The 72,089-nt window shown below is 42.0% G+C and overlaps 1 protein-coding gene across 1 annotated transcript; it reads right to left on the bottom strand.

Moving 5' to 3' along the window:
- Positions 1-29,712: 29,712 nt before the first annotated feature.
- On the bottom strand, positions 29,713-56,293 carry LOC145390627 (dehydrogenase/reductase SDR family member 7). The gene is made up of 10 exons (XM_080265421.1): positions 56,215-56,293; positions 44,620-44,761; positions 43,963-44,030; positions 40,840-40,989; positions 40,243-40,349; positions 38,380-38,525; positions 35,965-36,058; positions 35,639-35,758; positions 33,311-33,474; positions 29,713-31,795 (listed from the first exon to the last, which is right to left on the bottom strand). Exons 2-10 carry the CDS (start codon positions 44,730-44,732, stop codon positions 31,708-31,710), a joined length of 1,050 nt encoding a protein of 349 aa, XP_080121547.1. The 5' UTR covers positions 44,733-44,761; positions 56,215-56,293; the 3' UTR covers positions 29,713-31,707.
- Positions 56,294-72,089: the final 15,796 nt, after the last annotated feature.

The raw sequence follows: 72,089 nt of genomic DNA, 5'->3' as shown, positions 1-72,089 counted from the left end.
GTGCAGTTACAGTATTGTACAATATGACAATGACAAAAAATTACTTTATAGCTAAAATCCACACAAAAATAATGAATAATGATAACAACAGGCAATCTCATTTCACCCAATTTGAGGAGTAGGGGCCTGAGCGTTGACTACTATGGTCCAGTACATTTAAGGGTAAATGACCAGCCTCCTTCCCTTGATGGCATTACAAGACCAAAAACCCTAGTCACCTCTTGGGAATCAATGGCATGCAAGGCTGTCTCTCTGACTAGGGCATTCTAACCACTAGACTACTAAGCAATCAAGAAAAGTATGTAAATATGACATGAAAGTACCGACTCTCCCACCATGCTTTACAACATGGGATGAAGAGCTCAGAAATTCTGCACTGGCACTTCTAAGAAACAAAAGACCAAATTGTTCTTATTGTATGCACCCAGTGGCTGAATGTTTAGTGGTGCCTCGGTCAGAATGATGGGTCTGTACTGGGATAAATGCCAGCCTGATCTGTATCAACCCTGGCTTCATTGCACATCTTCACCACTCAGTACACTGTGAAATGAGGTCCCATTCTAAGGAACAGCCTTATAGTGAAAGCCACGCTAGGTTAAAGTGTGTTAAATATATAATTACCGTATAGCACTGTAGTAAACTATGGTAAATATGGACAATACACAAGATGGTACTTATTATTTTGTTCTATTTAATATGGCTACTTGTAGTGGCACTGATATAAACAGGCAGCTCTAATGCCTAGTTATACAAACTTCTATAAACTTTTTACCTCTCCCCCAAAAGGAGAACGGTGAACTGCACCGGGACAACTTCATTCTACAATTTAGAGTTCACAGTCACAGGAGAACGAGGCCACAACAACACTAACACGTATGACAATGTCTTCATTACATTATTTCTCCAACCACCAGACAATTTTACTCATCAGCAGAGACCATTATGTAGTGAAGGTTGGAAATACTCTACATTTATCCCTTCAGTATGATGTATGCGGAACAAATATACATTTTTTCCCACAAGTCCTCCTATACCATCTAATGCTTTTCTACAGCTATGGAAAGATATCTCATGGCAAAGTGTAATCACCTCCTTTAATTGAACAACTAGGCTCAACTAACCCACTCAGGCTCTGCTGACTCACTATCAGCTGAATAAAATTGTCTACCATTAGCTGGAATAGAATACTAAAGTTTTCCCAACCATGAGAGTTACCGATACAAGTACTGTACATTATTGGCATTCTTGTGTTCCTGTACTCACTCAGCTAAATAAAATCATCTGACCCTAGCTGGAATTGAGTACCAGTGTTCCCAACAAGAAAGATATAATGGTACCAATAATAAGACTCTCTAGCTCCTATATTCACTCTCAGGTGATTGAAGTCATTTGCCATTAGTTGCAAAAGAGTACTGTCGAAGCGTTGTCCTGACCATCTAAGGATGAAGGATAAAACTACTATATAAATTATACTGCACAGGCACAACACTCCTTTTCTTCTTTTATGGCCACTGCTTTAATAGTGTTTGGCATATGACACTGCTTTTTCCCTTTTTTCCCCTTCTTCTTTGCTTCTATGGCCTTTGCGAGACGAAGTTGCCTTTCTTTTACTCTGGTTGATTTTCTAATATTGGTGATACAGTTCTGGGTTTTGTTTTCTTTGGCTTCCATTGAGTTTATAGCCTCTGAAATACTATGGTGCTCTTCCTCTACTTCTTCATCATCAATTTTCTCCTTTTTAATGGTCTTTAATAGGGGACATTCTGTTTTGTTTTTTCTCACCCTCCTTGTTTTTACAGAATTTTGGGAACTATTTTCACTGATTGAGGAACTAGTTTGCACTTCTTCACCCTCTTGCTCTTTCTTTATAGCCTTTGGACCACTATGTTGCTTCTGTCTGTGCTGCTTTAAAGTATTGTTCCTGGAGAATGATTTTCCACATTCCTCACAAGAGAATCGTTTCTCGTAGGTGTGAGTCGCCATGTGGTTATTCAGCGTGTCCTTCCTTATAAACTTCCGGTTGCAGTCGCCACACTCGTACTTTGTCTCCCCAGTGTATGTCATCAAGTGGGCATTCAGCTTTTCCTTACGGGTGAAGCTGCGGCCACAGTTAGGGCACATGAACTTCTTCTCTCCCGTATGGGTAACCATATGCTGATTCAGGGAACCTTTAGTTTGGAAGTTCCTGCCGCATTTATCACACATGAATCTGTTTTCCTCATGAGTTACTGAATGTGCAATGAGCCTCTCCTGACTCTTAAAGTGCTTCCCACACTTCAGGCACTCAAAGATCCATGCTGAGTGAGCTTGTATATGCTTATCTAGCTTGGCCTTGCGGGTGAAGCGCTGACCACATTCAAGGCACTCAAATGGCTTTATCCCTGAGTGAATCAGGGCGTGCACTTTTAAGTTGCTCCTTAGGCCGAACTTCCTCCCACATACCCCGCACTCAAAGTTCTTTATGCCCGAATGTGTGCGAAGGTGCTGGGTGAGGTGGCCCTTGTAGAGGTAGGATTTGAAACACTGCTGACATTGGTGTTTCCTAACAGGTTCCTGCGCATCGAAGTTTACATTGATGATGAGTTCTGGTTCAAAATCATCAGCCATCTTGAGGTTAGCTTAAGGTGGGTCAGATTAGATTATTGGTTGGGTCACGGTAGGGTAGGGTAGGGTAGGGTAGAGTTGGGTTGGGTTGGTTGGGTTGGGTTGGTTAGGTTAGGTTAGGTTAGGTTAGGCAAGGTTAGGTTAGGTTAGGTTACAGTGGGCTAGGTTAGGTCACGTTAGGGATTATGAGGTTATGTTAGGTTCGGTTTGTGTGTGTTAGAGTACCATACAAGATGACACTATATTTTAATGTGACAAGACACAAGTGACACTATGCACAAGGTAACATTACTGTATAAAGTATACTGTTTTATTTATCTATAGCCTGACTCCTTATCTTCAAAACTGTTCCAGGGCAGCAATCACAAGAACAATACTATCACTGTCTAATTCAGTATTGATACATACAGTACACAGAAATTGAGATTTTGAAGTGATATGTACCATGCCCTCTATCTATAATAAACAATTTTTCTATTCTGCAATAAGGTACAATTAAATGGTATCAGACTAATTTTTCAATGACCATACATCATTTTCCATTACATCCATCAATAAAGTACTCGTGGTCCCGACTTACGATTGGGTTAGGTTTCAAGAAACTGACCGTAAGTCGAACTTTTCATATATAAAAATGCATTTAATACACCTAACCAACCAACACCATAGCCTAGCCAAGTCTACAAAGCCTTTTAAATGTGCTTAGAACACTTACATTAGCCTACAGCTGGGCAAAATCATTAACACGAAGCCTATTTTATGATAAAGTGTTCAGTATCTCATGTAATTTATTGAAAACTGTACTGAAAGTACAAGATTGCAAAGTCAAAAATTCATAAGTTGAATGTTGGTGAAATGGGGACTGCTTGTACAATTACAAGCAGCAGACTGACTGCTTAATTACTCTGAAATACCAAACACAACAAAACAGACTGAGGTACAATGCTTAGAGTCCACTATCACCAAACTTACAGGTAACAGCACAGACAGTCCTTGTTACACGTGACACACTCTGGATGAGGGAACATGGAATGAAGAGATTTGCTTGTGTCTCTGCTATATATCCCTTGTCGTAACAGATTAGTCTTAAAATATCACACCACTTACAACTATAAACTTTTTACTCTAACCTGACCCAAATTTCACCCTTTTACAACTTATTTCACATAGCTTGGTGGTAGAGAAAGAAAGCAGTACAAATCTACATCCTTTACACAACAATTCTTCATGACTGGCACCACATTCTACTTTAAATCTGTTGATACAAATCAAAATTCAAGATGGAGATCACAATGTTTTGCCGAGTTAGAGTAAAAAGAGCATATTACCGTAAACTGGAGGGTACTGCCAAATCAACTTCACAGCTAGTGATAGTATTATAATATTTAATTCTTCCTTAATTTATTGAGGAAATAATAGCAATAAAGGATGTCAAAAAGGCTGATTTTAACAGGGGCTGACTGTCTTTCTCCTGATGGCTGTACTTAATACCACTTTGTTAATCACTATACCAATACCAGAACCTTAAGACTAATATTCGTAAGTGCTTCAAAACTGAAATTATACAAGTAATAAATGTCTTTCCAATAATCACCTGGTTTACACCTGTTTCATCAATGACTGTTTGTTTTGACACACAGGTACTGTACCATAAACCCAAGCGAAGATTACAGTACACTGATATATAAACCAACACTACACAACCCTACACACTTTATATACAAACCACTGATATTTTAATGGGTCTTTACCTCTTCCTTCCCACATCAATGCACAATAATTTTCACAACCCGATTTTAAGTAATGTCTTTCCTAGTTTATATCTGCTGGCATAATTTTACTAGGATATTTTTAAACCTAGAAGAGTCTCTTGTATTGTAAGGGCTTACCAAGGCTATATCTACTCCTCTAATCTAATAAGTCTATTGAAAGTTGAATTAAATCATGAGACGAAAGAAAAAATTAAATGAAGTACTGCATGCATCCTCAAACTTAAGGCATTAAGTGGATTTTTTACTCCTCTCCGGCATCACAAATCACTACTAAAGGATGGATGATTGAATATTTTCTTCCCAACACCACAAACCACAAATTTCTAAAGGATACGTGACTGCTTCTTTCCTTGGGATATGATGCTGTCTGTAAGGACACCCTCAAGTAGAATCCGATGATCAAAACTGCTCCAGGTTATCTCTTTCCACCTCGCTCTTCCAGCCAGGTAATGCTTGCAGACATCTGAAAATGCATCTATTATTAGTTAAACATATACAGTACTACCTATCTATCTACTGCCAGATACCTTAATCCTGTAAGGGGTGGCCACAAACAAATCGCCTCCAAGTCGCCCTGTCCACCGCCATGTCACTGCCCTGTTCCCAGCTCACAACCCCCTCCCTCATATACCTCTCTACTCCATCCCTCCAGCTCATCCTTGGCCTCCCCCTCCCTCCACCTCACTCACATACACTCTCCTCATCAGTCTCTCACTCTCAATCCTCCCCACAAGACCAAACCACCTCATTGTGTTTCTATATTGTACCTGAAAATTATGACCCCAGAGGCCATACAGTACTCTAGATGGCATAACAGCAGCTCTTCCTTGGCGATATATTTTGTACATTACACAATAACATTCTTCTGAGTGATACTAATGTTTTAATACTAACAATGGCTGTATCAGTAAAATACAGAAAGATACTGAAATGTGCTTTACAGAAAAAAAATGTGAAGGACGAGATGCTACAAAATCTCTACAGCCACTTAAGGAAATACTCCTAAAACTATCATTATCATCATCAACCCAACCCCATTTCCCACTAACACATGAGGTGAAGGGGATCTGGGAACTGAACCAGAGAAACACAACAGTAGGGGAGCTCGCAAAAAATTGTCAGTAAAATGGGCACTCATCATTTACACTGGTGAATTTCTCTCTTCTATCTCACAGGTCAAACAATCCATACAGAAATGCACTTTATAAAACCACTGGGACTGAGATCAGGGATATTAACCAAATCTACAACACTTGTCTGTTATGTTCTTCACTGATATACCTGAATAATGAGGAAAATCTGTACTGAGCACAATCCCCAGTTACTACAGCAAGACTTGGACAAAGTCCTGTAATGGTCTAAAGAAAATAACATGGCCCTCAACATAGACAAATTTGGGCTTGTGAGGTATGGGAACCAAGAAATGACAAGCTACTACCAGTACATCAACCAATAAGAAATAGCTGGCAAAAATGTAGTGAACAACCTGGGAGTGCACTTGAATAATGTTGCTGCTTTCTTCCACCACATTAATGAAATCACCACAGCAACAAGGCATACATGTGGCTGAATCCTGAGGGCATACCAAACGAGAAATGATAAATGTATGCTGACTCTGAGGAAATCATTGATGCTGCCCCAGCATGAGTACTGCTCTCACCTTTGACCCCCAAGCAACATAATGGAAGTAAAATGAAGTGGAAAACCCCCTGAGGACCTTCACCAGCAAGATTATGGGGATTCAGCACCTCAACTACCGGGACAGACTCAAGAGGATGCACCTGTACCCTCCATAATGCTGCAGAGAGAGGTGCTGTATATAATCATTAATGTTTGGAAAATATGGGAAAAAAAATTCCTAATGTCAATTTTCAAGACACCAATTACCAAAGAGGTACAAGGTAGGGTAGTGGATGTTGGAGTGGCCCTGGTGAGAGAGGATAGTGTTTGGAAACTCCCTGTACTGTTGTTTGCAGATGATACTGTGTTGTTGAGTGAAGACGAAGGGGAGCTGCAAGGCTTGGTGGATGAGTTTGAGAGAGTGTGTAAGAAACGGAATCTAAAGGTGAATGTAGGGAAGAGTAAAGTGATGGTCTTTGAGAGAGGTGAAGTCAGTGAATGTACAGCGAGGTTGGATGGTGAGGAATTGGAAAATGTGAGTACGTTTAAGTACTTGGGTAGTGTGATGAGTAAGGATGGAGGTTTGGAGGGTGAAGTGCTTGAAAGGGTACAGCAGGGAAGAAAGGTTGCTGGTTCTTTGAAAGCAGTGATAAGAAACAGGGAAGTGAGCATGGAAGTGAAAAAGTTACTACATGTACATGACAGTATTGTGATACCAACTCTAACGTACGGAAGTGAAGCTTGGACGTTGTTGGAAGGACACAAGTCAAGAGTGAGAGCAGTGGAAATGAGTTATTTAAGAGGAGCCTGTGGAGTCACATGGAGAGACAGGCTGACGAATGAGGATATAAAGGAGCGTTGTGGTGTTGATGTGGATGTGATAGGAAGCGTTATGAGGAACACACTGAGGTGGTTTGGCCATGTGGAGAGGATGGAGGGTGAAAGACTGACGAAGAGAGTGTATGTGAGTGAGGTGGAGGGGGAAAGAGGGAGGGGGAGGCCGAGGATGAGATGGAGGGATGGGGTGGAGAGGTATATGAGAGAGGGGGGTGTGAGTTGGGAGCAGGGCAGTGAAATGGCGGGGGACAGGGCGACTTGGAGGCGATTTGTTTGTGGCCACCCCAAACGGGATTGAGGCGTCTGGCAATAGATAGATAGATAGAGATAGACAATTACCAAAAGACAAGACAGGCTGTGCTACGTGAGGAAATCACATGGATCAACACAAACTATTGTCACTGATACTGTACACCTCAGCCTCGCCTACAATGGAACCAGATTATTTAACTGTAAACCAGCAAAGCTCAGGATTATCGCTAGAGTAGCAACGGATACCTTTAAGAAACTACTGGATGAACGGCTCACTACAATCCCAGACCAGCCACCCACACCAGAATACCCCAGCTCCAAATCCAATAGCCTCGCAGTGGACCAAAAAAGAGAAGAAACTACAGTACCTGGCTACAGTGGTGATTCATCACATCTGTGTCAATAACAGAATTCTACACAGGTAACAACGGTAAGGTAGAATATGGCGCTAGTCATGAAAAAGTGTTATGGAAAGGTTGTACAGCCGTAATACTGTACCGGTATTGTTTTATTCTCCCATTAAGCTATGAGAAATGGGATGCTAGAGGACAAAGTTCTCTGCCTATACACTGTACCATTTTTAATCTAACTAAAACTGTTTCTCCATCCTGAATGGCAATTTGTAAAAACTGGTTACCGCTAAAACATGATGCCAATCACGAAGAGGTGATACGGAAAGCATGTAGAGTTGTAGTATTGCCGTTTCCTTTCATTAATCTCTGCAAAACAAGCTTCAAAAGGACAAAAATCTGGGTGAAAATACTAAGTTATGATGAATGTAATACCAGTAGCAATAATTTGGTTTGTGTGATTCAAATTCATATCCCTTTCAGTGACTTCATGGTTAGGGCAAAAAATGTCAAGATTACAGTAGGGCCAAAGAATGTCAATGTTACAGCCAAAAGGTCTGGTAAAATTAGGTTAGGTTGGATTGCCTCTCCTGACATTGAGAGGGCTCTCCCTACGTGCTAAAGGGTCTTTGTATGCAACATGTGTTAGGAGTGTAATGCTGTATGGCAGTGAGACCTGGGCAGTGAAGGAGGAAGATATTCGCCGGCTCAGACGTACAGAAATGACAATGATTAGGTGGATGTGCAGTGCGACCCTGCGTCCAAGGCCTGGAGGGGCTGGGTTTACAATGGAAGAGTTGAGAGGTAGGATGGGACTGGAGTGTATTGGTGTTGTGATGAGGAGAGGTAGATTGAGGTGGTTTGGACATGTGGAGAGGATGGGGGATGATAATTGGGTGAGGAAGGTGAGAAGTGTTAATATTGGGGGTGGGGTTATGAGGGGTAGACCGAGAAAGACATGGGACGAGGTCATTAAGTGTGACCTTAGGGTTAATGGACTGAACAGGGAGGCTGCAATGGATCGTGCAGCGTGGAAAGCCGCCATTAGGTGACCAAGGCCGACATATGCAAGCATGTTGGAGCCTTTAAAAACGAAAACGAAAACGAAAACTATGGTTAGGCTAGGCCAAATTAATCAATCCCTTCAATCCAATTTTGGTAAAGTTAGGTCAAATTACAGTTATTACATCAATTCAGTTACAGTTGGGTTAGGTCAATTTAATTAATCCCTTCAATCCAATTATGTATTTTTCTATTTTACTCTTGCTATCTCCAGACACTTTTATACATTATGATATATTGCTAGTACCGTAATGAAGGAGGTAAAAAAATATATACAACTCCTGTTAAAAAAAAAAAAAAATCTTTGGAACTGAATAAAATCTATCTATCTATCTACTGCCAGAAGCCATAATCCCGTAAGGGGTGGCCATTTGACTCTGAGTGATTGGTTTTAGGGGGAGGGGGCACTAACCCTCCAACAACCCACTTGTTGACACGCAGGGAGCACATATGGGTTGGTTATATGGTTACCATCCGGTGTTGTAAATGGTTTCTTGGCTTACAGGAAACCATTTGGCTTGTCACTCATTGTAAAGCCACATGTAAAGGAAAGAAAAGCAATAAGAAGTGACAGGAAAGATGGGAGATATAGGAAGAGAGGAGGGCATGCTCAGAAAAAGAATGATAAAGGCTAAGGAAGAAGTAGGCAGCACTACATCAAGTGAGTGGATGATGGTCACCACCACCTACCACCAAATAAAATCAATTGCCAATTTAAAAAAAAAAAACTATGCCATTGGACTGAGAGGGTTAAGCTGAGATGGGTTATGCACGGTCTGGGTAAAAGCTGGTTTGTGTTCCCTTTCCCCTCCCCTCCCTTTTTTTTTACAGATGAAGGGGAAGGCAAAACAAATGTAAAAAAAAAAAAAAAAATCCATACACCAGATTATAGGTGTTTTGCATTTTTTATCCTTGGAATTTTATACTTTGAGGTCTGAACCAAGCTTTAACTGGTCTTGGGTCAGATTTCTGATTTTTGACATTTCTTTGAGATACGGTATGGCACTTCTCAGTTTTGTACAATTTTAACTGTTCATCTTGTTTATTAATCCATATTTCCCTCAATCTTCAAAGTCCTTCCCAATTTTACAGGAGTTGATGACTGATGAGGTGGAGGGAGGGAGAGGGAGAGGTAGACCGAGGATGAAGTGGAGGGATGGAGTTGAGAGGTATATGAGGGAGGGGGGGGTGAGTTTGGGGGAGGGTAGTCAAATGGTGGGTGACAGAGCGATTTGGAGGCGTTTGTCTGCGGCCACCCTTTGTGGGATTAGGGCGTCGGGCTATAGATAGATAGATAGATGACTGATGAAGAGAAGGGCCTGTATTCTCATTGGTTAAGAAGCTCCCAAACACCTTTTCCTAGGCGACATATTGCTTATTACACACTACGGTACTGTCCTCGATGTTACAAAAATACTTCTAATATGGCCATACTCTGAATGATAATGTCCAAAAGGCAATCAACCAGCCATATCCAAAAAGAAATTACTAAGGAAGAGGCACGAGGGAGCTTCGTTACCCGACAAGAATTAGTTTCTTGGTAGCTAACTATTCACTTTAAATGTTTATCACCAGCTGGAAAAATAAACAGGCTAAGGAATAGAAGGCTCCATTTTAGCAACATTAACTCTGGCACAACCCAACCTAGGCATCCTTACGGGACTCAAACATGAGCATTCTTATGACACAGTTGGGTGCTGGCCTTAGAATTTACTCTGACATATTTAGGAATTTCATCATTCTCTTCCCACCAGATTTTACTTAAATTCATTACATAGTCCAACATTCCTTCCACGTCCTCACATGTTACAGGTATATTGTAATTATGTGCAATAAAGCCACAAAAACAGGGTATCACAAAGATGCCTTCCACTTAACTCTGATATTGGTTGTTTTGGTTATTCCTTTATTCCCATCTCGGCTTTTCTCATTCTCTCAGACTAATCAGCAAAATGGAAATCAGGAGGCATAAATAAAAGGAATATGGTCTAATCAGAAAAAGAAAACTGAATAACTTAGCAATTTCAGACAACCAACCAAAGCTGAGTAATCATACGTGTGATGGGGCACGATGGGCCGGGAGAAGCGTCTATTATGGCTATCAACATACACTTTTGGCAACAGGCTTATTCTGGGCGATGGAGCCTTGGTGCAGGATGTTGCCGCCCAATACCAGGCCTGGAGAACAATGCAGGAGTGGGATTAACATAAACCAGCCACCATATTTCGATACAGGGCGTGAAATGGCGCTTCCCTTTTCCTCAGCGAGACTGTTGCCAAATCAAAATGTATATGTATTGCTAAACGTGTTTTTAAAAACCGCTAGACTATAGCCAAATGCAAAACTCCAGCAAATGTCTAACAAAATTGTTATAGTGACTAGAATACTGATAAACCTATGTCTGAATTTCTAGGATATCGCTATATTTCTTCTCGGTGAGTTTCGCTTAATAGAGACGTTCGCCGCCGAGTTCAAAGTTGTGAAGTGGGCTTCACCTTCACAGCTCGGTGTTATTCGCAGTCACAGATATGCTCCAGGCAAAAAGAATGGTATTATCATTGCTCTCCGCCTCTCCTTGCCTCTATGACACTCTCCTGTTGGATTTGTTAGGTATGTTGTACGCGGGCAGTGAACTGCCCACATCCTGGAAGGGTGCAGTTATATTTCCATTGTTACAATATAATCTTCCATGAATAAAGTTTATAGTTTATAAATGGATCTGACAAAATAATTTATCGTATATAATAGAAATGAACAGTGAGCTGGTGCTACTTTATCAAACTGTACAGTACATACTTGGGCATCTGTGACTGAATGTCCTCTTGCTGTGCTATAAATTTTAGTAGCACCTGATACTCTGTTATGATATTGCCCCCTTTCAACAGAGCCCGTAACTTCAGTGTCACCATACTACAGTCGGTAGAGAGGTGGCCTGCAGTCCTACCGGACCCAGGTTCAAATCCCGCTGGGGCAGGGAACAGTTTAAGGATTTGAATTTCATAAAATCAGACTTTACTGATCTACCAGAAAACCCGCCGACATGTCGTAAAAATACCCCCGCTAATACCAATACACTTGTCCTGTATGAGACAGCCCTAGCATGTGTTCAATATGGACGGTGGGTGTTAGCGCCGAAGTGGTGACATGTAGAGAGGTGTATAGCATGCAGGAGGACTACTGGGCCTTGAGTGCAGGCTGTGAAGCCTATGCCCAGTGTCGGACACATTTAAAAAAAAAAAAAAAAAAAAAAAATTTATAAGTTAAAAAAAAAATCCAAAACTGAATAAAATCACTTGTAGATGGCATGAATGTGGTGAAAGTAATTGTACCTGAGGAGGTGGAGAGCTTACTTGTAATATTGAATTAATTTTACGAGTAATCAGCCTGTCTTTTCATCTACTATTTTATTTATTTTATGGCAGATGATTTTTGTAGCTGAGTGAGCCACAAGAGCAGTAGTATAGCCATGGGGGTGGGGCCCAGAAGGCAGATCACTCACTCAGACCCTTGACCCCATCCCTCTTTGGAATTCTGGTTTATTTGAAATGTGCAAACTGTAGCCATGCCCTCCACCCCCACCCCCACCCCCACCCCCCACAATTTTGGGCTTAACACCACCCAGGGTCCTCCTTTTGTAAAGACCTGGCCTTGCCACTCCACAGGAGCCCAGGTGTTATTACTGTGACCATTAACTTCTCATGGTCTGGCCAACCATCTGCATTCTATATATTATGATATTCCCACACCCCAACCACTCATACATATTGCCTCATACGTAGATGACCACCATAACAACTACACACCACACTGCAGACACAGCTTGCATACTGGAACAGGACTGCCTCAACACACTGCAGACTTGGCTTGAGGACAACAGGCTGACAATCTCTTCAGTCAAATTCCATCAATACACTCCTCACCAGCAGTAAACATGAACACATATTTTAAATGTATGTATGCCACACACACCCTCCACTGGCCACTAAAATCCTTGGAGTACAATATGACATCAGACACACCTTCAGTTCCCATGCACAAGACATCGCGATCCAATGCACCTGAGTCAATGCACTCAGGGCAATTACAAGGTCAGACTCTGGGCAACAAAAGGAAACACTCTCCTTACTCTCATTTCATTTCGTTTTTGAAGGCTTCAACATGCTTGCATGCATCGGCCTTGGTCACCTAATGGCGGCCCTCCATGCTGCACGATCTTTGGCAGCCTCCCTCTTCAGTCCTATAACCCTGAGGTCACATTTAATGACCTCATCCCACGTCTTTCTTGGTCTACCCCTCGCAACCCCACCCCCTATATTAACACTTCTCACCTTCTGCACTCAATTATCATCCCCCATCCTCTCCACATGCCCAAACCATCTCAATCTACCTCTCCTCATCACAGCACCAATACACTCCAGCCCCATCCTACCTCTCAACTCTTCCATCGTAAACCCAGCCCCCCCAGGCCTTGCACGCAGGGACACACTGCACATCCACCTAATCATAGTCATTTCTGTATGTTTGAGTCTGCAAATATCCTCTCCCTTTTCTGCCCAGGTCCCACTACCATACAGCATCAGACTCCTAACACATGCTGCATACAAAGACCCCTTAGCATGTAGGAAGAGTCCTCTCAATGTCAGGAGAGGCAACAGCTCCCAGAACTTCTTCCAGGCACTTTTCACTCTAGCCACAAAGCTAGCTCCAGCCCCACTTCCAGCACATACTATGTCTCCCAGATAACAAAACCCTTCCACACACTCAGAGAGACTCACCAGCAAGTTCAATCCTTTCACGCCTGCCAATCTCCACCTGCTCTCGCCGACACACCGCACACATAAAATCAGCACTATCTCACAGTCTACCTTTAATACCACTACATCTCTTGTGCACCCATTTATCACAGACACTGCACAAGATGGAATTACTTCCCATGCCCTTGTGGCAAGCTGCACATGGTCATTCTCCCTCTTCTTCGTACTGCCACCAACCCTAGATACCATCACTTTTGTTTTATCTGCATTTACCCTTAAGTCCTTTTGCCCCATACCATCTCTCCACTTCCTAAATCCTTCCTCCGCCTCCCTTTCATTCTCTGCAATCAACATCAAATCATCAGCATACATCATCTCCCACGGGAGTCCGTTTCTGAAGTCGCATGAGAGGGCTTCAAGTACCATGATAAACAACATGGGACTCAAAAGTGACCCCTGATGCACACCAACATTCACGGAAAACTCATCACTCAAATCTCCATTCACTCTTACCTGGGTGCGAGCACCCACGTACATAGCCATAACCATCCTAAATAGCCACTCCTCCAACCCAAGATTTCTCATTGCCCACTTCAACATCTCTCTAGGGACTGTCAACAATATCTTAAATCAGTGATGTTCCATGTCTCCCAGGCATGGACTCTCATCCCATTTAATACCCAGTACAAGACCTTGTAACTCATAGAGAACAATGCCCCATTGCATCACCACTGGCTGCACCAGGATCACTCCCACAGCTCACTTACACTCTGAAGCTAAAGTCCTCCCTGTCAGATACTGGTATGAGGGACACTCAGTTCTATGCAGCAGCCTGTGCCAATACATAACACCCTTGTCACTACATGACAGTGATACACAACACACCTAGGCACATAAAACAATCACTAAACATACATTACCAAACCCTTTACAACAGTATCCCACCTCCAGACATTCCAACACTAGCTATGAAGAAACACTTACAATACATACTCACTTAATGAGCAGGGCAATTCAACATTTCAGTCATAACACCATACTATAAACTCCCTCTCCTGACATCCACACATCGGAGGTGTCCTTAAATAGAGATGATTGAGTTTACCTAGCCAGGCATAGAGCAAGACATCACCCAACTCTCTTCACCTTCCAGCTCAGATTTGGGATGAGGTGGAATCACAAATGACACGTGCCCAACTAGTAGAACAGACTCAGTCCACACAGCATATATGGCACGCTGCACTGCACATGCCACACTAAGCTGCAGATATAACATCAAAGGTGTAAGAAACCTATGGGACAACCCCACAGGAGTGGTTGTATACCTGTGGTTGATGGGTTTGCTCAATCAGATGGACCAGAGTTGAGCAAGAACTTGGTGCCAGCTAGCTTTATTCAGGTGTGTCCTGATGGTGTTATACTGTACAGTATATCTACCATTAATGCTGTTATGATCAGATCAACTCTAGTATTCTATTTCGGAAAATTCCAAATGATTTTATTCAGCTAACTGAGTCACAGGAACCTGAAAGACTTGATACTTAAACCATTAACCCTTGTCTGGTTGGGTCAGCTTAGTATTTTATTCCAGTTGACCAGATTATTTTATTCAGATGGAGGTGGGTCATGGGAACCTTAGTGTTAATAAAGTCATCATTAACTTTCATGACAGGGACAACTCTTGGTATAGTCTATTCCACCTAATGCCAGAGAGTTATACAGTACAGTTAAACCTCTTTAAGTCGGAATAATAGGGTCTGAGGTCTTGCCGACTTAGGTTAACTGCTGACTTATGACAATCACCTCTCCCTCCCCCCCCCAAAAAAAAATGTCTAAGATCACTTACCATGTTTGCATACAGTAGTAGAGGAGGCTTTTGGTAGGATATAGAGGTGTTTGGGGGACTCAAGCTCACTTCTGTTTGGTATCCTGTAACAACAGTAACTTGAGTCTAGGGCCCCTTGATTACAGCTGGATCCTCTTCTTAGCCCTCTTGGCAGAGCCTGGGCCCTCAAGGGTAAGGGCATGGACATGAATTTCCTTTTTGTTTTTCTTGATGTCGTAGAAGGTGCTGGGCCTGATGTTGAACTCGGCACAAACCGATCATATGGAGGTGCCAGCATCCATTCATGCCAAGACTTTCAGCTTCTCCTGCAGGCTCAGAGTCTTCAGCTTCATTCCCTTCTTCCCAGAGGTTCCCTTGGTACCATACAGAGGCGACATGATGGCAGGATGCAGGCTAAGTACAGTACACTTGAAAAGTGAACAACACTTTGTCACAGTCACGAGAAAGTGGGAGAGACCCATCACGGGTGGTGGCTGGGGCAAGACTGAGCTCCACGTGATGCGCAGTGCAGCAGCTCAGTATGTTTAAACCACCTAAGTCAGTATACTGCTCGCCAAAAACCAATGTGCCTACTTAATTCTGACTTCTACGGGTTTGAACAGGATACCCTGATGCATCACACCTCATATGATGCCGAATTTGGGTTGTTAGTGGGCATTTTGCCAACTTAGGATCAATTTTGCCAACTATTATTTCTGCCGTGTGGTCAATTTTAAGAAATTACTTTTTGAATGAATATTTTGGAGCCGTGCAGACTTATATATAATCCCGACTTAAGGGAATGACAACTTGGGGAGGGTTTTACTGTACTCAGCTGAGAGTGAGCCATAGGAGCCTGAGAATTAATACTGTTGCCATTAACTCTCACGGCTGAGACATAATTATTCTGTTCCAGATAATGTCAGATGATTATGTTCTGTTATGACAGAGTCAGGGCTGGAGAAGACACCTTCATGTGGTGGCACTAACTCTCCTTATTCTCCAAATAGAGGAGGTGGAGTGCAGATGGGAAACTTCAGCCTGCAGTCCATCTGGTTCACATTTTAGTTAAACCTGGGGTTGCAACTACTACTACTAATACAAAGAGTGAGTCACAGGGGTGCTGGAGAGGGATAGCTTCATGAGGTGGCATAGATATAATTGGTTGGCTCCACCGCCTGGCTATAATATCTCCCTCTACTCATTCTGTCCCACAGAAGGAGGATGGTGGACTGCATGAAAAGGGTTACTTCAGTCTGTACATCACCAGGTCCACATTTTAAAAGAAGCTGGAGCTACAAGAACACAACAACAACAACAGCAGCAGAAGAAGCAACAGTGAGTCATAGAAGCCTGAGTATTAAAACATGGGCTATCTGTACAAACTACATATTACTCGTAAGTTTTATGGCATATGACTGGCAAGGCTACATAAATATGCACAGCCATAATTAACATTTATATAAACCAAAACTTACACAAGTTATGATGTAGTTGTGTATGTATGTTATCTGATCAATCATAAATTAGGGTAAAAAATGACAGAATACAAAAGGCAATCAATCCACTCACTATGATGTTGCATTTAATTTCAAGTTATATCTCCGTATACATGTAAACATTTGCAACCTTGTGACATACAATCAATAAAGTATCAGTGCACACTTGGCATGAAATACTGTATTCTGACACGACAGATAATGGTTACTGGAAATGCTTGATGATTTTACTCCAAGCTGGTAAATTAGTTTTCAAGAGGATGTCATCAATCACCTGCTTTTAACACTCTAACAAACTGACCAGTAGGCCTATAGCTCATAATGTCCTGAGATTTTTTTATCACATGAATACTTAAATGACAATAATAATGACTAGGAAATGGCGTAAACACATGATATGATGCATCCCTGAGAAAGCAAGATCAACAGTGTGGATGGAATAATTGGGCAATTTACAACAATCACTGCCTGTGGTATCAGAAGATCTCACATCTGCAACTATACATTTTTAAGCAAGTGTACAACTGTGGCTAAATACTGCATATCCAGTCCAACAGAAGTGGAGGCCATGGACTGATAATATTAATATAAAATCAGTTACAAGTATGGCTGTTGTTGCTTTTTTTTTTTTTTTTTTTCAATGCAAGGAAGAAGGAACCAAAGGCCAGGAGCCCACACCCATTCCTTAAAAAAAAAAATATATATATATATATATATATATATATCTTAACCCCAGTCTGTTGATCAAGAACACATGTTGACCACAGATAGGCTAAGCAACTGCTTCAGTATGGCCATCCTACAGGTACAGTACAATGCATACACCACTCAGGGATTTGGCACCCCATCAAGGCAGACAGCACCTCCCCAGGGTCAGACCAGGGTCCATCCTATGGCAAGATGCAGGGAAATTTGAGAAGGTCTGGCTCGTCGGTGGAAGCCACAGCAGCTCCATCAAGGGTGCATAATGCCACGACACGTAGGCTCCTCATCAGCATCACATGTACTGCTTTAATGTAATTCAATGTTACCTTGTGTTGGGGTCATCTGAAACATGACCCCCTTACACATCTGATGGATCAGATATAAGCTATGCAGCCAGTTGTACCTACACACTGGAACCAATCTACACCTCACTGTTGGATCACAACACTAATGGATATTAACTAAAAATCTGGTCCTGGCAAAATCTCTTTAAAGGCAATACAGTTCATTCATTCTAAACTGAAATCTTTACTACTCAATGTACTTGTAAATGTCTTGTAAGGCCACCCTTTTGCCTAAACAATTTACCACATTCATTGCATTTGAACGGCTTCACTCCTGCATGAATTAGTATGTGTTTGGAAAGGCTACTTTTCTGACCAAATTTTTTACCACATTCATCACACCTGAATTTCTTCACTCCTGAATGAGTTATTAAGTGTCTGGTGAGCTGATTTTTTTGCCTAAAAGGTTTACCACACTCACTGCACTTGAACCTCATCTCTCCTGAATGAATAATCAGGTGTTGTGTTAGGTTGCCTTTTTGGCCAAACTGTTTCCCACATTCGTCACACTTGAACTTTTTCACTCCTGAATGAATTATATCATTGTGCCTGGTTAGGTCCCCTTTTTGCATAAAATCTTTACCACATTCATCACATTTAAACCTTTTCTCACCTAAATGAATCAGTAAGTGTTGGGCAAGGTTGCTTTTCTGACTAAACTCTTTACCACAGTCATCACACTTTAACTTCTTCAGTCCTGAATGAATTTTTAGATGTCTGGAGAGGACACGTTTATGAATGAATAATTTTCCGCACTCTTCACATCTAAATTTCTTCACACCAGAATGAATTACTACATGCCTGTTAAGTCCATGTTTGTGACTAAACAGTTTACCACACTCATCACACTTGAAGTTCTTCACACCTGAATGAATCACCATATGGTCATTAAGGCTGCTTCTCTGACAAAAGTGTTTACCGCATTCATCACACTTAAATGTCTTAACTCCTGCATGAATAAGTAAATGTTGCCTCAGACTTTTTTTCCAAGCAAATAGTTTACCACACTCAAAGCACCTGTACTTCTCGGTTTCACTTAGGATGGTGGCTGGGCGTTGGGGGATGGTTGAGTCTTTGGTGAGGGTCTTAGGGTCTTTGGTGATGGCTGCTGGGTGTTGACTGAGAGTGAATGAGTAAATGTCGGTGGCTGAGTCTTTTGTGATAGTTGTTGGGTGGTGGATGGTGTCTGGGTTTCGACCAATGGTGGCCTGGTCTTGGGTGGTGGCTGGATTTGTGGTGAGGGTGGCTGTGTGTTGGATGGTGTCGGAGTCTGTAATGAAGATGGATGGGTCTTTCATGAAGGCTGTTGTGTGCTGGATGGTGGTGAATTGATCTTTGGTGCTGTTTGGGTCTATGATATGGGTGGCTGGATCTCTGGTGGTGGCTGGGTCTTGGCTAATGCCTTTCTCACTCAGAAACATTTTCTCATCTACCTCACACTCCACTTTAACATCTGGTTCTTCCTTGACAATGTTCATTGTATCAATTCTGGCTCTTCCTTAATGCCCATCAAACATTATCTAGCCTCCACTCTGCTCACAGTCCAACACTATGGCCATGTGAGTACTGTTCCCATGTCCTGTATGCTAAAACTGTCAAGAACTCCTCATGAAGTCAGCAGAATCCACACCATCTCCCATGCTGGTGAGGAATATCTTCATGTGAAGGCAATGATACAACTAGGCTTTCACTGGTCCACATTTCTCAATTCACTCCCTATCCTCCAAAAGGAAGCAGGGAATTTCAGTCTCCCGTCCATCCAGTTCATGTCTAGATAAGCTTATGGTCACAGTAACAATGGCAATATCACCTTCTCTGATACAATCACTGCTGACTGGGTATTTGGTCATCCCTTGCTGCTCTTTCACCACTCACCTGAAACACAACAGTTACCTATAACATTAAGTAGACAAATATATAAGCACAACCTGGATCAAGCATTCTTGCTAAATTATACATGGTTCATTTACTGATTAAGCATTTTTCATGACCATCTGCATCTTTCCTTCTTAAAATGAGGGTTTCATTCAGCCTGTCCTGAGGTAGACTGAATGCTCCTAACACAGTAGCTAACTCGACCAAATGCTCAAATCTCAAGAACCCTATATTTAAAGTCTGAATCTATTCTCAATAACATTCAGAGGTACCGTACACTTTTCCTCGTGTGCCTGCAGATGTGGACGGGAATGGCAGTGCTCTAGTGGACATTTGTGAGGGGAGTGGATTGGTGATAGCCAATACCATCTTTTGGCACAAACTGATCCACAGGTATACATGGAAAGTGATGATAAGGATGGATGGTGAACTGTCTGCTTGCATCCCTCCTCTACCATGGCGGGCGTGTAGCACCCGTCTAGCAACAAACTCTCATCCCTTTTCTGTCCAACTCTCTAATGCAAGAGTTAATCATTACTCCCAGTCCTTCATGTATGCTACTGCCAGATGCATTAATTCCTTAAGGGGGTGGCCTCAAACAAATTACCTCCATGTTGCTCTGTCCCCTGCCATTTCACTGCCCTTCCCCCAGCTCACATACCCCTCTCTCATATATCTTTCCACTCCATCCCTCCATCTCATCCTCAGCCTCCCCCTCACTCACATACACTCTCCTCATCAGTCTTTCACTCTCCATCCTCTCCACATGGCCAAACCACCTCAATGTATATCTCCTAATGCTTTCTATCACATCCACAGCACAATGCTCCTTCACTTCCTCATTTGTCAGCCTGTCTCACCATGTACTGTGACTCCACATTCTCCACTCAAAAAACTCATTTCTACTGCTCTCACTCTTGACTTGTGTCCTTCCAGCAAGGTCCAAGCTTCATTTCCGTACGTTAGAGTTGGCTATCGTGCAGCGACTTTTTTCATTTTCATGCTCACTTCCCTACTTCTTATCACTGCTTTCAATAACCAGCAACCCTTCTTCCTTGCTGTGCTCTTTCCACCCTCCAAACTTCCCTCCATACCCATCACACTACCCAAGTACTTTAATGCACTCACATTTTCCATTTCCTCATCATTCAACCTCACTGTATGTTCTGTGACTTCATTTCTCTCCGAGACCATGACTTTACTCTTCCCCACATTCTGCCTGGATTTGCACTCTTATTTTTGGGAACAGGGTATTTGAATTTTGGGATTTACATAAGGAATTGGTTCACAAATTTCCTTTTTTTTTTTTTTTTCACCACTTACAGTTGCCCTGTTAAAACTGAGAGTGAAAAGATGTTGAGGATCCCCATACCTTGTCAACAATTTCTAAGCTGGTGATGATAAGAAACTTAATGCTTGTCATAACTTTTCATCATTTCCCACTAGGAGCTGTGTGTCCATACAATTATTTGGCTTTATCGTATACAATGGGTTAAGGATGTACAATAATGGTGGAGAGAAAAGTGGATAAGGCGAATAGTATCGCAAAAAGAACAAACTAGGCGTGTCGTACTAGTAGGCCAATATTAACTACTTTGGTGGCTTTACGGCTTATATTATGACTTCTCGCATAAAATTTAACCATTTCAGAGTCAACAGGCTACACGGTTCCCTGCACTGAAGCTGATGCGGCCTAAAATCTGACGAAATGCAATCTCCCCCCTTTTTGTCAGCTGCAGCCTCAGGCAATGTAAACAAAGTCCAGAGTTGTCATATCCAAATTAGCAAATATGGCTAAATTTGCTGAACAACAAGCAGGATACGGCTGAATATTAAAACAACCATATAAAAGTCATAAATCTCTTCAGTATCATTGAAACTGTGTATTTATCTTAGGATATTGCTAGATTTCTTGTTCCTAGTCGTGGAAAGTTGATGCAAAATTATTTTCTTAAGATGTAGAAGAAAGACACACGTTGGCAACTTCGACAGTCCACAAAACGTCAAAAAAGGATTTCATGGCATGATTTGTATCCATAGGTTTAACTGCCATTAGAGACCTTCCCCCAAAAAGAAAAAAATGATGCTGTTACGGCAGATGTGTTCCTCCTACAGCTGCCGCTTGGTCTGCTTCGTTTCTTGACGTCACAGAACCCAGAGGTATTCATCGACATCATACAATCGTCTTTTATGATTATATACCTCTTTCTTAAAGTATTTTTTTTATGATTATTTTTCCCCATTCGTAAAGTATTCTCTTATGCGTCTTCAATTCACTTACGTTTGCCGGTTTCTTAAAGTCTTCCCTTAAGATTGGTTACTGACTCAATAAAGAGGAAGAAGATTAGGCTATGATAGATATCCTCACTCAGGCTACAAAGTACAAAACCACACAGGTGTCATTGACATCAAATCAACAGCACTTGAGGTGACCACCTTTATTGAGGATGTCAGTGGCACACAATTGCAACACACAACATTGGCATAGGTACTGTGTAAACGAGGGTTGCTGTGAGGATTTATCATCCTCCTTTATATCATCAGGCTTATAGACCTAACAGGTCCACAAAGGGTAGGGGGGTATTTTTACATGCTAAAAGAATCAAGACTAACAGAGCATATGGAACCTAACATATGCTAGGCAGTCTTCATTTCCTAACACCCTGGTAAAAGTTTGGTTACCGGTTTTTCTTTTTTTCTTTTTTTTCAATTTTTTTTTTTTTTTTTTTTTCTGCAACAAGTACAGTACAGTATACAGAATTACTGAATGAAAAGCGGGAGTGCATATCTGAATGTTCCTAACTGATGATTATAGGATATATGTTGCTTATTCATGACACTTTGTAGTCTATGGCAGTAAAATCTTTCTGTTTACTGATTCTGTACAGGTGCATTCTCGAAGAATCTCATCTTCAAGGTATAAAATAACTATAAGGTCTTATGAAAATCTGTCTAGCCAGATGCGTGAATCCTGAAAGGGGTGGCTGTAAACAAATTCCCTACATATCACCCGGTCTGTCATCAGGCTACTCTCCTTGTCACACACCACCTTCATTCATAAACTGTATGTCACCATCCTGTCCTTCCCCCTTGTCCTTGGTTTCCCTTTTCCCCTTTCATTCATATATATATATATATAAAATGGTAGGTGGTGGTGACCATCATCCACTCACCAAAGTAGTGCTGCCTAATTCCTCCTTAGCCATTATCATTCTTTTTCTGTGCTTGCCCTCCTCTCTTCCTATTTCTCCCATCTTTCCATTTCTTATTGCTTTTCTTTCATTTACAGGTGGCTTTACATTGAGTGACATGCCAAATGGTTTACTGTAAGCCAAGAAACCATTTACAGTCCTGGGTGGTAACCATATAACCAAACCATACATGCTCCCTATGTGTCAGTGAGTGGGTTAGTGGAGGGTTAGTGCCCCTCCCAGTAAAACAAATAACTCAGAGTCAAATGGCCTCCCTTTACGGGATTATGGCATCTGGCAATATATATATATAACCCATTGGATCCCAGGGGTGCTGGGCGAGGCATCGCACTGGGAGGGCACTAAGCATACCGCCCTGCGCCTATCAGCTCATAGTCACGAAGTTCATAGGTCCCTACCCGGGGATTCCCTACTTTATAAAGACTTGAAAATTCCCAGTTCTGTCCAATACTCTGGACACTGGGCTCCAATGGGATATATATATATATATATATATATATATATATATATATATGTACATATATATAGATAGATAGATAGATAGATAGATGATAGATAGATAGATAGATATATATATATATATATATATATATATATATATATGTGTGTGTGTGTATGGTGTATATATCCCCATCCTATCCTCCCGCCTCATCCTCGGTCTTCCTCTTTCCCTCTCTCTGTCCACCTCAGTTACATTCATCAAGTCAGTGACTCACCATTTGCTTTACTTGGTCAGTATTTCTCAGAATACTGTACTCCTAACAGTTTTCATCATATCCATATGAACACTATCCCCATTTTACTCTAATGGCCTAAAATTTTGATCCCTTCATGTTCAATGCTGAGTTGTGACAGTAAATTAGCATTAGAATATAACCATGCACTCTACAGGAAGTAGGCCCATTGCATACTGTACTATGTGAAGTAATATGCATTCATTTATTCGTCATTCATCATCTAATCCTGTGTTGCCCCAGGAGAAGTGTAAGAGCCTGGGGCTAGGCAAGCTGGTCCTGACATTTAAGATGAGAGTGACCAGCCTCACTAATCCCTGAGTGGCATTACATGATCAATAAACCCCAACCCCCCCTTGGATATAAACCTGCACCTGCATAATCTAATTGGAGCGCCTTAATTTCCCACTAAACCACCAGGTGCCGTAATTTGGTTAAATGGTTACCACCCAGCATAGTAAATGGTTTCCTGGTGTACAGGAAACCATTTGGCTTGTCACTCAGCGTGCAGTCACCCGTAGACAGAAGGAAGAGGAAAGAATGAAGGAAAGAAAGACAGAAGAGAAAGGAAGGAAAGAAGGAAGAGAGGAAAGGGCAGTCACCTGAGAGCAGTGCTGCATTGAGTGAGCAGATGGTGTGCACCCCAATGCAGGTGGACAACAATTTATTCCAAGTTAAGGTTGTTGTTGTGCAACCCATTTGTCAATTTGAGCAGTAAGGAGAGTACGTATATAATGCTTTTGAACGTCCTCATTTGTTAGTCTCTCTTCATTTAACTCCACACACTCCTCTTGTACAACTCACTTTCACTTCTTTCATTCATGGCTTGTGTCCTTCCACTAAAGTCCAAGTGTCGTTTCCATATGATAGTGGGGGTCATAATACTGTCTTGCAGTGACTTCTTTACTTTCATGTTCACCTCCCTATTTCCTTATCATTTCCCTTGACGTACATGCAGTTCTCCTTCCCTGCTGTCATTTTTCTTGCACTTCATCCTTTAAAATCCCATCCATGTTCATTCTTAATACTGTATGTAGATTTTTGAGGGCACTTAAGTTTTCTGTTTCCTGACCACTCAGCCTCGGTATGCACTGCATGACTTTCATTCCTCTCAAAAACCATATTATTATTCTTTGGTATATCAACTTTCGAAATATGTTCCTTACAGACTCATTCACCGTGCTTTGCAACTCCCACTCGCTTTAACTTAAAAGAACAGTATCATCAGCAAACAACAGTACAGGCACTTCCCACACTCTGTCTCACTATGGACACTCCAGCTTGTTCTCCTTTGACTTGTGTATGTGCTGCCCATCATGGCTGTTTTGTGTGAAAAGTATAGTGTTGTCAGGTTCACAGAGATGCTGGTCTAATGGCAGGTTGTGTTCCAGGTCCACAACTGAAGCCATTGAAGCAGAACCACCAACAGTGTGGTTATCAGAGACCCGCCTCAATAATGAACAACTCACTCTTCACAGGAATGAGGTCACACCTTGTATTGTTATGTAGAAATATTGACCTTGTTTTCTGAAAAGTCCTCAAGAGAAAACTCAGGCAGCTGCTTTTCTGCCATACAACAACTTTCTTCAGCATCAGAAATTACCTGATTCATTTATCATTATTTACTGAAGTTATGCAGGGAACTAATGTTTGTTTTGTGAGTGTGATGTGTATAGAAACAAGATAATTTCAAACTCAGTGGTTATGGGAACATTTCTCACGTGATTGATCTTGATATGCAGTTATTTGGTGGCAGATAACTGGCTTGCAAAATGGACACCAGCTTATGTTCTAAAGATTGGCTAAGACACTTTATATGCATTTTAGCACATGAATATGGAGTTTATTCAGTTATGGTATGGGAAGCACTTCATGAGCTTCTTGCAAATGCCAGATGATTTTAAGTAAATAAAATATGGGGGGATAATGATGATGAAATGATAAGACCTCCTTTAAAATGTTAAAAGAACCGCAAGTACAATGATGGAGTTGGTGAAGGCAGAACCATTTGTGGCAGAAGAGCCAGAAGTGAGGTCAGAGTGTGATGTGAGTGAGGATGCGTTGATGTTTGAAAATGAAACTTTGGAAGTCCCACCCACGGTCACAGCTAAAGTTGGCAAGTTCAAGTGTTATGAGTGTGGCAGACATTTTATTTACAGAAGCCACCTCATCCAGCACTCGGTGGTCCATTCAGGAGTGAAGGAGTTCCGGTGTGAGGAATGTGACAGACACTTTGGCCGTAAAAGTAGCCTAAAGCAGCACTTACTGATTCATTTAGGAGTGAAGAACTTTAAGTGTGATGAGTGTGGTAAGCAGTTTGGGCAAAAAAACGATCTCAACAAGCACTTAGCAATTCATTCTGGAGTGAAAAATTTTAAGTGTGAGGAATGTGGTAGAGCATTTAGTCTGAAAGGCAATCTCACTAAACACTTGCAACATCATTCAGGAGTGAAAAAGCACTTCGAATGTGGTGAGTGTGGTAAATTGTTTGGTCAGAAGAGCAACCTAACTCGCCACTCATTAGTTCATACAGGACTTAAGAGGTTCATTTGTGATGACTGTGGTAAACTGTTTGCAACCAGACAGGCAATAGCAAAGCATGTTCGTACCCACTCAAAAGCCAAGGCACATTAGGGAATGTGTTGATTTTTAACCCTCGCCACACTCATCGCCTCAAATGAGGCAAAATGCAGGCCACCACTGGCTGCGCTGATCGCCCCATATGAGGCGATGGTTTTCTGTGCCATAATTTCAAGTACAAGGAAGCGTTAGTGGTTTCCATGGGAATGTTGAGTCTCCCTCTACGCCATCAGGAGCTGTTGCCAAGTCCTGCCACACCGCAGTTGCCAAATACCACATATTTAGTAATTCAGTTCTCGTTTGTAGCCCAGCAATGGCAGATTCATGCCCGTCTACCTACCACAGTTCTGGCGACTTGTCACCGCCCTCAGACCCACCCAAGAGATGTAAATTATACAAAGACGAGGGTGATGAAGAGTTCAAGCTCAGAAATATGATCTAATAAAAAAAAAAAATCAACTTAAAAAAAAAAAAAAAAAAAAAAAAAAAAAAAAGGTCCGTAAACAATGACCCAGGGAAGGTAATCAGGTTGATAAGAATTAGCATGGCGGGTAGTGTACGTTTGGACAGGAAACCATGTAGAAGCCAACCTCGCTATAATTAGATTACATTCCTGGAAAACTGTTTAGATATTGATGGAGCATATGTTAAACATAATGTTGTTGTTGTGCTACCTCAGTCTGTCTGATTGAACAGACCCATCAACTGCATGCAAGCATCCACTCCTGCACGGTCATCACAGGCAGTGAACCGAATGTTCCCATGTGGCTGACAGTGCCTTGTCACAGCAAGGCATGGGGATTAGTGTGGAGGTTTGGTTCCAGGGTGGATGCTACATTTGTCTCCACCCAGTTAACAGGGGCACCATAATAGGCTCCATGACACCCCATTGTTTGGTTATATGGTTACTACCCAGTGTTGCAAAATGATTTCCAGAGTTACAGGAAACTGGCATGTCACTCAGTGTAGAGCCAACTGAAGTGGAATGAAGAGTAATAATAGTGACAGAATGAAAGGGAGAAATTGAAAGAGAGGAAGACAGATAAAGAATAATAGACATAAAGGGAAAAGTAGACAACACTACATCAAGTGAGTGGATGATGGTTGCCACAACTTACTGCCAGATGAATGTGGTATTGTATGTACTGGTATGCATATGAAAGACCCTTCTTGCTACTTCATTTTTTATATATTTTTTTTAACATGATGAACACACGAACACATTCAGCATAGAAAAAAAAAAAATCCATACATCAGACTACAGGTGTCCTTCATTCATAAAAATACAATATCTATAACCAGTTAGACGTAGAGCAAACCTACATCATGTTTCTCATTTACATTGCTGCTCATCATCACCATTGTCCAATCCTGTGGTCCCCTGTGAGGAGCGTAGGAGCCCGGGGCCAGGCAAGTTGGTCTTGACATTTAAGATGAGAGTGACAAGCCTCACTCATCCCTGAGTGGCATTATGTGAGCAGTAAACCTCAACCACCCCATGGATATAAACCGGCACACGGCACAGGCTCAGTCCGATTGAAGTGCCTTAATTACCCACTAAACCACCGTTGTTGCTACTTCGTAAAACTCCAGAACAGTAGGTTGTGATCAGATTTGAAACATCCACTGAAAACATCCTGGTACTCAAAGCTATAAATGCCCTCACTGCATTTGTCAACTTCTGGACTTACACCCAAATCCCTGAATATGTAAAAGAAAGTACAGTACTGTAATCATTATCCCCGTACACAAACCAGAAAACCCATCCGATCATGCCACATCATACACACCAAAATCACTTCTTTGCACACCATCCAGAATCATGGAAAGGTTAGCTTTGAAGATTATCATCCCCACATCCCTCATTCTGACTCCCAAAATGGATTCCAGCCTAAGCACTCAACCACCACCTGCCCTTCCAAATTAACTTTCTCATCCTTGTTTACTTCAACAAAGAAACCACCACCATTAAGAACCACCTTAGCTGCTATAGATATAAACAAAGCTTTTGACAGAGTACCAAAGGACACTCCAATAAATAAAATCTTGGACACAACCTTGGAAGAAGAAAAAAAAAAGGCTGAACAGCTTCTTCACTGGTAGACAAGCCCAGATACTCTACCAGAACTGAATTTTCAAAATTCAGAATACTACTTTGAAAGTTCAATCCTTTTCTCTCACAATTCAACCTTCTCCTCCACGACCTGCCAGCCTCTCCTCCATCAGTAACAATATAGTCCTATGCTGATGACTTGGCAGTAATTTCACAGCACTCTGAATCTCAGTATGTAGCAGCCCAGCTTCAAATATACTTCAACTCACCAGAAAACTGGCTAAGACAAAACAGAATGACTGTCTCACCAACTAAATTAACAATCACCTTTGCTCAGTCAACCATCACTCTGGCCAGACCTGAATTTGATAGTGGTATGGTATGCATAAACATTAAATGTGACATTCCACATTTGTGCAATAGCCGCACTCCACAAGTGGATTCCACGGTTTCTCAGCATGTTTAGTCACAGTTGTGGAATGGGGATGTCGTTGGTGTTGCTGTTGTGAAATTAGTAAGCATGACTGTATGATGAGTTTCATAGTACAGTACTGTATATCATTATCCCATTTGTATCTGAAAATGACTGTGAAGAACCTTCTTGCACTTCACATAATTTCCCCAGTACATTATGGCATTACAAGACCGCACAGATGTGGCACCCTACAAATGTGAATTCCACATTTTCGTTTAAGCCTATTGATTGGCGTCAGGTGCTACTCAAGGTATCCACATTTTTGTTTATGAACTATGAATCCCACCCACATCGTACTGTTTTTAACCATCCACTCCCACTGGAAAGACACCCCAGAATTCTCAGCTTACAAGTAGCATCGGTGCAAGTCCATCTTGAAAACTTGATGCCTTGGAGACACTCATAAGCCTTACTTTTGGAGAACAGAATGAACCTCTGAGAACTACATGGCAGCACATCTGCACACACCAAGGAACATCAGAACAACACACAGCACACTATATCATACACAAATACTGTCATCTCTCCCCCCTCGCCTTCCTCAGACCAGCTTCCAGAAGCATATCCATACTCAAATCACTTGCCGCTCCATACAGTCACTTAAAGACAACACACGCCTGCATGCATGGCCTCCTGATATCCACCCTTCTGAATCTTATCTCTTTTGTGAGAGGGCCCACCTGGCCAGGCTGAGATGTGGGCATCATCCAGCCCTCTTGAGTTATCAGAAGAGGCTGGATGACTCCGTCGCTGATGCCTGTCCAGGATGAAACACAGTACCCCATACTATTAAGCACATTATGGAAGACTGCATTGCACACAATCACCTACACCAACAACACATCATACACTTCTTGAGAGCTCTGTGGGAAAGCCCAGTCTCAGCCGTGGCCTTCCTTAAGGACTTGGGGCTGTTCGGACAGACTGCCCAGGGAACAACTACTGCAACTACTACCACATGCACCACACCATCACAATACAGATAATCCTTTGACATAACCACAACAAAAGACCTCCGGGAGAATCCAGTTGAAGTTGCCTGTTTCCTGTGGTCCAAAGTTCAGAACGAGATGAGTCTGGGGTTGAAAGGACAACAACAACTAGTGAACCATCCCTTTACTTATGTTAACTTAAGTAGTAGCTGGAATACTGTTATCTTTTAAGATTTTGTATTTCATTTTGTCCGGAATACTGTTATCTTTTAAGATTTTGAATTTCATTTTGTCCATGTTTTTGTACCATACAGGATAAAGATCAAATGAAGTTCAGCTTTGTTTTATTTAAAGATCCATTCTGCCTTGCTGACATTTTGCTTAGTCAGTTTCTTGCATGTGTCATTAAGTATTTAAAGGTGCAGTAACAATACTGGCTGAAAGTTTATTGTTAGCTGAAATGTCTCAAAGAAAGCCACTACTCAAAATCCATATACATTATATACATACCCACATACATATAAACACACAATGTAGTTATAAAAATACATGTAATAGTTGTTACAAAAATACATACATAAAACAATGTTCATCATTATCAACTGGACCTCCTTTCCCATCCTAGGGCATGGTGATAAGTAGCAACGTCCAGATAGTCCAAGTTTGCCCACTCCAATGGGGCATGATTCCATTTACTAATCATTCGAGCCCCGGGAATCCCGGCTAAATCTGATACGCAAAAAACTTTCACCACACTTCACATAAACGTATCCAATAGTGTTAGTACAAGAATATATCCCCACATAATTCATAATGCTAAGTAAAAGTGTAATTTACTGTCTTACACCCCATGATGGCCTTAAGAGAGAGATCTTCATGTTGTGGCACTAAAATAACTAGGTGACTCCCCTGCCCAGGTATAAAAACATCTTTTAACTCCCTCCCTGTCCCCAAAAGGAGGATGGTGGACCGGAACCTGGGGCTACAATTATACTACCAAGTCCCTTGGAATCCGATGATATTCTTTAGTCTATTCTAGCTCCCTCCAGATGACACATATGCAGTTCAGGAGAGACTTTTTAAACTGGAGAGGCAGATACAGCCTTATTAAACCCTTTCACTACTGCAGAGGAGGTGGAGAGGAACCTGGGCTACAATCACACTACTACTAAACCCCTTGGAATCTGATGATATTCTTTAGTTTATTCTTGCTCTCTCTACATGACACATATGCAGTTCAGGGGAGACTTTTTAATCTGGAGAGGAAGATACAGCCTTATTAAACCCTTTCACTGCTACAGCGCAGCTGGACAGGGAAGCCTTTGTATGGTGGCACTGATATTACTGGGCAGCTCACCTGTCTGGGTATACAAAGAATGGCCATGTCAACCTGCAGTCCACGTGATTCACATTACACATGAAACTGGGATTACAACTACTACCACAACAGTTCTCTTACCTTAACTTGGATCAGATGTTGTCTATTTGCAGTTTATTTCACGTAGCTCAGTGGTGGCATAAGACAGTACTGTAGCTCTTTCCTCTTTTTGTAATATTTCTTTGTGACTAGCACCACATTACCTCTTGTTACAACTAAGTATTTAAAATGGAAAGGTGACAATTTTAGGGCAAGTCAGAGTAAATGGGTACCGTATATTACGCCTCAGTGTTCCCCCTTATGTTGTGAATATCACTTTAATATCAACATGTGGAGAGGACTGAAAATGAAAGACTGATTAGAAGAGTGTTAGTGAGGTGGAGGAGGAAAGAAGCAGGAAACCAAGGATGGGATGAAGGGACAGAGTTAAGAGATATAATATGAGATAGGGAGGTGTGAGTTGGAAAGGGAGAGAAGGAAGGAGACCAAGGATAAGATGGATGGATGGAGTAGAAAGATATTGGTGAGAAGAGCGTGTGAGCTGGAGGGACAGCAGCCAAGTAGCAAAGGTCAAGGCACTAAAGAGGCACTTCATTTGTGGGCCACCCCATATGGAATTATGGCACGGGAAATAGACAGACTGATAGATAAAATGATAGAATATTAACATTTGCATCAATAACACACAAGGTTACTGAGGTGCAATGTACAGAATAAATCACTAGGGAACAGACATTAAGAACTCTTCAGAGCCACTCAAAATATGCTCCATACACCCACTCAGACAACACTGACACTCCTCCAACAGGGGTGTTCTAACCACAACACCTCTGCCCCCTTCCTCTACTCCTGCTTCTTCTCGCCTTCTTTCAAGACATTCTTGCCATCCCGCAGCTTCATGATATACCCAACTACACTGAGGCTGACAAGGCTGGAAAAAAAGAATATCATCATCACCACCTTAATCACCATCATCACTGTTATCACCATATTTATAATCATCATCACTGTAATCATCATCATCATCACTGTATCACCATGTTTATCATCACCACCATCACTGTAATCATCATCATCATCATCACTGTTATCACCATATTTATCATCATCATCACTGTTATCACCATATTTATCACCATCATCACTGTAATCATCATCATCACCTATACCAGCAGTTCCCAAACTTTTCTAGGACATTCCTCACTTTTGCCAAAGAATCTCTGATGATTTCCCCTCCCTCACAACTCCCAAACGGGGGAATTCCCCACCTTTGTGAGTACATTTGAAATAACTTTAGATTCTAGAGTTATAAGTCTCTTCTACTTTATATGCAATGGCAAGAAATCTAGCGGTATTATGGAGATTTTTTTTTTTTTTTTTATGAAGTTTTGGGAATACAGTATCTAAGATTCTGTGCTGTTATGTAGCATGACAATTTCTGAGGACCAAAATTCTGAAATTACTCTCCAAAAGCACAACTTAAAAGGCATTTGACCATAGATACCTATCAAATCTACGGCCAACACACCAAAAAGACTAATTTGGGCAATTTGACCTTAACTGTTTATTTCCTGCCTGGAATGTCCAAATTTCCCCCAGGGGGTAATTCCCTTCCCCTCATCTGGAAACCCTTGATCTATACACTGACCAAACCTTTTGCAGCCAGCAGTGAACCTGACTCCACCTTGCTTGTTTGTTTTAAATGTTTGATGACATCAGTCAAAGGACTGTTGGAGTTACCTAAGGTGCTGATATAGACAGGGTACGGTATTCCTGATGAGGCCAACCTAACACTGAATAAACTAGGTCTCCCTACTCTGTACTAGGGTCTTTCCTTTACAAACTGACACAGCCTTTATTCCAGTCACAAGAGAAAATATTACTTGAGACAGTTTCTGTAGCATTTAAATGCTAGGATTTCTCTCATTTGTACTGTATCTGGAAGCCTGGCACCCAACTGTACCAATGGGGGAAAAAAAAAAAAAAAAAAAAAAAAAAATTGGTTACTGGGCACAGTGTTGAAGCCCTCTACTCCTTGGCTTTGTCACAGCTGTACCAAACACTTAGGAGTTAGCCTGATTAAAATACCAAAGTGTACTAACAGCAGAGAAAGGAGTGCTCAAATTAGTTTTTCAACCCCTTTACTTGGACTTCTCCCACTTGTACCAAACCCTCTGGTGTTAGTCTGAATAAAATGCTTAAGTGTAGCATAACAGTACCAAGAGCACAGAATGGGATACTCAAGTCAGTTTCTGATGCCCACTAATGCTCAGATTTCTATCAGTTGTATTATGGGATGGAAGGGTATGTGAGATGGCGAGAGGGAAACTGCAGGGGACAAAGTGATGTGGAGGCAAGGGGTATGGCTACAGGTAGACAGATAGACAGATAGAAAGATAGAGTGACAGACAGCATTAGCCTAATTAAAATGCCATAGTGTACCAACCACCACGTTGTAATGGCTGGGAAATATTGTGTGGCATATACGAGTAGCAGAACAGGCTGCTCGGAGATCCACACTTCATTCAGTTGGTTGGCCAGGCTGACGGCAAACAGATCGGCGCAACGTTCACTTGACATCAAACGCCCGACCCTTGACTCTCCCACTACCTGTTGAAGGGGAGGACGAAAATCAGAAGGAAACAAAGGGGGAAAAAACTTACTGTAAATTACCCAGGTTCTTGCTTTCTGGACTCTATCTCATCCTATCCCTAAGCGGGAAAAAGGTCCGGATGATGACAGTGATGGTGATGACAACAATGATGATGACAATGATGATGAGGTTGATGATGATAGTTATGATGATGATGATGATGAATGATGATGGTGATAATGATCATGATAATGAAAGAGTTCAATCTCAGGCTGGGGCAGTGAACAGTCCGATGATCTGAATTCAGTTAAATCATTCTAACCTAATCTAGATGAGTCACAAAAACACCCCTGCTATTACCCTGGCAAAATAAACAAATACAGCAAATAAATACAATAAATAAATAAAAATGAATATAAAAACTGCTGGCTTCCCATTCTTCAACCCCCTTCCAACATTCTTCATTTGCCACTGACACATAATCAGCCACCACATTCCTTCATAACCCAGCCACTATACCACCACCATCCTGCTCTCGTCATTTCCATTCACCTATTTCTTCACAACAGCCATCATTTCTTTTAAAGTCATCATTTACCTATTTCTTCTCTCTCTATAATTCTCGTCATATACTTAAACAGAATATCAAATGGCACAATGGGTTACAATTAAGAACTCCAATACAGTTATATGTAAGAACCAATTGCTAAAATAATTACTGGAAATGTTCCACAATACTCGGGTTTTTTCCAGCTGATAATCCACTTTTGTGAATGTGGCACCTGCGCACTCCTGCTGCGTGATTGGTTGGTTTCAATTTCATGCCTGAAGTATCATATTTACCAAAAACAATTGTACCTTATATCCCAATTCCCATAAAAGCATTTTGCATTGTCATTGTACTATACAAACAGACATGAAACGAGTATTTATTTGTGCTTCACCCAAAGAGACAATGAATTTGAGGAAGTTGAATTTGAACTGAAATATTTTTTGTTGTAAAAGGTACAGAGTTGTTGCATCTCTAATAAATAAATAAATATATATACTTATGGATATACAGTATATACTTACGGATAATATGGATGAAGGTATTGAAGCAATGGAGTAGGTGTGATTCATAATAAAGTCTGACATCTTGCGAGACAAGACAACTTGTTTTTCCCGCCTGGCTGTCTCTCTGTGTCCCCCCTCCCCTTCCTCTGTAGGGACTGTTCCATTCACCTCCCCACTTCCACCATTTTACCACCGACAAAACCGCAAATTTACTTAGAATGGTACTATTGTCTAATGTAACAAGTGCCTAAGTATTAAGGTACCTTTTGCACATACCCAGCCAAATGCTTTTTTTTTTTTTTTTTTTTTTTTTTTTTTTTTTTAAATATAGGGATATGCACTCACTCGATGTACTGCTGCTGTCGGTGTCTGCCCTTCCTCTCCTCCATCCTTCTTTCCTTCCATCCTCTTCTGTCTTCCTTTCCTTCATTCTTTCCTAGTCCTTCTGCCTACAGGTAACTTTACACTCCCTCTTCTGTTTTTCTTTCCTTCATTCTTTTCTCTTGTTTCTGCCTGTGGGTGACTCTACACCGAGTGACAAGCAAAACGGTTTCCTGTACACCAGGAAACTATTTACTACGCTGAGTGGTAACCATATAACCAAATTGTGGCGCATGGTGGTTTAGTGGGTAATTATTACGCTCCAATCGGATTGAGCCCGTGAAGGTTTATATCCAAGGGATGGTTGGGGTTGACTGCTCATGTAATGCCATTCAGGGATGAGTGAGGCTGGTCACTCTCATCTTAAATGTCGGGACCAACTGCCTAGCCCCGGGCTCCTACGCTCCTCATGAGGCAATGTAGGATTTGGATGATGATGATGATGATGATGAGATGCAACAACTCTGTACCATTTACAACAAAAAATACTTCAATTCAAATTCACTGTCTGTTTGGGTGAAGCACAGATACATACTCGTTTGATGTCTGTTTGTATAAACATGACAATGCAAAACAGCTTTTATCAGAATTGGGATATAAGGTACAGCTGTTTTTGGTAAACATGATACTTCAGGCATGAAACTGAAACCAACCAATCATGCAGCAGGAGTGTGCAGGTGCCACATTCACAAACGTGGATTATCAACTGGAAAAATATAAAGCATAAATGGTAAGATGTCTGACCTCGCCGGGTTTCTCGGTGAAGCTGATGTTGAGTATGTTTGACTCCACAGGCCCAGGGCACACCATAGTCACCCTCAAACCAGACCCGGCCTTCTCCAACCTCAGGCAATCAAAGTAACCCTTCAAACAAGAAACAATTAGTGCTTACCCAATCAAAGAAATATTCAAAATAACTATATACACCCACCAAATAATTACCTAAGCTTAATGAGACTTTTTGAAAATAATCCACAAATACCAGATTTAAAAAACTGTGATTGGCCAACTTCCTTAATGGTACTTTTTCTTCATCAACTGTACAGATGTAGTGGATGGGTGTACTGTACTTGTAGCGCATGTTTGGAGCCAGTGTAGGATGTTGACATGGGCACCCCAACCTTCCCTGCCACGCTTGATGTCACTGCCACATGCCCACTGCCTCTGAAATTAACACATAAGGTAGTCTAAAGGGTAGCTGGGATTTCTACTCATATACTGCTGCTCTAAGGAAAGTACATGGCAGCTCTCATCTTAAATGCCTGGAGTAGTCTGGCATTGTGCTCCTAAGTTCTTGATAGGGTGGGATCATAGTGTGACCTCAAGGACTGGAGCCTTTATAAATGATATGATATGACAGATACAGACAGACTTATAAATACAGTAAGTCAGACAGGCAGGTCGACTGGACAGAGACAGGCAGATACAGACAGACACAGAACAATCCTGTATTATTCACACACTGGTGAGATAGTGGCTGGGGCAGGTCATTCACAGCCTACAATACTTAGCCCATTTCCTCACATAACTCCTTTACTTCTACCATCCCAAGATTACAGTACAATCAAACCTCGACTGAAGGGAATTAATGGGGAATCAACTTGTCCCTAACTTGAAAATGTCCCATAATTGAAAATGTCTATTGTTTTACCACATATAAAGACAATCTTATTATGAAATGCAATTATTGTTTCATTTATCTTACTTATTTATATGATTATGAATATTATTTTACGGGTACTATATAAAGAAACATTAATGTGTATAACCTAGACATATCATTTTTGAATGGTCGTCCACATGTCAGGTAGAATATGGAGTCCCTTAAATCCGAGATCCCTTAAATGGAGGTCCCTTAAATCAAGGTTTGAGTGTATTTCAATCAGCTTGGGAGAGTTTTCTGAGCTGGAGAACTTAGATGTAACATTTAAAACCATATCATTACAAAGATGTTCATTTGTTTTTCATTGTATTTCATTATTTTTCATCCATTATCCAAATCCAACCTGCTCCATATGAACAGAAGCATACGGGGGAGGTGGTGGCTGTGGCTGAATCGGTAGAGAGGCGGCCTGCAGTCCTGATGGACCCAGGTTCGAATCCTGGCTGGGGCAGGGAACAGTTTAAGGATTTGAATTTCATAAAAGCAGACTTTCCTGATCTACCAGATGACCCGCCGACATGTCATAAAAGTACCCCCGCTAATACCAATACACCAGTCCTGTATGAGACAACCCTAGCATGTATTCAATATGGACGGTGGGTGTTAGCGCCGAAGTGGTGACATGTAGAGAGGTGTATGGTATGTAGGAGGACTACTGGGCCTTCAGAGCAGGCTGTGAAGCCTACGCCCAGAGTTGGACACACACACACACACACACACACACACACAAAAAGGCTACTCAGTCCACACATTTAAGGTAAGGGTGACCAGCCTCAATCATCCCTGAGTGGCATTATGTAAGCAATTCGAAATTGCCTCTCTGGATGGAACAATCTTGCAAACTTCTGTCCTTTGGTTTCTCCTTCCTTGCATTACAAAAAAGTAAAAAATAAATAAATAAATAAACTCTAACCACTCCATACAAGCTCCATCTGTTTATTAAAAAAAAAAAAAAAAAAAAAAAAAAAAAAAAAGTTACAGTAACCCATTAGTTATTATGGCTTGTGTGGTGCAATGAAGGCCTTGATAAGAAACAGAGGCTTGAGTGTTGCAGCTGCACGAGGCTTACATGAGGGAATGTTAGTGCCAACTTTAACATATGGATGTGAGACTATGGTGTGGCATGAAAATGAAAAGTCAGGAGTAAGAGCAATGGAGATGGGACTGCTGAGGAATGTATGTGGAGTACAGAGGGTGGATAGGATAAGAAATAAATGTAATGTGATTCGTGAAAGATGTGGAGTGAGGAAGTCGGTGGACACCAGAATCCAAGAAAGTGTACTGAGATGGTATGGTCATGTGGAGAGAATGGATAACAATAGAGTGGTGAAAAGGGTATATATGAGCGAATTTGAAGGAGGGAGGAGGCAAGGTTGACCAAGGAGAAGGTGGAGAGATATGGTGGATGACTGTGTGAGGAAGTGAGGCTTGGAAGTCGGTGAGGCTTGGCAACTGACAAGAGATCGAGCTGGCTGGATGAATATTGTGACGAGAAGTGCATGACCAGGGATTTGGCACCCCTTTTTAACATGGCAGCATCCAGACTGACTCAATCAGATATGTGTATGTGAAACTACAGAGTGTGGTGAATGTTTTTGGCGTATCTGATAGAGCCAAGATTCCGGGGGCTTGAATGATGAGTGAATGGAAGCGTGGCCCATTGGATTGGGCAAATTTGGGCTGTCTGGACACTGCTACTCTTCACCCTGCCCTAGGGAGGGAAAGGAGGTGAGGATGATGATGATGTATTTCATTTAGCTCAACATACATTACAGTTTTATTCTCTCCCTCCCCACCTCCTCACTCTCTCTCTCTCTCTCACCTCTGCAGGAAGTACTTGATGACCATCCTGGAGAGTGCGATGAGTGAGAACACATTGAGGTCAAACAGTTCCCTGTCCACCTGCAGATCTATGCGTTCCCACCGCCCCCTCTGCGTTCGACCTGCATTGTTCACGAGTATGTCCAGCTGTAAGGGTAAACAAATAATTAAATACAGTAGTAGTAGTAGTAGTGATGGTAGTAGTAGTAGTAGTAGTGCTATAGTAGTTTGGTTCCCACATTCATATTTCTTCACCCAGTCAACAAGGCACTATAGAAGGATGCATATCACCCCTTTATTTGGTTATATTGTTATTAACCAGCATTATGAATGGTTTTTCAGGTAACAGGAAACCATTAGGCTTGTTACTAAGTACAGAGTCACCTATGAAGAAGTAGGCAGCACTACATACAGCAAGTGGATTATGGTCACTAACATCTACAACATTCAGTACAAGTAAGCAAGTGAGATTTGAAAGTTAACAAGGCCAGCTAGAAAACTAATGGAGGACTGACTACATTAAAGAGAGTACAGTAAATGTAAGAAAGTGAGGTTTGAAAGTTGATAAGGCTGGCTAGAACTGACAAGAGATGAAGTTGGGTGGATGAATAATGTATATGGAGGAGCACATGACAATGGTCCAGCACTCCTTTTTAATTTGATGTTTATAGACTATCACAAAGGGACACATGTAAGTTAACATGGGGCCTATTTTGGTGGGGTCAATGGGGATCGAATTAGGATCAAGGCAGATTACTGATCCAGAAGGGTCACACCAAAACAGTCCAGCAGTTTCGGATCGGCTTGTCCTATTGCGATGGCGACAACTAGTGCCCCACACGAGTGTAAACAAAACGATGGCGGTTGAAAGTTCAGACTAGGATGATTTGGTCAGCAGTAATTCTGCTCTCATTTTCAGCAATACGGTCCCATTACTGATAGAACCAGGCACAGTAGAGCCCCTCATACCCACCTTAGTAACTGGCAGTAGCATTTTATCAGTATATTATTCCATCCTTCTTTCCTTCCATCCTCATCTGTCTTTCTTTCCTTCATTCTTTCCTCGTCTTTCTGCCTACGGGTGACTTTACTCTCTCTTCTGTCTTATTTCTTTCATTCTTTCCTCTTCCTTCTGCTTGTAGGTGACTCTACACTGAGTGACAAGCCAAATGGTTTCCTGTACACCAGGAAACCATTTACAACACTAGGTGGTAACCATATAACCAAATTTTGGCGCCTGGTGGTTTAGTGGGTAATTATGGTATTTACTGCGTTCTAATCGGATTAAGGCATTGAAGGTTTATATCCAAGGGTTGGTTGGGTTTATTGCTCATGTAATGCCACTCAAGGATGAGTGAGGCTGGTCACTCTCATCTTAAATGTCAGGACCAATCTCCTTAGTCCCGGACTCCTACACTCCTCATGGAGCAACGTAGGATTGGATAATGGATGGATGGATATTATGTAAAAAAAAAAAAAAAAAAAAAAAAGTAAATACAGTACTTACAATGTAGCAGCTGTCACTATATTTGTTTTGGTGTGATGTCAAAATCCAGGAACGCCCAGCTCAGTCAACCTCAGGGAGGTGGACTGCCTCAGATCGATCTGGGATCATATTTCACTCCAATCCAGAACTAGGACTGTGCCTCACCAAAACAGGATCAGCTGTTGGGATCGACTCTATCCCGATCTAGGATTAAACTTTCTCTTGCCAAAATGTGCCAAAGGGTAGCTAGAGAATGGACTGGGGATCAAGTTAGCTAAATAAATTATGTATAGGAAAGCACATGACAAGGCAACTTGACAGTGGATGGACTGATTCTATGTGGTGGGTGCATGTTAGTGTATCCATTGAAAAAAATACCTGTCCAAAGTGTGCCAGGATTTGGTCGAAGGTGGACTGGTGTTTGCTGTAGTTGGTCATGTCCAGCGGCACTACCAATACATCATTCTCACCCACACCTCCAGTTGCTGCAATACAAGGATGAACCATTGAGGACATCAGAAAATAAAGTGAGGTGATTAGGCAGCTTGATTCGGGTATTACATGAAATCCAGAGGAGATGATTAAGATGTACCCTCTCTGAAAAAAGTATCAGCACCCTTTTAGTGTGTGGCATAATGATACACAGACGATGATTTACGGGAAATGACACTAAATTATTGGTACTGTGGTTGTGACAGAGTTGCCAGTTGGTAATATTTAACTTCACACCCTCATACGGTATTGCATTATAATGGGCATTTTGAATTTTGGTGAATTAAACAGGCATGTCCACACTAACGACTGAACCAGAGACAAAGCATTTCACATCCTACCGACCCCAGGGTGCCAATACTTTCTTTATCGAGGGTACAATCAATTAAAAATAATCGGCCCTCTTACTGCATATATCATTCTGAAACCTGGATGAAACAGTACAGTATATCAAACCACCCACGTCTGTGTCCCACAACTCACCAACACACTGCTTTTTCACTTCCTCCAGTTTTTCGGCTGTGCGTGCAGACAATGCCAGTTTGACACCAGACCGGGCTAGTCTCACGGCCAATGCAGCTCCAATTCCAGTCGAAGCGCCCGTTATCCACACTACCTGTCCTTTCAGGCTCTCTGAGTGGTGGAAAGAAAAGGGTTGGATGGAAATAAAAACACACAATCATCATTCTGACTTCATTTCCTAACTAAGGATGGGGCTCCCATCCTTCCTGTCACTTTTTCTTCCTATTCTTTATACTTCAGGTGGCTACACACTGACTGATGAGCTTAATGGTTTCCTGTAACCCAGGAAACCATTTACAATGCTGGGTGGTAACTTGTGATTGTTTCTTATCTGCAGTTGATGAGCCTGCTCAGCCAGACAGACTGGGGTAACTCAACATCACCAACAATAATGATGTCATTTTTTTATTACTTTTGTCATCACCAGGTAATTTTATTCACCTGTAGAGAAATTTCTAATTAAAGAAGTTAGATACAGCCTACACTAACCCCTTCATTATGCTGGGAAGAGCGATGGGGGCTCCTTACACTGACATCAGACAGGGCAAACTAAAATACATCCTCAGGCCAAATGGTGACCATTCTACACATAGGGCACTACATAACTGAAAAATATCTGACTGCTCCAGGGAAGAACAGCACACTCAGTAAATAAGCCACACATTCAGTCACTCACCACCATTCACGCCCCAAGTGAAAAGAAGAAGAGAGATTGTTGCTGGTCCCTCCTCAGCTGAATAAAACTGTCGAGAAGTACAAATAACACGGCAATTTCCCCTTCAATCCATTTTCACTTAGCACTTTTCACTGTAAAGCTGTTAACTGACAGCAAAATACCAGTAGTAGCTGCAAACCCCAGCTCAGCTGAACATGAACCCAGTGGACTGCAGGCTTAATTTCTCCACTTGCAGTCCACAGTTCTCACTTCATGGGATGGAAAAGTAACTGACAGATATTTGTATACCAGGTAGTTGAGCCCCCTGGTTATATCAGTGCACCACATGAAGCCATCCCTCTCCACCACCTGGTAATGAACATGGATACATACTTCACATAACACACCCTTTTTTACATTATTTAGCAGTCAGAATGTTCAATGAAGCATCAGGTTTGACATGTCACACTATTCATCTATCTATAGCCAGACGACTCAATCCAATAGGGAGAGGTCAAGATAACTCTGCTGCGGGTGGATCCGTTTTTATGAGTATCGCTATACGAGAAACAAATAATACAAGAATGGAAAATTTAGACCCAAATTTGGTGATACAAGGAGGGTCAGTTAACCCTGCCCTATTTTTCCTACAAGTTACATACTCCATTACAGTAAAAGTCCAATTTTTCGGCATCCAATTCCCCGGCAAATCTGACATTTCGGCAGTTCTGAGAAATAGTCCCATTTACCAAAATCTCTGATCGTTCGGCAGATTTTCCGATTTTTTTCGTCAGTCTTGAAATTCTCCATGAGGCTCGCCAGCTAGCTACCCGCCTTTACCCGCCTTAGTGAGTGAGATAGTGGAAGTGATGGAACGAGTCTACCACTGCCATGAAGCTCAGAGGCTAGCTCTTTCTCCCATAGCATAAAGAAAGGACAATCATGTAGTGAGTCTAGCATGGAAAAGAGAATCTGTTTCGCCATTCTTCCGAGTTGTTGCCGTGCTGCTGCCAACTTCTCTCGATTCTTCTGTGTGCTTTGTGAACTTCGTACCGAAGCAACAGGGAGAAGAGTCCTTAGAGCCTGTTGCAGGACCCTCTACTGCTGGGGACTTCTTCCAGCAGTAGCAGACTCCAATCAACCCCTTCTATTGTACATATGTAAATAAGGAACCTACTATAAGTTTAGGTAAGTGCATGTGAACTTGTAGGCCTACTGTACCATTACATTTATATACAGTATGTTCACTAATTTCTTTATTTTTCATATTCATGTATAGTACTGTATTCATTACAGTATTGTACAGTATCAAACAGTATACAGTACTCTCTCCAAACACATTTGTAATGATATGAGTAGTGATGATAGTGTTCACTGAAACATATAAGGTACTGAGTGGGTAGGGTTTTTGATAATTCGGCAATTTTGATTTTTCGGCACTTGCCTGGTCCCATAGATGCCGAAAAATCGAACTTCTACTGTACTGTATATGAGTTTTGCAACCTTTTTTTCTTGTTTTTCTTTTTTTTTTTTTTTACTGCTAAATGAGTATCCCTATCCAAGCAGTCCTCCATTAACATATCCCAATCATTTAACGGGACCTGCCTATACTCTATTTAATTTAGCTTAGAATGCCTCACAGAAGCCTAAGGGTCTTAATACTGTGACCATGACCCTCTCATGGTTGAGAGAACTCTATTAGTCTATTTCAAAATTCCCAGCATGTATTAAATGATGTTACTTAGCTGAGTGAGTCATACATTTTTGTTTTCATTATAAAGGCTCCAACATGCTTGCATGCATTAGCCTCTGTCACCTACAGCTGGCTCTCCATGCTGCTTGATCTCTGGCAGCCTCCCTGTTCACTCCCTTATCCCTGAGGTCACACTCTATGACCTCCTCCCAGGCCTTTTTCGGTCTGCCTCTTCCAGCCCTACCCCCAAGGTTCACACTTCTCACTTTCTGCATCCATTTTTTTTTTTACTCTGGGCATAGGCTTTACAGCCCAATACCAAGGGCCAGTAGTCCTCCTATGTCCATACACCTCCACATGTCACCACTTCAGTGCTAACACTCACCATCCATACTGAATACATGCTAGGGCTGTCTCATAATGGACTGGTGTATTGGTATTAGTGGAAGTATTTGTACGACATGTCGGCGGGTCATCTAGTAGATCAGTAAAGTCTACTTTAATGAAATTCAAATCCTTAAACTGTTTCCTCCCCCAGCTGGGATTCGTACCTGGGTTCAACAGGACTGCAGGCCAACTCTCTACTGATTCGGCTACTGCCTCCCATCCTCTCCATATGCCCAAGCCATCGCAATCTATCCCTTCTCATCACAACACCCATACACTCCAGTCCCATCCTTTCTTTTAACTCTTCAGTTGTACGAGATGAGTGTTAAATCAGTTAAATGTTACTCACCGACAGGTTTGCCAAAGTGCTCGTAAAACCATAAGGTCAGATCACAGTCAGCGGGTATTATGACGAACCTGGAATGATGATAATAGGTGAGAGAGAGGGACAGAATACTGTACTACACTATTACTACTACTACTACTATTAATACTACTAATAATAATACAGCTACCAAGATACATAAGGTCATTAAGTCGACTTTTCAATAGTCATTCTACTTTATATTCCATCTTATTTCCATCTCCAGTGGATCACTTATATGACTGCTACGTTCCCTATGTCCAATGTACAATCAACCGTTATCCGATCAATTTTCCATGAACGTAACCCCATCATATAGTGAAGTTGGCCTATACACTCAAAAAATATATAAATAAATAAAAATAATAATATAATAATCTTTACACAGGTGACCAATACTTTCACACTAAGCGCTGCTGCATAGCATTTTTTTTTCATTAGGTGAACATTTCTGAATGAACTAGTAACTTCATATGCTGCATAACGTTCTTTCTTCATGTCATGCTGATTAAATTACTGGCCATGTACAGCTATAAGCAGTTACTATAGACTATTTTCATGCATTTTGTTCTGTTTCAAACTGTAGGATGTAAGGCTGTACAGATAATTTTTTGATCGAGTGTACATACGGTCCATACATACCTTATGATAGCCAGGACAGCAAGTAATTTGGCAGCACACATGAGGGAGAAGCAGCCAAACAGCAGCTGACACCCCACCACCACACCAGCTGACACATAGAACCAGTCAATCATCCTGACGCGTTACAAGGCCAATCACAGCTCTGGAAAACAATGGTAAATTAACAACCTGTCATCATCATCGCCATCATCGTCATCATCTTTGTCACCACCACCACTACTACTGCTATCCTCTTCCCACTGAGTCTGGGGTTGTATTTTTATTTTTTTTATTTTTTTAAAGACCTGCCATATCCTGCTGATTGTAGTCAGCATTGGGCAGACTGTTAAAAGTGGATGGGTGAGATATAACACACACAGGCACCTTCAATATGTGAGGCCTTTCATTACAGACAAGAAATCATCATCACCATCCACTCAAATAACTCATCACCAAAATTCATCATCATCACCATCCACTCATAAATAACTCATTACCAAAATTCACCATCATCACCATCCACTCATACATAACTCATCACCATCATCACCATCCATTCATAAACAACTCTTCACCTGAAATCACCATCATCACCATCCACTCATAAATAACTCATCAGCAGTTTAATTATCAACAAACCATCCTTACCTAGTCACAAATATCACTCTGCCATCACAGTACAGTCTATAGTTCTTTCCCATTAACTTGGCCTGTTTTTTCATCCTTTTTCAACTTATTTCACATATATCAATGGCAAATGAAGACAATCGTAGGGCTCTACATCATTCCTGCAGCATATCTTTTATTTGCCCCCATACCCTTTTACTCTAATCTGACCTAAAACTGCCATCTTCACCTTGAATGTTGAGTTGTAACGAGATTAACACTACTGTATGATGCTATAATACAGTAGTGCCATGGAAAGGACATAGAGTCACAGTATTGTCTTATTTGGCCACTAAATGACATGCAATAAGGACAAAAATGTGGGCCAAGTTTAGGCAAAAGGACTACCGGTATAGCATCATATTTTAGTGTTAATCTATTCAATTGTTACAACTCAGCATTCAAGATGGAGAAATGACAGTTTTGGACCAAGTAATGAGTAAAATGGGTACAATTCACCTTAACTACCTCCCCCCTGTAACACCCTCGTCTTACTGAAAACAAACTCTCATCCATCCATTATCCAATTCTAAGTTGCCCCATAAGAAGTATAGAAGCCTGGGCTAGGCAAGTTGGTCTTGACATTTAAGATCAGAGTGACCAGCTTCACGCATCCCTTAGTGGCACTGAGTAAGCAATAAACCCCAACCGCCCCTTGGATATAAACTTTCACTGGCTCAATCCGATTGAGTGCCGTAATTACCCACTAAACCACCAGGCGCCAAAATCTGGTTATATGATTACCACCGAGCTTAGTAAATGGTTTCCTGGTGTACAGGGAACCATTTGGCTTGTCACTCAGCGTAGAGTCACCCACAGGCAGAAGGAAGAGGAAAGAATGAAGGAAAGAAAGACAAAAGAGCGAGTGTACAGTCACCTATAGGCAGAAAACAAACTCTCACATCCAGTATTTCACCTTGATATCTCAATAAATCAATTCACCTCACTCTACCCTCTCACCTTACATACCTCACTCTTACAATACACTCTACCCTCTCACCTCACGTACCCCATTCTGACAACACTCTCTACCCTCTCATCTCACGTACCCCACTCTAACAACACACTCACTATGATGTATCCCCTACCACTTACATATGGTACTCATTTACTCTCTCTCTCTCTCTCATTATGTTTAACCTTATGCTCAACTGTGTCTCTCGTGCTCTCTCCCTCTCTCTTTAACATTACTCCTTCACTTGATCACGTCTCTTTTTTACTTACCTCCATATCACTTCCTTCAACTCTTCCCTCCTCACTTCTTCACTTACACTTCACTCTCCACTTCCTCACTTGCCTACACTTCACTCTCCACTTCTTCACTAGCTGACACTTCACTCCCCACTTCTTCACTTGCCTACACTTCACTCCCCACTTCTTCACTTGCCTACACTTCACTCCCCACTTCTTCACTTGCCTACACTTCACTCCCCACTTCTTCACTTACACTTCACTCCCCACTTCTTCACTTGCCTACACTTCACTCCCCACTTCTTCACTTGCCTACACTTCACTCCCCACTTCTTCACTTGCCTACACTTCACTCCCCACTTCTTCACTTGCCTACACTTCACTCCCCACTTCTTCACTTGCTTACACTTCACCCCCCACTTCTTCCACACTCGTCCAACCCCTTCACTTCTTTCACTACCCACTTCTTCACTTTTTTCACTACCCACTTCTTTCACTATGCACCTCTTCACTTCTTTCACTACCCACTTCTTCACTTCTTTCACTACCCACTTCTTTACTTCTTTCACTACCCACTTCTTCACTTCTTTCACTACCCACTTCTTCACTTCTTTCACTACCCACTTCTTTACTTCTTTCACTACCCACTTCTTTACTTCTTTCACTACCCACTTCTTTACTTCTTTCACTACCCACTTCTTCCACTATGCACCTCTTCACTTCTTTCACTACCCACTTCTTCACTTTTTTCACTACCCACTTCTTTCACTATGCACCTCTTCACTTCTTTCACTACCCACTTCTTCACTTCTTTCACTACCCACTTCTTCACTTCTTTCACTACCCACTTCTTCACTTCTTTCACTACCCACTTCTTCACTTCTTTCACTACCCACTTCTTTACTTCTTTCACTACCCACTTCTTCACTCCTTTCACTACACACTCCTTCACTCCTTTCACTAACTTCTTCACTTCTTTCACTATCCACTTCTTCACTTCTTTCACTATCCACTTCTTCACTTCTTTCACTATCCACTTCTTCACTAACTTCTTCACTTCTTTCACTATCCACTTCTTTCACTACCCACTTCTTCACTTCTTTCACTACCCACTTCTCCACTTTCACTATACACCACTTCTTTCACTTCCCACTTCTTCACTTCTTTCACTACCCACTTCTTAACTACCCACTTCTTTCACTACACACTTCTTCACTCCTTTCACTACACACCTCTTCACTTCATTCACTTCCCACTTCTTCACTTGCCTCCTTCTCTCTTAGCTCCTGTCCTGAATTTTAAAAGAGAACTGCTTATCACACTGGACTCTGCTCTCTCCTCTCTGACAATCTACGTATCTTGTATCACCTGACAATATTTTTTCCAGGGTTGTACTTTACTTTGCCTGTCAACACATGATCTGATGACGCAGAGAGGTGCCTTCATGTGGTGGCACTGGTATAACTGTGTGATGGAGCTGCCTGGCTATACAAACATCCCTCAACTACTTCCCTATCCCCCAAAGGAGGATGGTGAACTGCAGGAGGAAGGCAATGTCAGCTTGCAGTCCCCCTGGGTTAGCATTTCCGATGAACCTGGGACTGCTGCTACTACTACCACTACTGTTACCACCACCACCACCTCTACTGTTACTATTCTTTGTCTACACATCATTTCATTGTGACTGTTTTCTTTTTTTTGCTTTTTTTTTCACAGGATGGGTTAGATACAACCTTAGTTAATCCCCTAAATATCAAGGGTCTATCCAAAGCCTAATATAATCGTCAAAAGTATAAAAAAAAAATACAGGTATATCAGAATGAGAAGATATCACAGAGATAGCATTGATAATTACATGGAAATTTTATTCTAGCTACCCCTTCCAGGATGCAGTGGCAGGCAACATGTAGTAGTAGTACTAGCAGGGGAACACTGTGGACTGCAGGCTTAAATTGCCCTCATCGTACAGTTTACCATTCTCCTTTCTGAGGATAGGGAGCCGAGGGACTTCTGTACAACCAGGCAGAGGAATCACCTAGTTACATGAGTGCAACCGCATGAAGGCATCCCCCTCTCTTCCAACAGACAGATATAGATAGATGGATAGACAGATGGATGGATAGATAGACAGACAGACAGAGAGATGGATAAATAGATACAGATGGATAGACAGATATAGATGGATAAATAGATACAGATGGATAGACAGATATAGATGGATAGATATTAACAGATGGATAAGACAAATAGATAGACAGACAGACAGATGGATACTCGGCAATACACCCTTGACTTAAGAACTGCCTTTTTTTTATGGCCTGGGTCCTCTAAGTCAGACTATGAGGTAGAATATGATGTTATATTTTCAAACACATACCCTGAGGACCATCTTAACTGGCTAATATGGAAGGGTAAAGATGAATATACTCCGTTTCCTTTAACCTGGTCAAAACTTCACTTCTTTAATCCTAAGCTTAGCAATGAGATAAACACTAGAATATGATGCTAGGGGCAAAGTAGGATTGGACGATGAATGAATGAATATGATGCTACACTGTGTTGTCTCCACTGTTACTTGGTCTAAAGCTCCCACCTCTCCATGCTCAATGCTAAGCTGTGAGAAGAAATTTGGACTAGAATATGATGATTAACTCTATCTAACATGGCCTAAAACTCCCATCAATTGTTTTTCAATCTTGAATGCTGAGCTGTGACAAGAGACTAACACTACAATATGATGCTAGTCACACACACACACACACACACACACACACACACACACAAAAGGTTAAGGAAAGGATGTAGAGCCTCAGGAAACAAGTTGCAAAATTATAAAAAATACCTCAGCCAGGTTTATGTGAACGGACTAAAGGGAAATGGTTAGAGAGACTAATGTGAAGGAATAAGACAAAGTGAAGAGAATTATTACACAGGTAGTCAGAGGGGATAGCCACGGATGAGATGGAGGGATGCGAGTGGAGAGGTATAAGAGAGAGTGGGGGGGGGGGGGAGCTTGGAGCAGGGCTATGAAATGGCGGGAGACAGTGCGACATGGAGGCGATTTGTCTGTGGCCACCACTTATAGGATTAAGGCATCTGGCACTAGACAGATAGATGAAGATAGAAGAGAATTATTTTATAGGTTGTCAATCTGTTTTCATGTGATGGAACTGGGCCATTCTAAAAACTTGCATTCTGTCACCATTGCAGGAAATTCAATGAGCCTTGGTTATGATGTAGGAATGAGTGTCCTTGGTTACTAGTCAAATTTATACTCCAATCTCATTACACTTGGCCCTTCGAAGCTGAAAAGGATTACACATCTTTGTCAAACGAAAACAAGTCAACTATAAAGAGAGACTCACTACTGGACTGGCATAGTGGTATCTCTCTCCCTCTCTCTAAAATGGCACTGGTGGGTGATGCAAAAGATTAGTTAATACTGTTTTAATGTAATTCAAATCATTAGCCTGCTCCCTGGATGGCATAAACAATGAATTACACCAGGAGAGATAGGGAAGACAACAAGCTAAGATAAAACTCTCTTCCCCGTGAATGATAAAGATAAGGTGGCAGCTGTTGATAATACTAAATATAACTGTTGTTGCTGTGAACATGCTACTGAGGACATGAACCCAGTGGACGGCAGGCCGATGTTACACTCTTTCTCTGGTCCATCACATATGACTAACTAGCAGGTGTTTGCAAAGTGCAGTTCAAAAATATAATCTATGTGCAGCTTAAAAAATAGTGCAGTATGATTACATGGCTAACTTCATGAGGCATCATGATAATTCTCACCTTTCTGTGCGTTACTTTCCCTTCAGTATGGTCATGCATTTTCTCTTAAAACATGGCCAATTTCCATACATAATAAAAGTTGAGTTGCTGCAGAGGGATGCCTTCATATGGTTGCACTGATATAACCTGGTCACTCAAATGCCTGGTTATATAAATGTTCATTAGCTACTTCCCTATCCCCTGAAAGGAGAAGGGTAAACTGCAGAAGATCAGCTTAAGTCTGCAGTTCATCAGGTTTATATTTTAGATGAACCTGGGGCTACCACTACTAAAAAGCCAAGTGAATTTTCTTCAAAGGTAGCAGAGGCAACTAGTCCTTGAAAACACTATACTCTGTCCACTTCATATATATGTTATATATGCCTACGGTGTCCCAGGAGGAAAGAGCATAGCTTTGGGAAATAACAGAAGTGGCAATTCTGAGCAAGAAATGTATCTATCTATCTATCTATTGCCAGACGCCATAATCCCGTAAGGGGTGGCCATTTGACTTTGAGTTATTGGTTTTACAGGGAGGGGCACTAACCCTCCACCAACCCACTTGTTGACACGTAGGGAGCACGTATGAGTTGATTATATGGTTACCACTGAGCAAGAAATGCTATATGAAAAACAGTCCAAATATTAACCATTCTGGAGCTGCAATTACTTATGACGTTATAGGTAGAAATGGTCTTCCTCATAATTAACCCATAAGGTCATCAGTAACTGCTGCCCCATAACAGCTGAGATTTAGAACTATGCTGATACAACTTTTGCTTTTTTTTTTTCCCCTTATAATTCCCTCATCTATCATTTCCCAATCTTCTGCCTTTCCCTCCCATGACACCCTGTATATCCCCCAATCCCTTTTCTGACCCAAGAGATGCACACAGGTCTGGGGTGAGGCTACACAGTCCCAGCAATTAACGAGAGAGTGACCAGCCACTCTTGCCCATGAGTGGCAGAGTAAACAATTCCCAACTATCCAACAGATGCCTTAATCCACTGAAACAGCAGGTGTCCACTTGGTTACCAGTACATCCAACACAGTAAACAAACTACATAAAGCCATCCACTCAAACCTGGAATAAAATATGATGCTCCCTCTCGGTAAGAATGTTAACACTGACAGTTTTTAAAATATCTGGTGTCTTAAGTTTAAACAAAGTAAAGCTGTCTAAAAAAAAAAAAAAAAAAAAAAAGTAGCCAAAGCACAGCCAATGGTTAATGAATGATACTTAAGTGGGTGCACAATTGAGTTTTGTGGATAGAAAGCCAAATGAGGAAGTGAAGGAGCACTGTGGTGTTGAAGCGGATGTGCTAGCAAGCATTAAAAGATACCCAGAGATCATTTGGCCATGTGGAGAAGATGGAGAGGGAGACTGACTATGAGAATGTATGAGTGAAGTAGAGGGGGAGACCAAGGATAAGATGGAGTGACAGAGTGGAGAGGAATATGAGATGGCATTGTAAATTGGTAAGAGGGTAAACTGATGGGAGAGGACAGGACAGACTAGAAGGCAATTTGACTGTGGCCACCCCTCAGGGAATTATGGCAGTGGACAATAGACAGAATTTTGATAATGGTCTATATTCAATAAAATTAACATCAAACATTTCTGTACCTTTTAACACCCATTACTAGAAGATATAATAGGGCAACAATGTGCAGTGCAAAAATAAAATACTGAATGTCAAGTAGTCTGATATTCATTAGGATCAAAATGAGGTTCTGGAGAGATGCCTTCATGTGTTGGCACCAATACAGCTGGGTGGCTCCACTGTCATGCTATAAAAATGTCCCTCAGTTCCCTCCCTATCCCTCAGGAGGATAGTTTTTTTTTTTTTTTTAATGCAAGGAAGAAGGAACCAAAGGCCATGAGCCCGCAATAAGAGTTCCCTCCAAGAGAAAAACAAAATACAAGAGAGAGCCAAATTCAAGATCCATTCATTTAGATATGACTGGACACACTGCGTTTGAAAGACTGGAGATCATAGGCAGCAGGAAATACAGACAGAGGGAAACAGTTCCAGAGTTGACCTGTTGCATAAATGAAGGACTGGGAGTAACGGTTAACTCTTGCATTAGAGAGTTGGACAGAAAAAGGATGAGAGTTTGCCGCTAGATGGGTGCTACGTGCCCGTCGTAGAGGTGGAGGAATGCGTGCAGACAGTTCAGAGGAGCAGCGACTAACCCGAGGCGTCCCGTCGACATATGGGTACGTTGCAACATTTTGCATTTGCCAGTCCCAACGACGTACTGGTACGTCATGCAACTGCAAGGTCCCTAATTTGCACAATTTTCAATTTTCGCACGTGATTTTTCATACGTATACACGGGACACCTTCCTCTATTCCTCTACAAGATGCCAAGCAGGAACAATGCCTTACACCCCATAACCTCCCCCTCCCCCCAACACGCCATTATCTCAGCAATTCACCTGTTACCAGTGACCTGGCCAATAAAGACATTCAGGGCCAGAGTGATTCCCCAATCGATGACAATGTGGAGGACAAAGTTTACATAGCATTAGAGGAAGAAACAGTCAGAAATGATCAGGTAATGTGGCAAAAGGTCAGGCATGGTGATGAGTTACTTAGTGAAACAATGCTTATAATGCCTATATTACTGTTTGGAAACCAATATACTCTCATACTACATATAAATTTGTACCAAGTAAATAAATAAATACCGTTTATGAGTGGTGTGAAATAGTTACCCTCCCATAGAACTCGTTTTCTTTGGTGCCAGCCTGTTAGAAAACCCAGTAAGGTAAGGAGGTACTGCTACCTGGATCGAGTATTTTAAACCTCAGGTGAGCGATTTCTCTATGAAATTTCGATGTTTCTCACCAAAAGCGGAGGTTTTAGCAAAAAAAAAAAAAAAAAAAAAAAAAAAAAAAAAAAATCGAAAATACCTCGGGATTGGGGGGTGTCAGAGGTGCGAAATAGCTCGGGACGTGACGGGTTAAAGTAGCGATAGAAAAGAGATAAAGATGCAACAGTGCGGCGAAGAGACAGAGATTGAAGGGAGTCAGTAAGAGGAGGAGAGTTATTGAGACGAAAAGCCTTTAACTCCACCCTATTGAGAAGAGCTGTATGTGGGGAGCCTCCTCACACATGAAAGTTGTACTCCACACAGGGGCAGATAAAACCCCTGTATAGAGTCAAGAATTGTGCAGGGGTAAAGAAGAACGAAGTTGGCTTAGCACACCCAATCTCTTGGAAGCAGATTTTACAAGAGATGTAATATGATCTTTCCAAGATAAGTCCCAAGTAAATGAAACCCCAAGCATGTTCAAGGATGATGCAGGATTAGGCTGAATATTATTAAACATTAGTGGGTATACCTGTGGAAGATTTTGATGGATTGATAGGTGTAAGAACTGAGTCTCAGATACATTAAAAACAACAAGATTATTTTTACCCCAGTCAGAGATACGAGCCAAGTCTGACATTAGGTGTGCCATGGCCTCATCCCTTGTTTGTTGAAGTAACTGCTGAGATGGGCGTTGCTAATCTTTCTGTGTTCAGCCAGATGTTTCTGGGTGGGCAGGCCTGATGCTGGACTGGCAGCTGATGAATTTTCCATGATACTGTGATGTGATTCATATCAAAATGTAACTTCATAGAGTAATTTCTGTGAATCAAATTGCATCCAAATGCCAGTTAAAGAGATATCTTTTAAGATATGATTTGTGTTGCTGTGAAATTTCAGGAAGACATTTTCATGGTGCGAATTGTGTCATAGTGCACAAAGGGGTTCAAGTATTAGTGAGATGTTGTTTTGGAACTATCGCTATATTGCTACACTCTGCAGAGTAACTTGATCTACATAAGCAGATTACATTCTCTTGGTTCACTTTGCTGAAGAAGGTAACTCTGCTGCCTACACTACCTTAACCTTGAATGATTAAAATGTGCAGTAACTGGCTATTACGTATCACACTATACAGGAAAGCTATCATGAATATTATTTACAATTGTAATTTTCCCTTCAATAAGCTATACCCAACTTATCAATGTGATACCAGGATTTTAAACATCTGTGGCAGTGCATAGCCTCATTTTGAAGCTATCCAGTATACAACCTACAGTAGTCAATTTTAAACACAAACTGTGGCAAATGGTTGCTTGCCATGTTTGACTTTCAGGTCAGTTCATCCCATGTAACCTTATCTAACTTAACCTAACCTTATTTAATTTAACCTATCCTAGCCTAACCAGAACGACTTGGACAAACAGGTTTTGAATATGAATTCACCTGTTGTTCCCATTAGGATGTAACTGCTGGTGCCAACAGACATTACTTTTGTGCTTTTAAGGACCCCATACACTGTCAATCATAACAGCAATTGTCGTCATTGTGGTTTTGGTCATACACTACTAATGAGACTGTGCAATCTTCAGGTATTCATTTTCACCTTATAAAGTTGAGTATAGTACTGAGGCTACATGCTTTGCAATAATTCTTGCTCCAAGACAGTGTCATAGCCATAGGAGTGGCCATGGTGGCACTGGCCACCCATGAAAATGCCTTGCCACCCCAGTGGCCACAAAAAATTTCCAAAGAAATATCACTTGCCTCATCAAAAATTTTTCTTGGGCCACCCCATAACTAGACTTGGCTACCCTTTGGATGCCCTATTTTTAAAAACAAGAGTTACACCTGTGCTCTAAAGGCTATAAAACCCAAGATGAAATGGAAAAGAAGAATGTAGATGAAGAGACTGACAAGAAAAGACTAAAATTCACACAAGTTCTTTTTACAGGACTATGACTGCACCATCATTCCCATACACTGTCAGGCATGGCTGTACATGCATCATACTGACAAGAAAATATCAAACCACGTTGGATACTTTAATCATAAGCACAAGCCTTCAATCATGCACATACACAATGGTTATGTCTGCACAGTCAAGCATGGCCATGTATGGGCCTGAGTAACATATTAGTTATTTTTGTAAAATTTGGGTATCATACCTGATTTACACAGATATGAAACTTAATTCTTGTCATAAAATTTCTAGCATTCATTAATGGGAGCTTTCCTGTTTTTGTCTGCAACACACTAAACTACTTATTAAAAATACCCTAGGTACGGTAATATTTCAACACAATTTACTTTCACCACTAGCATAACTCACAGGGAATAAAAGTCAAGAATGCAAGGTAAATTGAATGACAAAAGGAAATCCCCAAATTCCATGGCTGTCCAAAAGCATAAATTGACCAATCACTGGCAGCTGCAATAAAGCATCTAATAATAATAATAATACTCATAATAATAAAAAATAATAATTAACGTAATAAGAACATCTTTGGGTTAAATGGATAATTATACTGTAGTTCCAACCCAATATTTTTCTAAAGCCAGATGTCAATCCCATAAGGGGAGGCCATTTGTCTTTGAGTTAATTGCTTTACGGGGAGGGGCACTATCCGTCCACCAACCAACATGCTGACACGTAAGGAACACCTATGGGTTGGTTATATGGTTACCACCCAGTGCTGTAAATAGTTTCCTGGCTTGCAGGAATCCATTAGGCTTATCACTCAATGTAAAGCCACGTGAAAGAAACGATGAGTAATAAAGTGACAGGAAAGATGGGAGAAATAGGAAGAGAGGAGAGCAGACACAGAAAAAGGATGATAAAGGTGAAGGAAAAAGTAGGCAGCATATTGTAATAATAATCTTCATTTCAGTGGTTTCAAATGACAGTGTGATACATTAACCTACATTACTATGGTTCCAGTGCACAATGTGATGGTCGGGCCACTAAGTTATGGCCTGTCATAAACGAATTAATTCATAATATTGGCTCAAATACAACAGGAAAACCAATCCACATCCACGAAGGGCAGACCAACCTTTAGTTTTGCTCTCTTTTTGCCTCTTCGGCCTGTTAAATACGAAACAGTTAATAAATAATGGGTGAAAGTGATGAAATAATAGAACAAAACTAATCTCACCCCCAATCATAGAAGAATCTTGTCGCTTTTCCTTCTGCTTTCACTGTGCCTCCTTGGCCTTGCTTGCCTTCTTCGTCCGTACATTGAATAATTCGGTATAAGAGCAATTTCGTTCCGAGATATTGTTTTATGGTGCTTTCTTTAATATTAGTTTCTCGGTGTGAACGAAAAAAAGCATTCGGTTTATTTATATTTAAACCGAATTAGCATTAATACGTAATTAAAAATCCGACATCGCTATTGGGCTAAGCATTTTTTTTTTCTTTAGTGGACTTTCATACGATTTTTTTCTTAATTATTATTATTACACTCAGTTCGCGCCAATTTCTTTATTTTGAATGATAAGTTTTGACTGTTTAAAATTTGACAAGAGATTTACAGCGACATGATGCAAGTCACGAAGACGTGCGCGACTGGGTGTTCCGCAGTGGTAGAGGTTTTTGCCCACATCCTCCTGCGTCCAGTGGGGCATGATTCTTGTATGGATTGGATTGATGCAAAATTCCTGCTCGCGCCAGCAAAGCATTTGGTGTTAACGCGGCCTTGCAGGAGTTGACCGGTGCAGCGAGATGTCCAGCCAATGATAAGTCTCTTATTTTTACTTACTTCTGGCTACTTCCCTACCCATCTCTGCCTGCCTACCTACCTACTCATTACCCTACCAATAGATTTTTTTTTTTTTTTAAATCTCCAGTGGCTTCCTTCATTCCCCTGGGCCCATATGCGGGAGGACACCATAGTGGCGGGTGAGGATGGGGCGCCTTTTAAACGTTACCCTCAAAACTCGATTACTTCTTCGGATTCGTCTGAGAAGGAATGCATAATTTAATGTGTAGCTATGAAAGTCTTCTACAGCTAGTTTCAGCGTAATGTTGGATGTATTAACGATGAAGGCACTGACTTGACCTTAGTACATATGGAATAATCACATTACATATTAGGAAACCTTCCTTTTCAACTTCTGTATAAGTACGCATATTATATTATTAAAATTCTTGTTTCCTTTTGAAGCCTGGCTGAGGTGATGGTTAGGCATTAAGAAGTTCCGTACAGTTTCGTTTGGTATTACCCAGACACCATATTGATGACGTATGCATTGCGAGCCAAACCTTCGCCGGGTGGGGGTGCTTTGCGCTGTTTCTTCGTTGCCTGTAACTTCATTTTCGGTATTTCATTATACTTTAGTAGCAGATTTGTGCCATTTATACCTAGCATGTCAGAGTGTGCAGTAATGCAGCTTAGAAGTGGGACTGAGAGGCTAGAATAGATATTGCAGGCAAACAACTTGGCCGTGCGAGTCTACCCCGACGCCATTAGCCGAGTGGCTATCAGGATTTCGTAGTACCTCTTCCATAATGAGTTATTCTGCAATTTGTACTTCAGTATTCACTTTTTTTTTGTATTATTGATGCAAAATGCCTTGACAACGAATGAAAGTTAAGGTGTAATAAACAAACATCGTTTAGGAAGAGGTGGTACGAAGCCAAATAATGTCGAACATTTGTGGCAGGGCCAGATTAACCTCGGGGGATCCCGAAACCGGGGTGGGGACCATCATATGAAGGTTTTAATGACCATCATTAGATATTGTATGATGCCAACTGATGTAATTTTCATATTATCCATTTATTGATCGAAACTAGGAGAGCTCCCATGCATAAAGTTGTATTTATTCTCATTAAACTAGAACGTAATTATCATTGTGTTTGCTTCTAACAGTAGCGGAACTGCATAGTATTGATATGAGCAACCTCACCAGGTACCATACAAACAGTGGGAAGCATCCTCATATTGGACTGTCTGGTAACAGTTAGTCCGTTGCAAATCATTCATCCCAACATACCTGACCAAATATGACCTGACAACCAAATAAAACTGGAATGAGTTGGGGATGAATGAGTTTTGAGTCAGAAGCATCATAAAACCTAACTTTGTACTCTCAAGTAACATATTATTTTTGCATGATTTGAGTATAATATTTGTAAATGTTATTTCCACAGAATCTGGATGCCCTAAATGAATTTAGAATTATGATCGATGATCAGTCGCAAAATTTTCATCAGTTAATGGGTGCTTGGAAGTTTATTTATTATTATTATTAAGGTTACGGTATTTATTTATTTTTTTGTCTACAGTGATCCCTTAGTGATTTTTATTACTGCAGGATGAAATATGCTCATCTGTTATTGTGCATTTTTCTGCACAAAATTCTCATTATTGTGCACTTGAACTGGTTTCTACCCCTAGTATAGTAGTCAGTCCCAGGTGGTGGAGACCACTATAGTGGATATCACACGGGAACCCGTGAATTTTTTGTGTAGCACAAAATGGACGTCCAAACTGAGCTTGGACGTACGTACTCTTATCACACGGTAGACGTTGACGGCCACCTTCTTCCTCTTTATCAAGTTTACACAACTGGGAGGTCACTTGTTCCATCTCCCTAGCAGACGACATGTTATCAACAACAATGTACGTGAACCAGCTAGTAACTTTTGCAGTGGGTATTTTCCTAAAACATGAAAACATAGTCGTGTAAGAAGATTATACAAACTTTATGAACAGTATTGAATTAATCATAAGATAGCAGACAGCACACATTACTTGGCCACAACTACAGATAAACTCTGTAGAGAAGAAGGAAACTACGGAGTCATGGACTTCCACGAATGGGTCTGGTGGCCTTCTACCTGTGGACGTCCATAACCTTCGCGCAGCAGAAAATTTGTACGTCCACGAGTCCCTGTGTGATAGCCCCTTGATGCTCCACCCCCAATCTCAGAACCCTTTCCCTCAAGCCCATCTCTGGTTGCAACATCATGTGCGTTTCCTCCTTATTGTACTTTTTTCATCACTTTCTATTAACCAAACTCCTGTATTTCTGATACCATAACACTGTGTACCGGTATGTATTTAGTGGGTCTGAGTTATTGTTAAAGGGGACATTTGGGTTCGCAGTTGGGATGCCTGGTACCTGTAAGGATAAATATCAGAGGTTCTGTGCTTTTGTTATTGCACAGTTTCCTTTGAACCATGCTTGGTATCAGTTATGTGCAATAGCCAAGGGATCACTGTATATGGTCTTGGTCTGAGAGTCACAGTTGGTTCAGTGAATTGGTGCTTTTTCAGAGTGCCGTATCATGTCAAAAAATGAGCAATGGAGAAAGGGTCTTTGTAAGAGGGTAAGAGAGGTGGGGTTACTGTACAATGTTCCCGACCTCTCCCACTCATCGCCACCCCCTGTACTGTATGAAATCTCATTTGCCAAGCTTTGTCTTTGTCCAAAAACTCTTACCAAAAACACATCTGTTCCCAAACTCCACCATCATCATACTCAACCTAGCAAGAACAGTACAGGTCTTACTAGGTCCCATGCATGCATTCCCCCAATTTACCCCCCACACACACACACACATCACCACATCCGTTGTCTCTGCCTTCTGAGTTTCTCGAGGGTAATGGTTGGACACTTCGCCACACCTGTTGTTCTTTCAGCCATTTGTGTTACCTTCACAGGCAACATGTTCAGTTTATGTATCCTTCCATCTCACTCAAAGTCATCCCTAAAGGCACTCCATACTGGACCTCTTAACTGTCTGCATTCCTTCCTTTTTTTTATTCCTCCCTTTCACTGGCATAGTCATCACTATCACATTTTGAGTGCTCATCAAGTCTGTCCTTTCCCCATCAGTCCACATATAGTTTACATGTTTCACAGCATTTTCATTGACCAACACAGTCAGTAATTGATTCACTCCTCTTTCCAGTCCATATTACATGTCCCTCTGCAGTTGTTACATTCAGTTTCTCAAGGTCAATATCCTCAGCAAAGTCCATTACCAGATTTCCATTCACATTTACTTCGCCTATAGTAGCCGCAGCGAGAAATGAACGCTGTGGTGGGGCAGCCGGGATGACCGGGGATTCCCCCACTGTAGCCATATCTACATGTCACCGACCATTGGCCACCGCTGCAGCCCCGCTCCATGATCCTTACCCTGTGTCTCTGGCTTTCTCTTTCTCGGGTTCTATATAAACTGGTGTATTTCCGAAACTAATTATGAAATTATTATGACTTTTGTTCCACACCACCACTGAGGTAAAAATCAAGGAGAGTTTTCTGTATAAAGGTTTCCCCCCCCTCCTAAATGTGGCATATGAGCGGGGGAGTGCGGCCTTGCCGATACCTCCGCCTGACCTATAATTATACACTCGCCTGAACTGACCTGCCCTCAGACAAGGGGGGGGAAACCTTTATACAGAAAACTCTCCTTGATTTTTACCTCAGTGGTGGTGTGGAACAAAAGTCATAATAATTTCATAATTAGTTTCGGAAATACACCAGTTTATATAGAAACCGAGAGAGAAAGAGAAAGCCAGAGACACAGGGTAAGGATCATGGAGCGGGGCTGCAACGGTGGCCGATGGTCGGTGACATCCTACCTCTATGGTCGGTGACATGTGGATATGGCTACAGTGGGGGAATCCCCGGATGACCGGCTGCCCCACCACAGCGTTCATTTCTCGCTGCGGCTACTATAGGATTTCAGTATGACCAGTCACATCCCCCATTACAGTCACTTGCTCATGCCTGTTTCCGGCTAGCAGTCTGCCTGTTATACAGTACAGTACTTCCTCTCCATTCTGTCTTTTACTCACTCCTTCCACTGTCATGTTGTAATGACCTAACTGAAAATTAACAAATTAATCACACTGTCCTGGCCGAGATTCGATCTCAGGCCCTCGCACTTGATAGGTGCGCACGTTACCGGTACCACTGAGCCAAAGAGAGGATCCCCACTGTGCCTCTAGGCAATGCAGGCTTTTATACACCCCATTACATCATTTTCTTCTCCCCTTGGTGATTAATTTGGTCAGTTTCGAGCACACGTGGCCCTTGTGCGTCATAGGCGTGCATGTTACCACTGAGCCAAAGAGAAGTTCCCCACTTTACCGCTAGGCAATGCGGGCTTTTATATACCCCATTACAACGTAACGCAGCAGAATTATCTCTTGCTTTCCTTTCACCTTGTTGTTCAGGTTCACTGCCATTACTGTGTATCCATTCTCTTTTCAGAATCACATAACTTTACCTCCTCCACATCCAAAACCACCTCCTCACAAGGATTGCAACACCCTCACCCATTTTCTTGCAGTTACTCTGTCCCTTTCCAGTCATTCTACAATGCTCACCACTCATTTCCATTCTCTCTCGTAACTGCGTCTCCGTCAAGTTACATTTATATCCCAGTCTCATTAAATTACCCACATCCTCTAATTTCCCTAAAAACACATATATACAGCCAAATCATATACACCATCTCTAAATCCTTGTGTGTTGTTATTTCCAGCTCCCCGTGTCCACTTCCCAGTTTTGTCTCCTCAGCATCCTTTCCATGGTAATATCCATTTCACCAGTCTCTCATATCTCTTCGTCATCCAGACATGTTGCTAGTTAGCTTGGTGTCCATATCCAGGAAGCTTACCCCTACATCACCCTCTTTCATTAGCTGTGCTTTCAGATCACAGAGCTCTGCCTGTATATGCTTGTTCACAGCCTTCCTTACTCTCTCATAGCTCATGGGCACACTTGATTGCCTCAATGCTCCTACCTGTGCTACCTGCAGTTTGTTTTTATTTTACTTTATTTCCATCACACCTTGCAGGATTTCTCTACAGACTCTTCCACGCCATATTCCATGAGCCCAATTCCCCCGCCTTGGATGATTAAAGACTTGCATCCATTTCCCCTGCACACTTTTTGGCATCACCCATTACTTTTATACCCCTTCACTTTGAACATTTCTACTCCCTTTTTGAAACAGTCTCACATGCTTCAGTTTGTTTACTAGGCTATCCCCAACTGTTACCCATGATTTCCTTCTTCCAGCCATCCCTGTGTTTGTTGGTCTTTCCTTCACCACCTCATTCACTACTCACACTTCCTCTTGAGTATCAGTTTGAGCACTTGTTTCTTGATGTACCTGTTCCTGTTTTCTCTGCTTTTCTCTTTCATCCAGAGCGACTGTCCTGACTCCAAACCCACTTAGTTCTCTTCATCCAATATTTGTTTACACTTTTGGAGCTGTTCTGCCAACTCCTCACATCTCCCTAACCCCCTATTTTCAACTTCCAGGGTCTTGCGCTTTTTGTCCAGGCATGCCTTGCAGATATTATTTCTCTTACATCTTGCCTGCCCTGACCCTCTACACCCATAGGTTTGGTGTTATATCATTTCTCACATTCAGAGGAACGTTGATGCATGCAAGCATGTTGGAGCCATTATAAATGATATGAATAAATAGCACTCAACTATCATTCTCTCTGTATTCTTCTCCTCCTTGTTCCCTGCATTCCATCTCTTTGCCATCTTTCTACACACTCTGTTATCCATCCCCAAAGACATACACAGAAGACTACTGCTTGGCTGGTTTTTGCCTCTTAGGGTCCTCTTCTCTAAGATAATATAGGGAAAATAACAACAGCTCGCGTACATCCTCTGCCCTCCGCACCAGGTCTGGGCTGTGCCCCAGTTTTCTGATAAATGGGGGGGTCCTTCAAGGGTGGGGGTCCAGGGCTGCAGCATGGTTGGCCTAGTGGTTATTCTGCCCATGATGGCCATCATTAGCTTTTGTATGATGCCAACTGCTGTAAATTTTCATCGGTTATCCGTTCATTTTTTTTTTAGTTTATTTTTAATTATTTTTTTTTATGGGGGCTCCTTCAAGGGTAGAGGCCCAAGGCATTGCCAACTATGCCTATTGAGTTATCTGGCACTGATTTGTGATTGTCATATCTATGTAAATATATGTACAACTGTACAAAAAAGTATCGTTACGACATTGTGCTAAACGATATGAAAAACGACGATGGTTTAGGAACAGGCAGGGGGCTAGGAAACTGTTGGTACCCCTGTGTATCCAACAGAGTTGGTTATGCATGGGATACAAGAGGCATTTCCTGTGTTTAAGGCAATAAATGTGTCTGTGAATGTATCAGCCCTTTGGAAATAACAGCCATCGTAGTGTTCGTTACCTATGTATTAGACTCCTGAGTAACGATACTTTTTTGTACACCAGTACAAGTTCAACATTTTTGTTCTTTCTCATGTCAGCTCTGTCATATCTGTGATTAATTATGCCTTTCTCTTTCAGAGGAATTTGTTTGGCAGCTGCTGATTTTTGAAGGGGACCACTCACTGGATGCAGTAACAAGCAGCAGAGATGTTGACACTGATGGCTGGTGTTTTGTGTAAGCTTCCTCAGTCACATCAAAGGTTGGTAATTTATATACCTTCTTGCCTGCATTCCTCCCTCCCTCCCAGCCTCACTTTCACTCTTCTCCCTCCCCGCCTGCTGCACTGCCTCCTTCCCTTCTTCACTCCCCCTCTGCCTGCTGCACCATCTCCTTCCCTTCTTCACTCCATCCCTGCCTCCTCACCTCTTGTAAATTTGTAAAGATTTTGTAAAGTAGCTCAGTAAAGAGAGAGAATGTGTGTGTGTGTGTGTGTGTTTTGACTGATTGTTGATTGCTTTTTTGTGTGTGATGTTCTGTACAAATGTATGTGGAATAACTATCTTAGAGAAAGTAAGGGCTAAATAAGGGTGCCTGGTGAGCGATGAACAAGGTGGCTTTAGGAGCGGTAGAGGATGTGTGGATCAGATTTGCAGTGAGGCAGGTAATGGAGAAGGCATGTGAGAATAACCAGGTATATATAGCACTTATGGATCTGGAAGAAGCATATGACAGGGTAAACAGAGAGGAAGGTTTTAGTTGTGTATGATATAAATGATAAGCCGTTGAGTACCTTCTGGAGCTTTTATACCGTAATGGTAGTGAAGTGCATGTAAGAGTTGGTGGACATATAAGTGAATGGTTTTAAGATGAGTGTTGGTGTGAGACATGGTTGTGTATTGTCCTCATGTCTCCTCGGTATGTATATCTATGCTAGTGGCTCAGAATCATCATTGGTTTGAGATAGGGTTGTTTGATGTCCCCATAGCCATTCAACATATATAAAGGTTGTGTAATAGAGGTAAAATCACAAGTAATGGAGAGAAGGACAGTGTTGGTAATGAATGGTGAGGGCCGGAGTATCTCAGATCCGATGTGTACAAAAGATTCAGTACGGCACTCTTGCAAAAAGCGTACAGGAGGTAAGTACAGACTAGTCCAGAGTTTTGTAGGTGTCTGTGATGTCATGCCTTGAAAGTTAATGTAAATATGAGTAAAGTGATGGGTGTTGAGAGAAACAGTTACTCGCAGTGTGATGTTACAGTGAATGGAGAAAGACGAATTGGTGAGAGTGAAGTGCCTGGGTGTAGTGATAGAAAAGGGAGGTAAATGTGAAAAGAAATGGCAAGTAGAGTGGCACTGGGAAGGAAAGTGGCAGTTTCTATGAAGGCCTTGATAAGAAGCAGAGGTCTTAGTGTGGCACCTGTGAGAGTCCTGCATGAAGGAGTTTTAGTGCCTACTCTTAAGTCTTTAACATATGGATGTGAGACTATGATATGGCATGAAAATTAATAGCCAAGCGTAAGAGTAGTGGAGGTGGGACTGTTGAGAAAAAGTTTGTGGAGAGTGGGCAGTGGATAAGATCAGGAATAATGTGATTCATGAAAGATGAAGAGAAAAGAAGTCTGTGGATGCCAGAGGTGAAGTGTTTGCGTAGATGGTATGGGCACATGGAGAGAGTGGGTGAATAGAGAAAAGGGTATATTTGGGTGAGTTTGAAGATGGGAGGAGATGTGGTAGGTCATCATCATCAGTAGGCTTATCAACATCATCATTATTGACTATGCCGAACTATTTTGACTTAACCCGTCATGTCCCAACCGATTTTCCACCACTGACTCCCCTCAGTCCTGACCAATTTTGGAAAAAAAAAAGTTTTTGGCTCGAACCTCTCCTTTTGGTGAGAAACATTGAAAATTCATAGAGAAATCGCTCACCTGAGGTTTAAAATACTCGATACAGGTAGCAGTACCTCCTTACCTTACTGGATTTTCTATCAGGCTGGCTCTAAAGAAAACGAGTTCATTGGGAGGGTAACTATTCCGCACCACTCATAAACGGTATTTATTTATTTATTTGGTACGAATTTATATGTAGTACGAGAGTATATTGGTTTTCAAACAGTTATATAGGCATTATAAGCATTGTTTCACTCACTAACTCATCAACATACCTGATCTTTTTTGGCGACATTACCTGATCATCATTTCTGATTGTTTCTTCCTCTAATGCTTTGTAAACTTGGTCTTCCACATTGTCATCGATTGGGGAATCACTCTGGCCCTGAATGTCTTTATTGGCCAGATCACTGGTAACAGGTGAATTGCCGAGACAATGGCGTGCTGGGGGGAGGAGGTCATGTGGGGTAAGGCATTGTCCCTGCCTGGCATCTTGTAGAGGAATATAGGAAGGTGTCCTGTGTATACGTACCAAAAATCACGCACAAAAATTGAAAATTGTGCAAATTATGAACCTTGCAATTGTGGTGTTGATGTGGATGTGATAGGAAGCGTTATGAGGAACACACTGAGGTGATTTGGCCATGTGGAGAGGATGGAGGGTGAAAGACTGACGAAGAGAGTGTATGTGAGTGAGGGAGGGGGAGGCCGAGGATGAGATTGAGGGATGGGGTGGAGAGGTATATGAGAGAGGGGGGTATGAGTTGGGAGCAGGGCAGTGAAATGGCGGGGGACAGGCCGACTTGGAGGCGATTTGTTTGTGGCCACCCCAAACGGGATTGAGGCATCTGGCAAGAGATAGATAGAGACAACTGCGCAACTTATCAGTATGTCGACAGGTCTAGCTGTGACAAAACAATGCGACGTACCCATACGTCGATGGGATGCCACGGGTTAAATAACATGACAAAGACATCATATACAGTCACAACATGCTATACAATGGGGGTACATAAAGTGAAAACCTATCGCTCTCCAGGTCCTCAGGAGGAGGTGAAGAGAGATGGGGAGAATGAAGTGGTGAGGCCAAGGGAGAGCGATGTGGTGAGGTCAAGGGAGAGCGATGTGACGAGGTCAAGGGAGAGCGATGTGGCGAGGTCAAGGGAGAGCGATGTGGCAAGGTCAAGGGAGAGCAGTGTTGTTAAGCCATGGGAGAGTGATGTGCTGAGGCCTAATGAAGAACGGATTGGTGAGAACAAGGGAGAGTATGGTGGTGTAGCATATGGGTGTTCCAGATGGCAATGAAGACAAGATAAACATGATGGAGGTGGGTGATGCAGGACAATGCATTTGCACACTGCTTGGTGGCCTTAGCTCTTCCCCGGTGCTGCCGGCAGGGGAGAAGGAGGTAGTGATGATCGTCTGCCATGATGCCAGGGGCTCCATGTATGCCTTCAAATGTTGGTCAATGCTGTGCATCAATGCATTATGCCTCACCAGGTTTGGGTCCTTGTCCCTCGGCCATTATCACAAGGAACTCCATCAAGGCCTTGATGTTATCCTTGCCACCTTCCTGTGCCTGTGTCAACCATTCCCTTAGCTCAGTGAGCTTCTCTGTTGACAGAGGTGGTAGTGGCTGTCCATGACCTCTTGCACATCTGTGTCTCGTTTCGTTTCGTTTTTAAAGGCTCCAACATGCTTGCATGTGTCGGCCTTGGTCACCTAATGGCGGCTCTCCACGCTGCACGATCCATTGCAGCCTCCCTGTTCAGTCCCTTAACCCTAAGGTCACACTTAATGACCTCGTCCCATGTCTTTCTCGGTCTACCCCTCATAACCCCACCCCCAATATTAACACTTCTCACCTTCCTCACCCAATTATCATCCCCCATCCTCTCCACATGTCCAAACCACCTCAATCTACCTCTCCTCATCACATCACCAATACATTCCAGTCCCATCCTACCTCTCAACTCTTCCATTGTAAACCCAGCCCCTCCAGGCCTTGGACGCAGGGACGCACTGCACATCCACCTAATCGTTGTCATTTCTGTACGTCTGAGCCAGCGAATAGCTTCCTCCCTCACTGCCCAGGTCTCACTGCCATACAGCATTACACTCCTAACACATGCTGCATACAAAGACCCCTTAGCACGTAGGGAGAGTCCTCTCAATGTAAGGAGAGGCAAGAGCTCCCTGAACTTCTTCCAACCACTTCTCACCCTAGCCACAGAGCTAGCTCCAGCCCCACCTCCAGCACACAACATGTCTCCCAAATAACAAACTCTTCCACACACTCAAGAGATTCACCTGCAAGTTCAATCCTTTCACATCTGACAATCTCCACCTGCTCACCCCGGCACACCGTACACATAAAATCAGCGTTATCTCGCAGTCTACCTCTGATACCACTACATCTCTTATGCACCCATTTATCACACACACTGCACAAGATGGAATTACTTCCCACGCCCTTGTGGCAAACTGCACATGGCCACTCTCCCTCGTCTTTGACAGTACCGCCACCAACCCTAGATATCATCACTTTTGTCCCTTTTGCCCCATACCATCTCTCCACTTCCTAAACCTTTCCTCCGCCTCCCTTTCATTCTCTGCAATCAACACCAAATCATCAGCATACAACAACTCCCACGGGAGTCCGTTTCTAAAGTCACGTGAAAGGGCTTCAAGTACCATGATAAACATGGGACTCAAGACTGACCCCTGATGCACACCAACATTCACGGAAAACTCATCACTCAAATCTCCATTCACTCTCACCTGGGTGTGAGCACCCACATACATGGCCATAACCACCCTAACCAGCCACTCCTCCAAGCCAAGCTTTCTCATTGCCCACTTCACCACCTCTCTAGGGACTCTGTCAAAGGCCTTTTCCATATCAACAAAAGCAAAATAAAGATCCCTTCTCCTACCAATATATTTTTCCTGAAGCTGTCGAACAATGAATATGGCATCAGTGGTCCCCCTACCTGGCATAAACCCAAACTGCATCTCATCAATATTCACTCTTTCTCTAATCATACCTTCTAAAACTCTCTCCATTACCTTCATTATCTGATCTAAAAGCTTTATACCTCTATAATTTCCTCTTTCCAGGGCATCACCCTTCCCTTTATACACATTTACAATTACACTCCTCAGCCAGTCATCTGGGACAACACACTCATAAATAATCCTATTTATCAGGTCAGTAACTAAACTCACCCCTATATCACCTGAGGCCTTCAACATTTCGGCAGTCAACCCAGACACACCTGCTGCCTTGCCCACCCTCATCCTGCCTATTGCCTCACTCACAGTAGCAGTATCAATCAAAGGCCAAGGGCCAGACACTGGATCTGCTGGCTCCAAACCTTCCCTGTCCCAGTCAAACTCCTCATTCAACAACCGGTTATAATGCTCTCTCCATGCATCTTTAATATCCTCACTGTTCACCACTACTCTTCCTTCATCATTCTTCACACACTGCTCACCTATGATATCCCGATTATCCCTCTTCACCTGACCTGCCACCCTAAATAAATATTTCCTTTCCCCATGATTTAGGTTATCAAGTAATTGTCTCTGTGACTCAGACTTTGCCCTGTATACCTCTCTTCTAGGCCTGCGCTTGGCAGCCAAATATTCCTCTTTGCTACCACCCTTCTTCCATTCCCGGAAAAGCCTTCTTTTCTCCTTAATTGCAGCTTCTACACCCTCATCCCACCACCAAGTTACTTTATGTCTTGGTGGTCCTCTTGTCCAGCCGCATGTTACATCAGTCTACTTCCTTAAATCCCACCTCTTGCGAGAGGTTGGGGATGTCGTGATGGATCTTCACCACAGGGAACCCTGTGAAGGAGTGGACACACTCCAGCTATATTTTGTGCCAGACAATGTTCACCGTGCTTGACTGCACCTCCTTCCACGCCGCCATGTTGTTGTTGATGGCATGCTTGATGTTATAATTTTTGCTGCACCGCATCACTCGCCTTGGTATCACCCACCCTCATCATTTGCTCTATGGTGCTTCAGAGGTAGTAGGCCTTGATTGTAGCAGTGATGTGCCGAACCATTGGCTTAAACAACGTTGTTGAGTTTGGGGGCAGGTAGACCACTTTGATATTATCCACCTAGTCCTCCATGCCCTCTTGGTGGCTTAGAGCTTTGTCAACCAGCAGAAGGAAATGGTTGGCAGGATTGCTCTAGCTGACATAGTCACGCAGGCGAGGGGACAGGTATTCTGCCATGTAAGAGCGACAGAATGCTGAGGTTAGCAATGCCCTGGAATTACTCTTCCAAATAACCCCAAGGTTCTCCTTCACAAACACTGTCAGTGCTCAGGGGTTCTCTCAGTGATAAACAAGAAGTGGTTTGAGCATCAGGTTCCCCTCTTCATTCACACCAAGTAGGAGGGTGAGGTGGTCCGTGGCCGCCTTAAACCCTGGCACTCATTGTTCTTCCTTGCTGATGTATATTTTCCTGGAAGGCCTAAGCCACCATGTGGTCTGCACTGAGAACTTTGCCATGAATGGTCACATGTTTAAGGCCAGCACAGGCCTTAACCCTTTAACCGTGGGCATTGTTTTGACCCGACCCCCCCCCCCCCCTGCAGGGGTTCCAGCCAAAATGTAAACAAACTTTAAACCTTTATAACTCTGCACAGAATAAAGCTAGAGCAAAAAATAAGATAACTTTAGAAAGTACTAACCTTCAGCTTTGCAATGATGTAGGTTTCATGATTTCGTCGACTATCACTGGACGGGCAGTGCCATTAGAAGTGAGCGATCTAAAATCACTATTTTTCGCCCAACACACCATTACCAAATAACAACCACACTCTGATAATTATACTATAGACATATATGAACACTGCACATACGATAAACACCCACTCTGCTTTCACTGAGGCAGGTAAAAGGCACTGTAATTACCCGCACTTCACTGCCACATCAGCGCCATTGTCACTCACAAAGCTGGACAGATACTGATGCGTGTTTGGGTAGGGGTGGGGGGGAGGCCGGGGGGGTGGGAGGAGGGAGGTGGGGGTCGGCTGGAGTGAAAGAACTTAATAGCTACTCTCCCTTGAAACAATTGGCGCGCGCAAAAAATGCGCAGTATTCAAAATATTCACAAACATTCCAGAATGGCACCCGCTGTTTGGTCCAGTTTTTGCAATGTCATTCTGGAATGACAACCGCGGTTAAGGGGTTAAAGTGCTCAAACCAACCCCCGTTGGCCTTGAACTCCCCGTTGGCCTCCTTATCTTGCTTATCCCTGTGGTCCTTCCAAAGATTGAGAGCCAAACTGCTGATAAAAGTGCAGTGAAGAGCCTGTTTTGCTTGGTTCAGTTTGCTTAATTCACACACTAAAAGCTCTATTTCGACTTACCATCGCATGCAGCACTATTTGTAGTGCATTTGCATTTTTACATGATAGCATTGCGATGGCCTTAAGTGAGACAGTTAGGTAACTTGGAGAACTCAAAGGAGACACTCACTGGCATATTACACGTAATTGAGTGGGTGAGCGAGACGGTATCTTCAGAGGGTTGGCAGGAATATCGCTGCCTGCACAGACCCAAGATGGGGGTTCTGTGAGTACTGAGTGGACATGTTGGTTCAGATAGCTGACTGTCCGTATTCGTGCATTATTGTGTCCACAAGAGGTTCTCGGATGTGGCCGTGGCAATTATTGCTTTAATGAAATTGTGGTAATTTTTTATTGTTATTCCGAAAAAGGGTATAGGTTTTGTATTATCGTTGTAGCAATTCATCATGATGAACTGAGGTATAATGAGACCAGTGTACTCCCACCAACACCAGTATACTATAATTCAAGATATACCATTGTAATTCTCCATTTCTACCAAATACATACTTTTACAGTCTCAAAGTCAATTCCATTGTCTTAGTGTGCCCTGTTTCATAGTCTCAGAGAGCACACAACTCCACCGACGCCAATAAAATTTATTATTCCTGCATCGTGATCCAGATCCACCTTATAATGTAATCTACGCCTCCTTGATCCACCACTCACCTATCCACCAAATTTTACTGATCTCTGACAACTTTTTTTTTTTTTTAGGTATCTTGTACATAAAGTCAGCTTTGTTGGTAATTAGCGTCATAGTTTAAGATTGAAACTTCAGTAGGGTGAGGGGATTTCGTAGTTTTATTGCTGCTACCAGGCTTTTGTTTAGCTTATGTGAGACCTGTTATAAGTGAAAACTGTGTTAGGCAAACCACTCCAGTTTGGAAATCCTGCCAGGTTGAATAGATTGGTGTGTAGATAGTTGGAAGCAGGTGGAAAATATGTGGTCAAGAGCATAAATTGGCTTCAACACTGCCCATGTGATATGACCCGTGATATGGTAACATTGGTGAACACCTGACACATGGGCATTAGTGTCCACATTTCTATCTGTTTATCTATTGTCAGATGCCTTAATCCCATAAAGAGTGGCCACAAACAGATCACCTCCATGTCTCCCTGTCCTCTACCATTTGGTTGCCCTACCTCACTCACATCTCTCTCCACTCCATCCCTCTGTCTCATTCTTGGTCCCTCCCTCCTCCTCTCCCCCTCCTTGTCTGTTATACAATACATATAGTCATAAAATAAATTTCATGCGTGTAACATACTATTATATTTTTTTACTCGAACATGGGCCAGATTTTCATAATTTTTCAGCTTACTTAGCTCAGTGGCAGAAAAAGACAATGCTGTGGCCCTATGCTCTCTCTGTAGCCCTCCCTCGTGACTAGCCTCATATTTGACTGTTAATCCATTATTACAACTCAACATATAAAATGTAGAGATAGGGATTTTAAGCCAAATTAGAGTAAAATGAGTATAGTTGAGGGACGAATATAAAAGTATAACCATGCAGTTGATTCACCAGGTTATATCAGCACCACCACATGAGGGCGTCCTCCTCCAGCACAAATGAATATATAA

Source organism: Coenobita brevimanus, chromosome 15 (assembly GCF_032717465.1).
Source record: "Coenobita brevimanus isolate Jiangsu-jjx chromosome 15, ASM3271746v2, whole genome shotgun sequence".
NCBI classification, from domain to species: Eukaryota; Metazoa; Arthropoda; class Malacostraca; order Decapoda; family Coenobitidae; genus Coenobita; species Coenobita brevimanus.
This window is presented reverse-complemented; position numbering and strand designations above follow the sequence as displayed.

What these genes read in the sequence shown, in the direction of transcription:
- LOC145390627 (XM_080265421.1), bottom strand. Translation starts at nt 44,732, where the DNA reads ATGATTGACTGGTTCTATGTGTCAGCTGGTGTGGTGGTGGGGTGTCAG. An exon ending in GCACTTTGGCAAACCTGTCG is followed by an intron (nt 40,990 to 43,962) that starts GTGAGTAACATT and finishes TCCACCACTCAG; the next exon opens with AGAGCCTGAAAGGACAGGTA. An exon ending in GCTCCAAACATGCGCTACAA is followed by an intron (nt 35,759 to 35,964) that starts GTACAGTACACC and finishes TCTTGTTTGAAG; the next exon opens with GGTTACTTTGATTGCCTGAG.